At 41.9% G+C, this 72,089-nt stretch overlaps 1 protein-coding gene across 1 annotated transcript; it reads right to left on the bottom strand.

Annotated features, from left to right (window-relative positions):
• Window positions 1-13,546: 13,546 nt before the first annotated feature.
• HUNK (hormonally up-regulated Neu-associated kinase) lies at window positions 13,547-64,647 on the bottom strand. Its single transcript, XM_044291134.1, has 9 exons — window positions 64,312-64,647; window positions 51,741-52,033; window positions 48,715-48,770; window positions 47,861-47,999; window positions 46,809-46,936; window positions 45,709-45,838; window positions 28,827-29,004; window positions 23,326-23,515; window positions 13,547-14,202 (listed from the first exon to the last, which is right to left on the bottom strand). The coding sequence occupies exons 1-9, from the start codon at window positions 64,546-64,548 to the stop codon at window positions 13,547-13,549; spliced, it is 2,007 nt and encodes a 668-aa protein (XP_044147069.1). The 5' UTR covers window positions 64,549-64,647.
• Between the last annotated feature and the right edge of the window lie 7,442 nt (window positions 64,648-72,089).

The following is a 72,089-nucleotide window of genomic DNA, read 5'->3' as shown; positions in this document are numbered from 1 at the left end:
ACACTTTAAATATAGTTGTCTTTCTTTGTCCAGCCAGATAAATGTACAAACTAATAATATACATTGCTTCTCTGCTTGGAATCTGCCTATGACACATGTCAATGTCATATATTCGCGAATTCGTTATCTCCAGTCATTATTTTCTTGATTGCAGAAATCGGCAATTGAAAAATTCACGATAAAAATTTGCATTACGAAAATTCACAATTAACACTACTCCTGAGTCCTAAAGTCAAAGATATTGCAGCCTTCTCATTGGCCCACAAGCTAGAAGCAGGGAGGGATCATGTGTACTGATTAAAAAATATCTTGAATATTCGAAATTACGAATATATATCACTATATTCTAAATATTAGCAAATTCTCGAAGTGCCGATATTCGCAATAAAAATTACCAATTCTAATATTCGTGATCAACACTATACAGGATGTGTGCCGAATGAGCTCCGTGAGACTTCAGGGCCAGGCGTGAGTATGTCTTCAATGCCTGTCGATGTCAGTCAGTGGTAGGGGTACGGCATTAAGGGCAGTGAGCGGAGCCTCTGGGAGCAACAAGGTGCAATGGCACTGCCCTAATTTCTCTGAGTGGCTCATTTGCATATTATAAAACACCAATTTTCTTAAGAATGAAGGCACCGAGGAAGATGGGACCAAGACCATGATGTTCAGCTGTCAATTGCCCATGTCTCAGGTGACACAGTTTTATTGAGACGTATCTAATGAGAGAACCCCTTTAATTAACTGTTTTTATGACATTCCTGGCTGAAGGTACACACTCATAGAACCAACAAGCAAACGTAGTACAAAAAAGTGCAGTATGTTATGGTAGATGTATTATAAAAATGGGAACAGTGGGTATTTCCATTCAAGTTTCTTATTGAACTTTAAAGGGGTTATCCTATGATCGATATCAAAAATACAAATGAGATATCATATAGTACATGACACACTCTTGGAACCAGCCCTGTACCTCATGTGGATCCAGACACCCTCCCCCCATTCATCTCTCCAATTGCTCTTCTAGATTTATTTCAAGCTGGCAGCTCAGTGGACGTGTCATTTCTGTTGCCGCTCTTTACCTATCACAGCTCAGGTGGCGTGTCTGTTCTGCTGCGGATCTTGCCCTATCATAGCTCTGGCTGGATGCAGTGCTATTGCTGTGCTATGCAGTTCACTTCTATGTGAGTTACAGAAAAAGTATAGCACAGCCTGTTCAGCTGTTTCCATAATTCTAACCACCTCTGGCTGCCGCATCCTGGTGGGACCCTGGTCCAGAGATAGGTGTCACCTTCATCAAGCTAACCTTACATTTATGGCATATACACTGGACATTTTTGTTTAAAACTAGTCATCTTATGCCACTCATCTAGGTATATCTTCATGAATCAATAGGAAAAGTATGGGTGAACACATCTGTATAATGTAGCAGTGTATTGCGGGCATTGAACAGTAGTATTATTAGCGCTATACAGAATGATTATTTGGCATGGTATGGCAATGCTTAGATATGTAAATATTCTGGTGACAAATGCATATTTATTGTGCAGCTAGTTAAAATATACAATCTTTTTCAATCATTTTCTCTAAAACCATCGCTTTTTAGTAGTTTTTATTTCAAACTAACCATTACCTGTTTCCCTGTTTATAAAATGTAGCCAATCATTATTACAAATGAGAAATAATAATTATTGCTGCTTAACACTAGGGGGCACTGTTGTGACATCAAAACTCTGTAATTGTCAGTGTTTCTTGTATATATTTATATTGTTCATGTAGAAAGAAAACCGCTGGAAAGTTCAACTGTTGTAGCTCAATTATTTTTTTTGTTTAAATTAGAAAACAGAAATGTTCTTATGAGTATTACTTCCAATTTAAGTTTTAAAAATAAATACCGTAGTTAGAATTTACAGCTGCAAAATAAAATAATGTGCAAAAAAAGATAAGGTCTTTGTTTTTGGTAGACTGAATTTTAATTTTGAAAATGGATTGCACTTCTGAACAGGTATACAACTATCTATAGCTTATGTTTGCAAGAACATCTGACTTTACATATATATGTGTCCACTAGTGTTGAGTGAAGTGAAGCATTCGAAGCAGAATTCGGTCTGAGGTTTAGGAAAACAATTTCTAAATTAATCTCCTTGCTCTTCGTGGTAAGTAGTTTAACTAAAATGGTGTCTGCACATCTTAGAAAGTGAAAGTAAGTGTAGAGGAGATAAGCCTGGGAACGCGACATCACCCATAATGCTGTGTAGCCAGACAATCCCCAGGTAGCCAACCCCTGTGTTGTCACAGCCCTAAAAAACCTTATCCTGCACGGTCTCCACCATTGTCCTATGAGCTGAGCATAGGGAAAGACGTGGCAAGCGCTAATGAACTAAGGACAGAAAACACTTTTAAAGAACAATATTTGAGAAGGAGAGTGCAGGGAGACTACAGGGAGAATGCATCACCGTGTGCAATTCCGTGCAGTGCACCGTCGTTCTGTTCGGGATACAGTTACTGTGCCTCAGTATTAAAGGCAGGTGTGATACATATCGACGTGTGCATCACTTTCAAGTGCACCGACATTCATAGTTAATCCGTTCTGTTTGTGATACAGTTGTTATACACTATGGCCAACAGACAGTTGCCTGGGCCCCCCAATGGATGGGGAGGGGGAAAATGATGCTGTAGCCGGCACAAATAGCAGCAGAAGAAGGGGATGGTAGCAGCTGCAGCAACAGGCCAGAGCTGCCACTGTCATCCAGATGTGTTTTGATCAATAATCCTCCTGTACTGGAATGGTTGACTCTTTTTTCAACATCATCTCAAGTGACAACAGATACACACAACCAGGAATCGGTGGGTTCCTCTGACACCATGCTTGTTTGGCATGGCCCAGGAACTGCCTCTGTGCCTTCACTTGTCCTGAACCAACCTCTTGCTGTTGTTGCTCCTTCTACTAGCCAAGTAATGATAGCTGCTGGCTTTGCTCCGCTTTTCGGTGACAATGAGATTTGTGAGGACAGTTAGCAGTTACATGCCAGCCCAGATTTGGAGGAAAGGTCTGTTGCAGACTCGTGCAACTACTAATGATGACAATCGGCTGGGAGCACATGTTGCAAGGTTAGGGACATGTGCAAGAGACAGGTGAGTGTGATACAAGTGCCGACAAAAATTTATAGATGATGATGTAACCGATCACACTGGGAGCCCGGTCAAGAGGGGGCATCTTCATCATCAGGGGTGAAGGTGGCAGCACGTCCATGAGACAGCAGGGTGGAAGCGTGCCTGTGAGACAGCAGGGTGGAAGCAGTGGGAGATCTGGATCCAAATGCAGAAGGGGCACACCGTCTGCTACTCAGGAGACTACCTGTGAGGTAAAAGCAGCAGCAGGCAAACATCACTCAGTGGTAGAGGGAAAATGCCGTACTCGGAAGTGTGGGAATTTTTCACAAAGTTACTAGGGGACATTAATGTGGTGGCATGCAGGATGTGTGGGCAGAAGGTGAGGCGCGGCCAGGGTGCACTAATTGAGGCGATTGCAAATAGACAACAATATGCCTGCACTCATCCAGTGGCACAGAAGCTGAACATGCACCTGGCCAAGTTTCTGGTGCTACTGTCCTTCCCTTTCCATGTAGTTTTCATGCAGTTCTGCAGCTGGTCAGGAGCCACACTGGGGAGGAACTGCTCTGCATCATCAGTTAAAAAAATCTAATACTGCCTACTGGAGATAGGAACCATGGTTGCTGATAATGGGAAGAACATTTTGTCTGCACTGCATCAGAGAGGTCTGACCCATGTGCCCTGCATAGTGCATGTCTTCTATCTCATTGTCGCCCGGTTGCTCAAGTAGTCCACTGAACTGCAAGAGTTGTTCAAATGTTGAGGAAACTGTGCATGCACTTCAGCTACCTCCTTGAGCTACAAAGGCAAAATGCTCTTCCCCAACATCGCCTGATATGTGACGTTTCCACCTGTTGGAACTCCACGCTCTATATGTTAGACCACCTGTATGAGCGGTCACTTTATTTGTCAGTCGGCAGAACTACGGGATGAATGATGTCATTACACTCCTTCACATCCTGGAGGATATGCTGAGAAATATGATTGATGAGTGGACAGAAGACGTATCTCCTAAATTTCAGTCACCTGAGCCCTGAGGAAAAGTGTTGGTCGAGCACCAAGGTGCTCAGGTGCTCGAGTAGTACACCTCGGAAAGCTCAGGTGCTCTACCAAGCACCCGAGCACAATGGAAGTCAATGGGAAAACCCGAGCATTAAACCAGACACCCCCTGCTCTGAAGAGGGGAGAGTGTCTGGTTCACAGGAAAAGGTCAGAAATTGATGGAAACACCACTGAAATGGTTCTGGAATAGCATGGGGAGAATGTCTGAATGCATGTTGCACTCCCAGGTTGCTGCTGGGAACGATGTTGTCCGAGTAGTACTTTTACAGACTCACAATAATACGCACAAAACCGAAGATAAAATTGATTTTAGAGGAAAAATTGTGAGGAAACATTCTTTCCTGTATATTTACTTTGTATATAAAGTGCAAGTGCTGCCAAAAATTACAAGAAAGAGGCACTTCGATACAACCTGTATATCACATAAAGTAGGGCCTCATTCTCATTGTGGTACAATTGTTCAGGTAGTGGGACTCCTACACTCATAAAGCCTATGCACTAAGTGAAAGGGCTGCCAAAAATTACAAGGAACCGGCACTACAATACACCCTTTATTACACATAAAGGAGTGCATCATACACACCCTTGAAAAATTATGATTGATGGCCTGCTGGTGACCCTCAAAAACTATTGGAGCAAGGACTTGTTGATCTGACCATCTAAAACATTAGGGGCAAAGGCCTGCTGCTGATCTGACCATCTAAACCATTAGGGGTAAGGGTCTGCTGCTGAGCTGACCATCTAAAACATTAGGGGTGAGGGTCTGCTTCTGATTTGACCATCTAAAACATTAGAAGGAAAAGAGGAGTGTAGCAGCTCTCACCTGCCCTTCCTTTGATTGTAAGCACGGACAGCCCGTGTCAGGTGCGGGCGGCAATAGAAAAAAGAAGTTGAGAAAATCCAGCTCCACTTGGATAAAGGAATATGCGTTTATTCAGCTTGCGGTTAAAAACTCATCCAAGGATTACAAAATTAGCAGTCTTGTCTACGCGTTTCGGGCTACCAGAGACATTTCCAACCCTTCTTCATGACACCGATGTCATGAAGAAGGGCTGGAATTGTCTCTGGCAGCCCGAAAAACGTAGATAAGACTGCTAATTTTGTAATCCTTGGATGAGTTTTTAACCGCAAGCTGAATAAACGCATATTCCTTTATCCAAGTGGAGCTGGATTTTCTCAACTTCTTTTTTCTATCTAAAACATTAGGGGTAAGGGTCTGCTGCTGAGCTGACCATCTAAAACATTAGGGGTGAGGGTCTGCTTCTGATTTGACCATCTAAAACAGTAGGGGCGAGGGCCTGCTGCTGAGCTGACCATCTAAACATTAGGGGTGAGGGTCTGCTGCTGAGCTGGCCCTCTAAAACATTAGGGGTGAGTGCCTGCTGTTGATCTGACCATATAAAACATTAGGCTCTCAAAAACATTATGAACAAGGGCCTGCTGGTGACCCTTTAAAACATTATGGGCGAGGGCCTGCTGGTGACCCTCCAAAACATTATGGGCGAGGGCCTACTGGTGACCCTCAAAAACATTATGGGCAAGGGCCTGCTGGTGACCCTCTAAAACATTAAGAACAAGGGCCTGCTGGTGACCCTCTAAAACATTATAGGCGAGGGCCTGCTGGTGACCCTCAAAAACATTATGGGTGAGGGCCTACTGCTGAGCTGACCCTGTAAAACATTAGGAGCGAGGGCAGCCTAATAGGCATGTTGATATGATGGATGAGGAAGAGGAGGACGAGAAAAGGGAGATTAAACAATATACCCTTTTTAGTGGTGGAAGGAGTGCATGGGAATACAGTGTATTCTATACACCATAAAAGCCACATTTAGAGTGCCTTTATGTTCAGCCACTTTCTTCTGATGGAGTAGAGTAGTCAGGGGCAATCCAGGCCTTGTTTATTTTTATAACAGTCAACCGGGTAGCATTTTCAGTTGACAGGCGGATGCGCTTATCAGTTATTATGCTCTGACAAAACGCTGGCGGCGGGGAAGGCCAGCGTCTCCAAGGTGTAGAGCGCCAGTTCGTGCCACTTGTCCAGCTTGGACACCCAATAGCTGTAAGGCACAGAGGGATCACTGAGGACACTAACACGATCTCCTACGTACTCCTTTACCATCTTCCAAAAATGTTCCCTTCTTGTAACCCTAGGCAGCGCATCAGGTTGAAGGTGCTGGCGGGGTGTCATAAAGCAATCCCAGGCTTTGGAAAGTGTTACCCTGCCTCTGTTGGACCTGCTGTGTGTTCCCCTCGTCTCCCCTCCTCAGTTGGCCAAGGAACTATGTACTCTGCAGCCAGCATTGTCAGCTGGAAATTTTTGGAGCAATTTTTCCACAAGGACCTTCTGGTATTTCACCATTTTGCTTGTCCTCTCCTCCACAGGAATGAGAGATAAGAAGTTCTCTTTGTAGCAGGGGTCGAGCAGGGTGAACAACCAGTAATTGGTGTTGGCCAAAATGTGTACAACGCGAGAGTCACGGGAAAGGCAGCCTAACATAAAGTCAGCCATGTGTGAGTCCCAACAGACAAGACTCTGCTGTCCTCATCAGGAGGATGACTCTCAAACTCCTCATCCTCTTCCTCCTCTTCTACCCATCCATGCTGAACATATGGAATAAAACTTCCATGGGTACTACCCTCTGTAGCGCAGGCAACAGTCTCCTGCTCCTCCTCCTCCTCCTCATCATCTAATTTGCGCTGAGAAGATGAACTGAGGGTGGTCTGGCTATCACCCTGTGTACTGTCTTCCTTCATTTCCACCTCTTCCACACATAAAGCGTCCTCCTTAATTGTGAGCAGCGAGCGTTTGAGTATACACAGAAGTGGGATGGTTACGCTGATAATAGCGTTATCGCCGCTCACCATCTGTGTTGATTCCTCAAAGTTGTGTAAAACCTCACAGAGGTCAGACATCAATGCCCACTCGACGCTTGTGAAGAGCGGAAGCTGACTGGAAAGGCGACAACCATGTTGCAGCTGGTATTCCACTACTGCCCTCTGCTGCTCACAAAGCCTGGCCAACATGTGGAACGTGGAATTGCAAGCTCTGCTGCAGCGTTGCCAGACCGGCGGAAGCTGTCGATGACTTGTGGAAATGGTCACACACGCGGCGCACCTTCACCAGTAGCTCAGGCAAATTGGAGTAGGTTTTGAGAAACCGATGAACCACTAGGTTGAACACGTGCGCTAGGCATGGTATGTGTGTGAGCTTGCCGAGCTCCAAAGCCACTACCAAATTACGGCCATTATCAGACACAATCATTCTTGTTTATAGGTTGAGTGGCGAGAGCCACAGCTCAGTCTGGTTCCTTATCCCCTGCCACAGCTCTGCTGCGGTGTGCTGTTTGTCACCTAAGCAGATCAGTTTAAGCACAGCCTGTTGTCGCTTCCCCACTACAGTGGTACACTGCTTCCAGCTACTGACTGATGTCTGACTGGTGCTGCAAGATGATAATTCAGAGGTGGAAGTGAAGGAGGAGGCGGAGGAGGAGAAGGGGGGTTGTAGCCACTAACGTAGGTGGTGGCGGAAACCCTGATGGAAGTAGGGCCCACAACCCTTGACGTCGGTAGCACCTGTGCCATCCCACGGACTTGCTCCCGGCCTCCACAACGTTTACCCAGTGTGCCGTCAGGTATATGCAGCGTCCCTGGCCAAAAGCACTTGTCCATGTGTCAGTCGTTAAGTAGACCTTCCCAATAACTGCGCTGGTCAGGGCATGGGTGATGTTACGGGACACATGCTGGTGTAAGGCTGGGACTGCACACCAAGAAAAATATTGTCAGCTGGGGACAGAGTAACGCGGGACAGCCACCGTCATCAGGCTGCGGAAAGCCTCAGTGTCCACAAGCCTAAATGGCAACATTTCCATGGCCAGCAATTTGTAAAGGTGCGCATTTAGTGCTATGGCCTGTGGGTGGGTGCTGTCCTTGCCCGGCTTGCCACCTTCCCAGGTTGGGTCAGTGACTTCATCGTCCACCACCACCTCCTCTTCCATTTCCTCACTTTGGTTATCCTGCAGACTTGTTGACCTAACAACAACCTCAGTTATTGACAACTGTGTCTCATCCTCATCACCAACCTCTTGAGACACTAATTGCGGTAGACTTATTGGCAACTGTGTCTCATCATCATCATCCACCTCGTGAAACACTAATTGCCATTCCCCACCGTCCTCTTCTTGTGACTGTTGATGCTCAAGAGTTTGGGAATCCGGGCACAATATCTCCTCATGTCCCTCTTCAAGCGGGCTTCTTGAGAGGCACAAATCAAGGAATGGCGATGAAAAGAGATCCTCGGAATATCCGAGTGTGGGATCACTTGTTTTCCAAGACTCTTCAAAGTGGGAGGAAGGAGTATCAGGATGAGGATTCTGTTGACCAGACTCTTGGCTACTAAAACTGGACTTTGTGGAAGACAGGGTGGTGCTTAACCGACTGGAAGCATTATCTGCTGCAATCCAACCGACCAACTGGTTCGCACTGGTCTGACTTTGAGAGTGGTGTCCTGCGCCGCCCTGCAAACTGGGACATGAAGCTAGGTATCGTGGATGAGTGTGTTTCTTGTGCTCTGGTAACAGGCACAGTTTCACCGTGCCCAGGGCCACGGCCTCTGCTGTGCACCATCAGCAGCACGGCCACTTCCCTGTCCCTTTCTGCTCGCCTTGCGCATATTAAATAGTATAAATGCTTGCAGGTATGTCACACGTATAGTAGCGCAGGTTTTGTAAGTGTATGCGCAAATAAAGTACACAGAATGTCACAGATAGTTTTAGGATGCGCACACGTTAAACAGGAGATGTAGCACAGATAAAGTCGCTAACCGCATCCAAAAATTATAAGCCGCATGGGCATTAGTTGACAATACGGAAAACGAATCTTTTATTACCCATACCATACCATTTTCACAACCATAATCACTCCATATCACAGTTAAAATACCAGGTCATAGAAAAGGTACATCAACCGAGAAGGGGAGGTGATATAAAAAATGCGTTATTAAGGAGGGAGGCCTTCTGGATACATACATTAGACACCTTACAACCCAGAGGTCTCAATAGGGATTATGAAATTATGTGTTTTTAACCATATGATATTTTTTCCTTTCAGATAGCCACATCATACTGATCAACATTATCAAGGATGAAAAACCTCAGAGATGTGGTAGAATTAATTTATTTCCTTTTGCATGATGTCAGTTCCTGTTCATTTGACTGATCGATGATGTCACTGTCAGGTGTTATGTTTAGTACCTACATATGTTGTCCTTGGTCATTTTGACATTAAGCGGTTGAAAAAGGCTGAACGGGCCGAAACGCGTCCTGCAATCTTATAATTTTTGGATAAAATAAAAGCATCCTCTTTGTCGCTGTCACCAGCGGCTAATAAAAAATTACACTAAATAATGTCACTGATATTTAGGATGAGCAAATGTTATACAAGAGATGTAGCGCAGGTAATGTCGCTGTCACCAGCGGCGAAAAAATTACGCTGAATGTCACTGATATTTCGGATACAAAAACGTTATACAGGAGATGTAGTGCAGGTAATGTAACTGTCCGCAGCGGACACCGTCTACGGAAAAAGTACACTGGATGTCACAGATATTTTTAGGCTGCGCTTATGTTACACAGGAGATGTAGCGCAGATAATGTCGCTGTCATCAGCGGCGAAAAAAATTGCACTGAATGTCACTGATATTTTGGAAGCGCTAACGTTATACTGGAGATGTAACGCAGGTAATGTTGTTGCCACCAGCAGCAAAATAAATTGACTGAATGTTACTGATATTTCAGATACGCAAACGTTTTACAGGAGATGTAGTGCAGGTAATGTAACTGTCCACAGCGGACGCCGTCTACGGAAAAAGTGCACTGGATGTCACAGATATTTTTAGGCTGCGCACATGTTACACAGGAGATGTAGCGCAGATAATGTTGCTGTCTGCAGCTGCCAAACAATTGCAAGCTATTTAGTGCAGGTTGCGCTAAAAATATATATTGCTGCCAGATACAACAATAGTCATTAAAAGGACTTTTGGGTCTCTAACAAGTTTTTCAATAAAATATTACTATTTCACTCGATACACTATCTGTCCCTTCTTCAGCACAGCTCTCCGTGACTAAGACTGAGCCGAACACATGCGTTCCGGCCAGCCAATCACTGCAATGCCAGTAGCCAACATGGCTACTGCATTACAGTGAATGGCAGTACTTACCTGCATGTTTATTGGCTGCATAGCCGCCAATAAACGTACGGGGAGGAGCAGGGCCGTGTTTAACGCGGGGCAAAAGAGGCAGCTGCCCCTGGCCCAGTTGCTCCTGGGGGGGGGCCAAAGGCAGCTGCCTCTTGAGCCCCACTGGCCACTGCCCACAATGACATAGTAAAATATCTGGTGGCTCTGAAGGCTCAGTGTCCCGAAAACTACCGTAGCAGGCAGGCCGGTCGGCCGCGTAATGTCACTCACACCGCCATGCGCCTGCTCCGCCTGCTTCATTAATAAAGTGGGAGGAGCAGGCGCGTGATGGAGTGAGGCCTGCCTGCTATGGACCGTAGTTTTATAGTGAGTACTACAGAGGATTGCGCTACTGCAGAGTATTGAGATACTTTAAGTTAAAGTATCGCAATCCTCTGCAATAGCACAATCCTCTGTAGGATAATTCAGCTTGCCCCCGCTCCATCTAATAGGTGGAGAGGTTGGGTATAGTCCAAGACACAGGCAAGATGGGCCAAATCACATTGCTTTCTATCTGATGTGGCAGGCACCCTCTTGGGTATGGGCAGATGCTGGTATGGTGGGCCTGCGTCACTTACTATGATGCGGCGCACATTAGTTGCCAGACACAGGTTACCAGAGGATCCTCCCGACCTATCTGGTCTCAGGGAGGGCTTTTTAAAGTACCAAACTCTGACGTTCCAGCCAGACATCAGGAGGATACCAAAGTGCTCCCTGTGTGGTTGAGCCCTGGCCCGGCCGCCCATCAACAGAAACCTGACACATCTGAAGGGATAAGTAGTTGTGTACATTATATCAAGAATGCAGGAAGGTATTCTTTGGATCCCTTATGCCTTGTTGTGTTAGGGATAGTTAATTAACCCTATATGTTATTCCTGTCCCTATATTGCAAGAAGAAGTCAATGCAACACCTGTGCTGAAAATATTGGAGGGCACAGGTGGGAGGAATGTATCCTCCTATGCAGTGGATGTCTGGATCAGTTGGGTGGCTAACACTAGTGTGTTGTGGTTATGCATTTTATTGCTGAGAATGATCTGTGATGTACTTACACATCGCACATTACTGTGAGTTGTATGTGGATTTTTTTTGTGTGTGTGTGAGCTGTAGTGGAGGGTGTGATTGCATGCTAGGGTGTGGAAAAGCGGGATCCAGGGGGCCCAAGTAAAGTCTTGCCCAGGGTCCAATCAATATTAAAGACGGTTGGGGAGGAGACTTGAGCATCGCTCTCGAGCCCACACAGTATTCGGCCGAATACAGCGATGTGCCGATCATAACGATGCTCAAACCGAACTGGTGTTCGGCCAAGCATGCTCGCCCAACACTACTGAGGAGGATATACTGGCAGAGGAGGAGGCTGAGGATGAGGGAGGACATAAACACCCAGGAATTCTATACACAACTAGGTGGTTTATCTGCCCAAGCGACAGGAGAGGAGCTGGAGAGAAATGGCAAAGACAACGCAGATAACCCTGACTGACCGTGGCAGTATGCAGTGGAGATGGAGGCAGGGAGGTCCTCCGAGTCCCTTGCGCTAATGGCCAGATGCATGCTTTCTTATTTCCATAGTAACAGCCGCATTGTCAGGATTTGGCATATGGATGACTTCTGACTATTCACAATGTTAGACCCTCGCTACCATTCAAAGATTTTTAGATCTTCTGAGAGGGATGCAAAAATTAACTACTATAGAGACATTCTGTTTAGTTGGTTTGTCGCTACCTACAAGCGCTATCTACATACCTCAGCAAAGTCTGCCTGGAGGGACCCTCTGCACTCATGCTCCACTGCCATGTCTGGTGGGGGTGGGGGACAGGAGCAGCACCAGCTCCATAAGCAGCAACTTAAGTCTGGAGTCTCTGATGAGCAGTTTTCTTCAGTTGTCTTCTGGTGGTAGCATACTTGGACTGCACCCTGTTACCACTATACAATATCATCTGGACTACTGGGGCATGTAAACTGGAAGTGTTTGCCATGGGTATGCTTTCCTGCCTGGCCAGTAGTGTGGAATTAGAGCAGGTGTTCAGTGTGGTGTGGGGCATATTTACCCTTAAGAAAACTTGCCTTTCCTCCCCAAATGTTCAGACTAAACCTTTTTAATGATGAATCAGGTGAGGATCAACCAGGATTTCCAGACACTGGTTCCGGATGCAGCAGAATAGATAATTCTGCCACTAATGACCATACTGTAGTGTGCTGGCACACTGGAATATTGTGCGAAATGGGCTGTTACTTCTGGCCATATGCTGTTCCCAACATTCCAATGCTACCCGCCTGCTGCCTCTACTGCCATTCCTACAAAGGGGCTTCTTGGCCTACTGATATGTATATTTTACATTTTTACAAGGATATGCATACCACCGGCTCTTCCCATCACACTGCTGTTGTTGGGTTCTCCTACTACTGCGATCTGCCACCATCTTGTGCTTTATGCCACTGCTGATGCCCCCCCTCGCCACTCTCTCATGGGGCCACTATTGTCACTGTCTGGCCGTGTTCACACTAAGGTTCTTTTTTTTTTTCTTCTGACTCGTCAAATTATTATAACTATCACTTTTTTTAGAGTGTTATTTTGTTGGATAACTGTCCCTCAAATAAATGCAGTTAAAAGTCTAACATTAATTGGTTCCACAATTTAGTAAGATAAGTATTCCATAACTGTAAAGGCAAGCCATCTTGTTAGCCTACATTTCATCCACTCAGTAAATTACACTGGATTATTATTCAAATCTTAAACAAAACAATTACGGGTCTAAATACCATCCTTTTTCATTATATGTACTACCTGAGGACACTTGCATGGAATCAGATAATACTCAAAGCCATAGAGCTGTGATGGCTAACCTCCGAGACTCCAGCTGTGGTAAAACTAAAACTCCTAAGATGCCTCCTTGCTTGGCTGTTCTCAGAACTCCATAGAAATGACTGGAGCATACTGGGAGATGTAGGTTTACCACAGCTGAAGCGACTTTTTTTTGGGACAGGCAGTGTATATCCATTTAATCAACTGTCTACATTGAGACATAAAGATTCCACCAACAATCTGAAATAACATTTAGTCGGAAAATACCTATAATGATTTTATTTCAAATATTTGGTATGTTTTACTTATATCAGCACAACTATATAGGTTTTTTATTGTCCTACTTTTTGGCTGACCTTTTTTGACATGACAATAACAAAGGGAGGTTCTGTTTTGTAGTTTTCTGAGCTGGAACCAATTGAACCATGATCCTTTTAGTCTTGGTTGAATCCAACATTGGAAAAACTGGTGGTCTCATGGAATTCATGCCACTTACCATAGGACCTGTTTTTGTATTTTGTGAAGATGTAACCCAGGCAACTTTTTTTGTAAATGTGTCTCTTAGTCCAGGTTGCCTGAGCTGAGGTAGAGTGGACTGATGTGGTGTTTCAGGTACTATTTCTCTGTCATGATGTTGATGGCAAATAAATGGATCATTAACAACAGATGATTTTAGGTCTTTGAGTCTAAATTCTTTCTTTTGGGAAGGAAGAGGATCATTAACATGTCTGCTTAGAGGCATAGACTTTGCCTTCACGATATAAGAAGTAGAGGGATCATGCACCTGGTGATTTTGGACTTTGGCAGGCTGATCTGTTCTACTTAGTTCAGAATTCTGGCTTTCAGCCAATTGTGCAATATCTTCTTGATGGACCTCTTGCTGATTCAAATCTTTATTGCTTAAGGGAGTTAATCTTGTGCTTGTATCCATTTTCTGCTGCTTTGAGTAATCCGGGGGCTCCAAATAAACCATCTCTCTATCAGCAAAATTAGAAGCTAAAATTGGAATAAAAATTAAAACATTTTCTTTGAGTCAAAATGGTTTTCAGGTTTTGAGTCAGATGGCTTTCTATGGGACTGCTGGAGATAACCAAGTGCTACACTCAACTTCTCTTTGGCAGTCCCACAGAGTTCAATAGTACAATGTTCATTTTAGGACATGGTCAGATATCATAGTCAAGTATCAAAATAATGCCAATGTAACCCCTGACACCTGACCCTGACACCTGACACCTGACCTTGACACCTGACCTTGACACCTGACTCTGACACCTGACCCTCACACCTGACTCTGACATCTGAGTTTGACTTATGCTCTTCATAGGTCAGAGTCAAAGTTAGAATGAGTTATAGATATACTATGTATTTGTATGCTAAATCACACAACCAAAGTACGTCTATCGCTCAGCTTAAAGCTCCGTGCCTGCAATGCTGTAAGCTAACACATTACAGTGTTATACGAGTGCATATCTGATAGTTCAGTGGTAAAGCAATTGCCTCATACCCAGTGTTTCTGTGTTCAAAACCTCTTTAATCCACTAAAAAATTAAAAAATTTTTAAGCCCTAGATAAGAGGCAAATTTAAATGATGTGTGACGCTGATATCTGACTTCCTTCATTTGTCCGTGTCACAAACGATTTTAGGTTTACTGTGGTTTTGTATGCTACATCACATAGATGATCAAAAATCCTAAACTCATACAAGGCAAGCTGGTAGCTCAGGGGTAATGCTGTTGCCCCATGTCCAGGCTTTTTCAGTTCTAAATCCCTTTCAGCCTCTAAAAAAATGTTTACATTTTATTATGCCCTAGATAAGAGGCAAATTTAAATGATGTGTGACGCTGATATCTGACTTCCTTCACTTGTCAGTGTCGCAAACGATTTTAGGTTTACTGTGGTTTTGTATGCTACATCACATAGATGAACAAAAATCCTAAGCTCATACAAGGCAAGCCGGTAGCTCAGTGGTAATGATGTTGTCCCATGTCCAGGCTTTTGGTGTACAAAACCCCTTTCAGCCTCTAAAATTTTTTAACATTTTACTAAGCCCTAGATAAGAGTCAAATTTAAATGATGTGTGATGCTTATGTGTGACGCTGATATCTGACTTCCTTCACTTGTCAGTGTCACAAACGAAAGTGTTTATGGTTTCAAAACCCATTTCATGTTTTTAATAAAATTAATGTTTTATATTTTATAGAGCTCTATATCACAGACAAATTCAAGTGGTGTGTGATGTAAGTATTCCTTTTTTTATTTTTTTAAGAGTACATGGGTAGCACTATAGTAAATGGGGCACTAATTTACTGTATCTTCATCTATTTCCAGGTGACTGAGTTTTTTGTTTTGTTGTTGTTGTCTTGAAACAGTCACTGTACAATATACTAATGCATTGTTATTTCTTAGGAAGGAGTCTAATTATCAGATCTATAAATCACTTGATTGAAATTATTTGTCGGCATCCACACAAACATAAGCTGCAAAGATATGACCACTAGGGGTCTCACTAGTCCACTGTGGTTAGGCATGTTCCAGCTCTCCCAGCAAATACAAGCAGGAGGAAGTATGGGTGTGTTCTGGAGTAGCTGATGAGGAGACTTGCCAGATTCACTGCCTCTTGACAGATCTGCAAACCAAATTATCTTACTGTAAGTCTGCTCTCCCTCCGCTATCTTACATGGTTTATACATTGATTCACCTCGCTCAAGTGTGTATGCAGTTCCATATTAGCTAGAATCACTGTATTTTTGGGACCCCTGAAAAAGTTAATTAGTCACTGTATACAGAGCTGTGTCCTGGATTATACATATCTACTGTATATATGTGTATTATACATACTGTGTGCTATAGCTTTACCACACTGAGTTCTGCTCAGAAAGCTGATATACATATCACTGCTTTATCCACAGACACAATATATGATCATACAGATAGCAGTACTATGTGATAGCTTCTAAGTATGGAAAAAACGTGTTAATGTTATAGCTTGGAGGTTACATTAATGGCTTTGCATGTAGATATCCCAGGTTGAAGTCCCCAGAAATATATATATATTTTTTTAAACAATGATGCCGGCTCATTAACCCTTGCACTGCCGCGGTCAGCGCTGACTGCTGCACGTGCGGTATCCTGCCGGGTGCAGGGTGTCCATCAGGTCCCCGTAGTGCTGTCACTTCAGCCTGCTGTCTAGCCCTGTCAGTCAATGGGGAGGGGGGTGCAGAGCACAGGGGGTGTTACAGAGCATTGCTCAGAATATTCAGCCCCACCTCTGAGTGCTCGAATTGTTTATTTGCATATGAATAAAAACACAGATATCTCAGCATAATGAGCCCTACCAGGCAGTACGTATGGTCTAATAGGGTTGATTATGGTGACAGAGCCTCTTTAACCTCTTAAGGACACAGGGCGTACCTATACGCCCTGATGTCCGAGTCCTTAAGGACACAGGGCGAACAGGTACGCCCTATGTATTTCTGATCACCACTGCGCAGCGGGCGGTGATCGGAACGGTGTGCCTGCTGAAATCATTCAGAAGGCACCCTGTGACAATGCCGAGGGAGGTCCTGTGACCCCCCGTATTGGCAATCGCTGATAACCGCAGGTCAATTCAGACCTGCGGTTTGCAGCATTTCCGGGTTATTCGGGTCTCTAGTGACCTGATGACCCAGAATAGGAGGGTGATTGGTGGTGTAATATACACCACCAATCACCCTCCATAGATCCTGTGAGGTGGCGGTGACAGAGGGTCAGGATGAGGATCACCTGTGATTGGCTGGAGGGACAGACCTGGAGAAAAAGTCCTGGAGCTCCGCTCTACCCACCTACAGACTTCTGTGTAGGCAAGGAGAGGGGAGTCCTGTGTCGATCCCTCTGCATCCCACACAATCCGCCGCCATCCGTGGCCCCTTAGACCCCATAAAATGCTATCTGGCATATAAACATTTAGGGAGAGCTTTAGGTTAGGCAGGGATAGTGAAAAAAAAAAAGTTTTTTTGTGTGTGCAAAACACCCGGATATGAGGGTGTCTGGGGTCCACAGCACCCTGTGCAACACCCGTCCCCTCAGGGGTGCTGCAGCTGGTCCCCCCCCCCCCCGCATATTTTGGGGCGCAAGTAAATTTTTTTTATTTTTGTTGGTGCGCTGACTGTGGCCGGCACTCTTAGCCGTGAAAGAGCGTCCGGCCACTGTTAGCGCATCGTCCACTGCTTGGTACCGCTGATTAGCAAATTTTTTGGGTGTGAGCAAGGCATACGCCCAGCTGCTCTCCGACTCCGAGAGCCCCAGTGAGGATGAAGAGGGTCCCACTTTCCTGTTGTCATCCTCGTTCTCCTCATCATCTAGTGATGATGATGAGCCCCCAAGGCGGCAGAGGCGCCGCTAGGCGGAGCCAGGAGCCCCCCATACCAGGGACCCTGTGACCCACACTAGTATGAGCAGCCCTGGGGCTCGTACTAGTTTTCCGGCCCACCAGGCAAGTTCACCTGAGCCCCATACCTGTGAACTTGGCTGGAGTACCCCAGAATATTTTGAGCCCTTAATTCCAGACTTTGTTGGCCAACCAGGAATCCAGATTCGCATAGTGAGCTTCATTGAATATGACTTTATTTTTTTTTTTTTCATATTACACCACCGAGTACCCTCCAATTCTGGGTCATCGGGTCACCAGAGACCCGAATAACCGAGAAATGCTGCAAACCGCAGGTCTGAATTGACCTGTGGTTAGCAGCGATTGCCGATACGGGGGGTCACAGGACACTCCTCAGCATTGACACAGGGTGCCTTCTGAATGATTTCAGCAGGCACACTGTTCCGATCACCGCCCGCTGCGCAGTGGTGATCAGAAATACATAGGGCGTACCTGTTCGCCCTGTGTCCTTAAGGACTCGGACATCACATGTACAGGTACCCTCTGTGTCCTTAAGAGGTTAAAGAGGCTCTGTCACCAGAATAAACTCTATTAGACCATACGTACTGCCTGGAAGGGCTCATTATACTAATTATGTATGATAAATAGCTGCAGAGATATCTGTGTTTTTATTCATATGCAAATAAACAATTCGAGCACTCAGCGGCGGGGCTTAATATTCTGAGCAATGCTCTGTAACACCCCCTGTGCTCTGCAAACACCCCCCTCCCCCCATTGACTGACAGGGCTAGACAACAGTCTGACATGACAGCACCACGGGGACCCGATGGACACCCTGCACCTGGCAGGATACCGCACGTGCAGCGGTCAGCGCTGACCGTGGCAATACAAGGGTTAATGAGCGGGTATCATTGTTTTCACCAATGCCGGTGCATACAGCAGGGGTCCAATTATCAGTGACTGCCGGACCCCTGCAGCTGATCGGGAGGGAGTAGCTCCTGTGAAAAGCAGTAATCAAAGCAAAAGGTGGCTACTTTGAAGAACCTAGAATATGACATATTTTCAGTTGTTTTATTCTTTTTTGATAAGTATATAATTCCACATGTGTTAATTCATAGTTTTGATGCCTTCAGTGTGAATCTACAATTTTCATAGTCATGAAAATAAAGAAAACTCTTTGAATGACAAGGTGTGTCCAAACTTTTGGTCTGTACTGTACATGTACAGTGCTGGTATCCTACGGGTTAATGAGATATTATTTATTATAGTATATGCTATTAAAGAAAAAAAAAAAAAAGTCTTTCTGGGGACTTCAACCTGGGATATCTACATGCAAAGCCATTAATGTAACCTCCAAGCTATAACATTACCACATGGTTTTTCTATACTTAGAAGCTATCACATAGTACTGTGATCTGTATGATCATATATTGTGTCCGTGGATAAACCAGTAATATGTATATCAGCTTTCTGAGCAGATCTCAGTGTGGTGAAGCTATAGCACACAGTATGTATAATACACATATATACAGTAGATATGTATAATCCAGGACACAGCTTTGTATACAGTGACTAATTAACTTTTTCAGGGGTCCCAGAAATACAGTGATTCTAGCTAATATGGAACTGCATACACACTTGAGAGAGGTGAATCAATGTATAAGCCATGTAAGATAGCGGAGGGAGAGCAGACTTAAAGTAAAATAATTTGGTTTCCAGATCTGTGAAGAGGCAAGTCTCCCCATCAGCTACTCCAGAACATGCCCACACTTCCTCCTGCTTGTATTTGCTGGAAGAGCTGGAACATGCCTAACCACAGTGGACTAATGAGACCCCTAGTGGTCATATCTTTGCAGCTTATGTTTGGGTGGATGCCGACAAATAATTGCAATTAATTGATTTACAGATCTGATAATTAGACTCCTTCCTAAGAAATAAGATTGTACAGTGACTGTTTCAAGACAACAAAAAACAAATAAAACCTCAGTCACCTGGAAATAGATGAAGATACAGTAAATTAGTGCCCCCCTTTACTATAGTGCTGCAAATGTACTCTTAATAAAATAAAAAAGGACTACTTACATCACACAGCACTTGAATTTGTCTCTGATATAGAGCTCTATAAAATATAAGTTTTATTAGAAGCCTTAAAGGGGTTTTGAACCCATGAACACTACATGCAAAGCAAGTGTCTTACCACTGAGCTATAGATTTAGACACCAAACATGGTGATTTTTTTGATCTATGAGATGTAGTATAGCAAAAAACAGTAAACCTAAAATCGTTTGTGACACTGACAAGTGAAGGAAGTCAGATATCAGCGTCACACATCATTTAAATTTGCCTCTTATCTAGGACTTAATAAAATGTAAAAAATATTTAGAGGCTGAAAGGGGTTTTGAACTCAGAAAGCCTGGACATGGGGCAACTGCATTACCACTGAGCAACCAGCTTGCCTTGTATGAGCTTGTGATTTTTGTTTATCTATGTGATGTAACATAAAAAACCACAGTAAACCTAAAATCGTTTGTGACACTGACAAGTGAAGGAAGTCACACATCATTTAAATTTGCCTCTTATTTAGAGCTTAATAAAAATGTAAACATTTTTTAGCGGCTTAAAAGGGTTTTGAACACAGAAACACTGGGTATGAGGCAATTGCTTTACCACTGAGCTATCAGCTATGCGCTCATATACCACTGTAATGTGTTAGCTTACAGCATTTTAGGCTGAACAATAGACGTACTTTGGTTGTGTGATTTAGCATGCAAATACAAAGTATATCTATAACTCATTCTAACTTTGACCCTGACCTATGAAGAGCATAAGTCAAACTCAGATGTCAGAGTCAGGTGTGAGAGTCAGCGTCCGGTGTCAGAGTCAGCTATCAGGGTCAGGTGTCAGGGTCAGGTGTCAGGGTCAGGTGTCAGAGTCAGGTGTAAGAGTCAGGTGTCAGGGTCAGGTGTCAGAGTCAGCTATCAGGGTCAGATGTCACATTGGCATTATTTTGATACTTGACTATGATATCTGACCATGTCCTAAAATGAACACTGTACAATAGAGCTGCAGTGTGCATTCATTGATATTGCGCCATTCACTGGGGGGGACTTAGGGACTCTTATTCCCCTGAAGATGGGGGTTCCAACTCTCAGACCCAAACCAATGAGATACATCTCACCTATGCTGTGGATTGGTAATAAGTTATGTTGGTTTAACCCCTTTAAAGCTAACAAGCAAAAAGAAAGAGTAGGAACTAATGTAATATCTTTTTATTATATATGTATTAATAAAAAGAAGAATTCTCCCATACAAATCCAGGAAGTGAAGGAATCCTGCTAGCATGAGACACTCAATTCGACAATATTATATATACTACACATGAGTGTCCTCTACCTCATTGTACCAACAGTGTTTGATCCTATGCTATATAGCTGTATACCCACTATCTGGTGCACCTACTACATCTTTTAATGGAGTGTTCTGGGCTCCAGACATTGATGACCTATCAATATCAGATCGATTAGGGTCAGAAACTCAGCACAAATTATTTAAAAATTTAATTTGTCTGCTTCGACAAATTTTACCGAAAAATTTGCTTTGTGACAAATTACTTTGTCACAAAGCACATTACTTTGTAAGTAGTGGGTACAATGACAGGGAGTGGCGATTGCACCAGTCCTCGTCATTGTACCCCTCAGATGCTGCGTTCAAAGCTGATAGCGGCATCTGACAGTAATAACACAGTGTGTAATTAAATAAATAAATTCAAATCATACTTACCTTATCCATTTCCTTGCAAAGAGCCAGAGGCCAACATCTTGATTGAAGTTTTAGCATAAAATCTCGCATTGCTCGTGATGACATCATCACGTCGGCTGGCATGGTGACATGATACATCCATCGCGCACGGGATTTCATGTGAGATCTTCAAGCACGATGGCGCGGCTGGCCCGTCGTAAGCAAATTAATCAGTTAAGTATGATTTATTTTTTTACACTATTTCAGGTTAAATCAATTTGCTACCACGAAGCACAAAGAAATTCTGCTTTGCGGTGAATCAGGTTTATCTTGAAATTCGTAGCAAAGTCCACTTTGTGGACTTCAATTTGCTCAACACTACTCAGCACCTCCACCAATCAGCTGTTCATTGCAGAAACGGGTTCCTAAACTACCACTTTGAATGGAACAGGAGGCACAGCTTCATTCAAAATGTTCTGGTCGTGCTGGGTTACTGCAACTCAGCTTCCATTTCCTGTGCTTCTGAACAAATGATTGTGTGGGTTGTTTTTGGGGATTCACCAACTAAATAATGATAACCTATCCTGAGGGTAGTAGTAAAAATGAATATATAGAGCAGCACTTCCATACTTTCTTGACTCAATTCAGATTACTTCTCCGCTACACAGGCTAGTGTAGATAGTGGATAGTGGAGGATCCGATCATGTGACTGTGGTGGAGTCATGTGACCAAGTGGAGGAGCAGGGAGCGATGCGCTCTGAACAATGCATGAAGGCTTGGTAGAGCGGCCGGTCGGACCTCAATGAAAACTGGTAAGAAAGCTAGACGCGCTCTTACTGAGACATGTGCAGTCAAGGATTGGAGACGCCAAGCAGTGTGTGCACGTGGGAGATGCTCATTGGTGGAATAGGTTCCTTGTTAATTGGATATAGGTGCACAAGTTTGTTGATTACCCGCGGATATGATCCCATTGGTAGTTTTTCAAGTGGGGGTGGAGGTTTAACAGATACCCATTGTGATTGGTGATGTGTGAACCAGAGGGGGTGACATGTATGGTATAAATGTTTGTAGTAAGCACTGTGTACTGAGCTTGACAAAGACTACATCGTAGTCGTAACGTTGCTGGTTTTATGAGTCATTTTTGTACTTATATCATGGATTAACAACAAATAAAGAAGTAATAGAGAATAATGCTGCTGTCATCTATTAATTCAACGTTCATCCTGAGGATAGGTCATCAATATCTGGAGCATGGAAACCTTTTAAACTTTTGACTAGAAAGGTAAGATAAAAAAAAGTATTGGTGCATTTTAGTTTTGGCTTGCACAAAGAATGTTGGCTAATCTTAGGGTACTTTCACAATAGTGTTTTTTGAATCCGGCAAGCCGTGAACAAACAGAAAGCCTTTTTTACTGGATCCGCCTCATCCGGTATAATCCAGAATACTGGATCCGGTATTTAAAGATCAAAAGAAAAAACAGCACCTCCTATGTCCCGATGCATGCGCAGACCGGAAAACCGGATCCGGCATTTTCTGGAACACTTGGTACATCTCTATAGTGTGGTATTGTTTCGGGATTTTGGCCAGAAAAAATACCGCAGCATGTTGCGGTATTTTGGCCGGTCAAATACCGTACAAGAGACAGAATGGAAGACATCCTGATGCATACTGAACGGATTGCTTTCCATTCAGAATGCATTAGGATAAAAAGGATGCGTTTTTTTTTCCGGTATTGAGACCCTTTACTGGATTTCAATACCGGAAAAGAATAACGCTAATGTGAAAGTATCCTTAGCTGTGTTCTGCTGTCTCACTGTTTGGTAAAGTCAGGCATGTATCAAGCAAAGGTTTTGTTTCCCTCACATGTGGTTCTTCATGTGTTTCACCAGGTAACATGTGAAATGTACCTAGCAGGTAACCAGGCAGCAGGGTCTGATGCTAAACTTGCTTGATAGACCTCCAACCCTTTTGATAAAATTACAGACACTGTGAATTACATTGTTATAGAATATACCTTTTTGAAGATTTTCTTGATTGTCTAAAGTTATTGCAATTTCATCTTCCTGAATTGCTTCACAGAAAGCTGGACTTTTCTTGAATGTTTTGCTTGTTTTTTCCAAAATGTTTTCATCAAGGTTTATACTGTCTTGCTCTTCAGTAAAATTGCAATGTTCTCTCTTATATTTTTCATCTGGTATGTCATTCTGTGAATGCAGAAACAAAATATTTGGTATTTCAGCTTAAAGCTATCTAAGGGGCTGTTCACGTCACACTTTTGCCCAACGTTTAACATGTACATTGGAAAACCTCATGACAATCATGTTAAACTTGTCTATAGGTCTCCATTTGTTAGATGGAGGTAAAAAGAGTATCCTTTTGCCCTCTGTCTCTCTGCTGTCAGTATAATGCAAAAAACATAACATGGAATAGCGCAGTACACAGAACTATTTCATCCTGTAGTGTCTTTTAAAAGAACATATCCATTTATTGGCGACCATAATAGCCTATTGGTGATGAATGCCACTGTGTGCCATCCTTCACTAGCCTTTGCTAAACGGATGGCTCAGAGAGCTCCTATGATGTCACTGCTCATATATGGACAATTATAAAAGAAACTCCCTGAGGCAGACAGCAAAGGGTTAATTGTAAGTACTTCAAGGGTTTGTCCGGGTTCAGAGCTGAACCTGGATATATCCTCTTCTTCACCCAGTCAGCCCCTCTGCCATGAATTGGGCAGGGCAAGGGCTTTTTCGGCAGATCCTGTGATGTACCGGGCTATGCTAGGCGGAGGATTTAGCACTGGGCGTGCTTTAGCACTTTCCTAACTTGTAAAATTGCTAGGCCAGCACTAAAGCATGCTCATTAGTGCTGATGATGTCACCAGAAACACTTCTAGGTGGAAGCCTCCACCTAGCAGTGTAAAAATGTAAACAAAAAAGCCCTTGCCCTACGCAATAAAGCGCAGGGCAAGGGAGAGCATTGGAGCATAAAATGGTGGGGGATAAAGGAGATATGTCCGGGCCCGGATAACCATTTTAACTGTTCCGCCTGGGCTGATTTAACTGAATGTTAGCAGCTAGAAGCATACAACTAGACTGACAGCTGGCCTTCCATTCTGTGACTTTCATAGAAAAAGAAAATGACAGCATTAGCCCAAGATAAGCGGAGATATCACTGTTAGAAATCAAGTCGGGAAAAATTGTTTGAATGCCAGCTTTCAAATAATACAAAGCCCATTTCTCAAGCTGCTACCAAACCAGAGATATGAGAAGTTAAAGCAGTGTACTGACCCACATAATAAAATGATGTTGTTTTTGCTACACAATGAATGCCGTAAATAAATTCTACAAAATAATTTAATAATAATAATGCTGTTTTTCATCTTTCTCCCTAAAAATTTAATATTAACTACACCATATATGCCCCATAAATAGTTCCTAAAAAACCTATATAACTAATCCTGCAAAATAAAATAAAAATTTAGAAGAAAAAATTAAAACGGGGGAAAATAATATCAGTCCTTAAGGCTAAAATTAATTATCTCACTTAGGGGTTAAAAATGCTATTTTGTCCCCTGAGGTGTGTCCCAACATACTGCAGGCACACATTAAAAATCTACAATGAAAAAGTTACATTTTTGGGAGGGTTTTTTCAATTTTAATGTGACTGTTAGGAGGTTAAAATGGCAACCCTGCTGACAAGGAGAGTTGCAATCTACTGTTCTCCTACTGGCTGGGCTATGTAGGATTCCAATGAGGATTTGTATCTTCTCTGTCCTTCTGTGTACCTGAGTGTCCTTTACAATATATCAATATATGGACAGATGCTTAGATGGCAGCAACCAGAGGACGGAGGAGATATAAATCCTCATGTCCCTATAGACTATGTTTGCAAGTGGGGTGGCTTGCTAGCTGAGACGAGTGAGCAGTTAGAGCCTAAAAGGCAGTTCAGCAGCTCATGAGAGCTGCCTGAGGAAAGGGTTAACTGAGGAAAGCATCTGCACACAGTGCACTTGGGAGGAGGGAACATATGAGGTAGCTCAATATAAATTTTATATTGAATAAACTACAACTGAACCTAATCAAGTGTAAGTCTTATTGAAGATTACATCAGAGATTTCAAACAAAGGTTATGCTTTATACTGTATAAAAGCCTCTGTCAGCATGATCAACCCTATTTAACTAGGGTAAGGCTGATCATGCTGAATAAAATGATACCTTTTTTTTTCTATGTGATAAACATCTTTAGAGATAGCTACGTTTTTATTCATATGCAAATGTGCATGTGGGAGCACCAGTGGGTGGGGCTTAATCCTTGGAGCACTGACTTTGTAATACCGCCTGTGTTCTGGACACTCCCTCTCCATTGATTGACAGGTCTAGAAATCAGCATGCTGAGGGCAAAGCTGTGCCTAGAGTTGTGTCCTACCATATACATATCATATACAGTGCTTACTGTAGCCTTACCACTTTGATATATGCTTAGAAAGCTAATATACATATTACTGCTTTATTCACAGGCACACTATATAATTATAAAGAAACCAGACAAAAGAAAGGTTTCATTTAATCAGCATGATCAACCTGACCAGGCCACATGCCTGGTTTAATACCGTTGACAGATGCTCAAGCATAACCTTTGTTTGAAATCTCCCTGTAGGACTTACACTTGATTATGTTCAATTTTAGTTTATTCAAAATAAAAGTTACATTGAGCTAGCTAATATTCAACATTAATATACATGTTGAGGGTGTCCACTACATTTAGTACACAAATATTCATTTGTTAAAGGGTTGGGCTAAGTTTTGCAGTTATTCCTTATCCACAGGATAGAAAATAACTAACATCGCTGGGAGTCCGACTGCTGGGACCTCCAATGATCCCGATCCTAAGTCCCAGGTTGGACCCCAAGCAAGCAGTTAGTTATTCCCTATCCTGTATATAGGGGATCATTTTAAGCTTGGCACAACCCCTTTAAGGATTGTTGGATTGTTTTACGCATTTAAGAATATTTTTTATCTTTATTAGTTCTTGAGGGGTGTGCAGTCACCTGTTTATAATTTTATTTGCTTTGCTATTATAACTTTGTTCCTAATAATCAACTGATAACTATTTTATGATGCATTCTATAAATCTTTCTAAAAATCTGTACCAGCAAGCGATGCCTTTGATCAGTCATGTAATTTTGCGTAGAGTCTGAACATGGCACTGTAGAAGGAGATAACCTTTCACTGGGCTGTATTGCTTACCAAAAAAAGCAATTGTTAACACCACTTCAGGGTATGCTATACTATACATATTGGGGGATATTTATCAAACTAGTGTAAAGTAGAACTGGCTTAGTCGCCCATAGCAACCAAGCAGATTCCACCTTTCATTTTTGACAGCTCTTTTGGAAAATTAAAGGTAGAATCTGGTTGGTTGCTATGAGCAACTAAGCCAGTTCTACTTTACACCAGTTTGATAAATCTCCCCCATTGTATGCATTTAACAAATATTAAGAAAACTGGTTTTCAGAGCTGCTATTTCTTATGTCTGTAATTATATTTTTTAGCCACGTGCACTAAGATGCTAAAGCATAGTTTGACATGGTATCACTAACTTTTGCTATAAAATTATCGAATAAGAGTCTGAAGTAGGCTACAAACATATTAGGGAAATAATTATTTGCAAACACAGTAACAATCAACTTTAATGAATGCATTTTAGTCAGAAGGATCCTTGTAAAGTTAGTAATAGAATCAAGTGAATCATTACAAGCACCCATGAAAAGCTATGAGGTTTCAATGTAATACTTGTGAAGGCTAGCAATGATGAGAGAATCGAAGTCCAAGAAGTTCAATCCGAATTTCAGGGAAAACTCAATTCTCTGTGAATTTCTTCGCGCTTCGTGGTAGTGAATCGATGGAGGCCTCTGGCTCTTTGCTAGCAAATGGATGACTTAAAGGGCTTCTGTCAGCCCACTAAACCCTTTTTTTTTTTTCCGTTAATATTAATCCCTACACTGCAAGCTCCCTGTACATATGCTAAATATTAATTTTCGTTCAGTAGATATTGTTAAAAATCAAGTTTTATCATATGTAAATTACCTTGCTACCAGCAAGTAGGGCGGCTACTTGCTGGTAGCAGCCGCATCCTCCTCTCATCATGACGCCCCCTCCGCCGTTTGAGTGACAGGGCCAGGGAACGGGTTCGTTCTCTGCTGGCCCTGTTCGAATTCAAAATATCGCGCCTGCGCCGTACCTTTCTTTAATCGGTGCAGGCGCACTGAGAGGCGGCCTCTCTCCCGGCCGCTCCATCCTCAATGCGCCTGCGCCGGGTGTGGATGTGACGTCATCGGCGCAGGCGCACTGAGAGGCGGCCTCTCTCCCGGCCGCTCCATCCTCAATGCGCCTGCGCCGATGATGTCACATCTACACCTGGCGCAGGCGCATTGAGGATGGAGCGGCCGGGAGAGAGGCCGCCTCTCAGTGCGCCTGCACCGATTAAAGAAAGGTACGGCGCAGGCGCGATATTTTGAATTCGAACAGGGCCAGCAGAGAACGAACCCGTTCCCTGGCCCTGTCAATCAAACGGCGGAGGGGGCGTCATGATGAGAGGAGGATGCGGCTGCTACCAGCAAGTAGCCGCCCTACTTGCTGGTAGCAAGGTAATTTACATATGATAAAACTTGATTTTTAACAATATCTACTGAACGAAAATTAATATTTAGCATATGTACAGGGAGCTTGCAGTGTAGGGATTAATATTAACGGGGGAAAAAAAAAAGGGTTTAGTGGGCTGACAGAAGCCCTTTAAGCATGATTTAATTTTTATTTTATTTATTTTACATTGTGTTATTATTGTCAGATGCCGCGATCAGCTGCTCCTTGTCATTGCACCCACTACTTACAAAGAAATGCGCTTTGTGTCATAAATCAAATGTTTTAGTAAAATTAGGCGAAGCAGGCAAATAGAATTTTTGAATACTTCGCTTATCTCTAGAGACCAGGTATGAGGAAGAGAGGACTAGCTACAAAGAGATGTTCTTTGTACGTGCTTTTTGCTCCAGTGTATTGATGAAGGTCCCAACTATGGGATCCCTTAAAGTGACAATCAAGAACAGTTTTCCTGGGGTAAAAATTATCGCAAGACGTCTTTGCTAAAGTGTAATGTGTAGTAGGATGATTTGCAAACTATAAAAACAAATAAAACTTTTTGCCTGTTGCTGTAACCATCAAGAATAGTGCATCTGCCAAGAGGTGCAAGTACCATGAAGTGTATTGTGCCTTGTAGTGTTGTGTTTTAATCATTGGGCCTGCATTCTCTGTGACAGAGAAACTTTAACCACCATGCTAGCTGCCTGAATCCTGAGTAAATGCCTGCTACTGTTGAAGTTTCTGAGTCTTTGTCTTCATTAAGTCATCCTTGAGTTGGGCTCCAAGATCACAAAGGCCAATACATTTTAAAAACAAAATATTACATGTTTTTCATCAGTTTTAACTTCTTTATTATTTACATATGTAAAAACTTTACCTGTAAGAATTCAAATTCCATTTGGTGCTTGTTGATTTTCTTTAGAAGTAAGCAATAGGATGCCAATATTGGAGATGGCTTGTTATTTACTAGAATATTGGTCATTTCAGAAATTTTGACGTTCATGGTGGTACTCATGTATTTCAAAACAATGGAATTTAATTCATCAGGACGAAGTCTGTGATACACAAACACATAATTAGAGGAATTACACGGTTTGCCAAAAATACAGTCACCCCTGTACTCCATTCTGGTAAAGAGAGTGATGTAAGGAATAAAATTTTATTTGACAAAAGATAAAAAATATGCATTTGATTTTAATTATGTATACACTGTAGGAAGGTACAAGGGGTCATCATTGATGGTAGGTATGTGTCACTGAGGTTCTTGGCCGGTATTTTCATGTGTTAGCGGCAGCTAATGCTGATTGCCACTTTTGCTATTTAGCATGGCTGTAAATAGCTGATTCAGGACGGCTCTTATTGGGAGTAGTCAAAGTGCTGGGTGGGTGACTGCTCCCCACGTTCCAGGCTGGGTTTTGACAGCACCTGGCTATCCTTAAAAAGGCAGCTGGGCTCAGCAGCAGAGAACGCCCTGTGTGTTGTGATCTGAGCCCTGTGCTGGACTGAAAAGCTGAGACCCGTGGTGTTTGGAGAGCATGCCACTTAAGGCCTGCATTTAGACTGCTGGAGGTAGAGCTGCCGACAAGGTGTTGTTTTTTTGCTGTGCATGAACTTTCAGCCTGCTGAGTATACTGGCTGAAAAGTCAGGGTCGTGTGCATCCATGGAGACTTAAGGACTATTCCACCTCCCTGGTGTCTCTGTCCACAGTGGCTGGCAGGCTGGACCCATGAGGTGGCTGTCACCACCAATTCACATTATGAACTTATAATTGGGAGAGACTTCCCGGGTTTCCCGGCACTGTGGCCTGATACGAAGGTTACCGATACCCTTGAGAGTGGCATAACCCCAGTAGAGTGGCCTTACTCAGGGGGGAGGCCAGAACTCTGGGAACTGATGTTTCTTTGTTTTGTGGTTGATCAGCAGATGCTGTATTGGGTAAACCAACTACAGGGTGAGCATGTTGGAGGTGCCCAAGGCGTATTGCAAGCTTGTGTTGGAGCTATCCCACAAACATGTTCTTGGGGGACACCAGGGATGGCAGAAAACGCAGGACCGGATACTGCAGCAGTTTTACTGGCCCGGTGTGTTCAGAGATGTGGAAGAATTCTGTAAGTCTTGCCCAACCTGCTAGATAACTAGCCCCCAGCCACATTTCCGTAGTCCCCTGGTACTTCTCCCGAATATCGAGGTTCCATTCGAGCGACTCCCTATGGATCTCATAGGCCCAGTACTGAAGTCCACTAGAGGGCACCAACACATCTTGGTCGTCCTAGACTATGCCACTTGGTACCCTGAGGCAGTGCCCCTGCGACATACATCGGCCAATCTCATATCTAAGGAGTTAATGGAGATGTTTTCCCGAGTGGGGCTACCTAAAGAGGTTCTGACCAACCAAGGAACCCCTTTTATGTCAAAGGTCATGAGGGAGCTCTGTGAATTACTGCACATAAAACAGCTACGGCCTGGTAGAAAGGTTTAATCAAACATTAAAAAACATGTTAAAAAGAGTGGTGTCTAAGGATGGAAGGGATTGGGACCTTCTTCTGCCCTATCTCATGTTCGCAGTGCGAGAAGTGCCCCAGGCTTCTACTGGGTTCTCGCGGTCTGTTGGACATAGCCAAAGAGGTGTGGGAACAACAACCCACACCATACAAACGTGTAATTGAATATGTCACCCAGATCCAAGGGCGGATAGAGACAGTGTTGCCCCTTGCTAGGGAACATATTGCAGCAGCCCAGTGAGCCCAGAGTAGGGTCTATATTCGGCAGACTCGGGTCCGGATCTTTAACCTGGGAGATTGGGTTTTGGTTCTGGTACCGACGGTCGACAGTAAGTTCCTGGCTAGGTGGCAGAGACCCTATAAAGTACTCCAAAAATTTGGTGAGGTAAACTACAAGGTACACCAGCCAGGGTGGCGAAATCTAGAAAAGGTGTACCATGTGAATTTACTTAAACCTTGGGAAGATAGGGAGACCAGTACAGACGACAGTCCGCGGCTGGGATTTCTAGGGGAAGAGGTTCCAACCCCATGGTCTGATACAATGGAAGCAGTTGCCACAGTGAAGATTGCTGACAGCCTTTACTCTAAACAGACGCAGGAGGCCAGGGAGTTTGTCAGCAGGAACAAAGACGTATTCTCGGACCTCCCTGGACACACTTCTATCATCCAACATAACATTGTCACTGAGCCTCAGGCCAGAGTCTGATTGAAACCATACCGGGTTCCCGAGGCTCGGCGACAAGCCATCTCGGAAGAAGTGCAGCTAATGCTACAACTAGACGTAATTGAGGATTCCAAAAGTAAATAGGCCAGTCCAATAGTCTTGATTCCCAAGCCAGACGGGACGTTATGGTTCTGTAACGATTTCCACAAACTAAATGAGATTTCCATATTTCATGCGTATCCCATGCCTCGGGTGGATGAGCTTATTGAGAGGTTAGGGCAAGCCCGGTATTTTTATGTTTTGGGCCTCACCAAAGGGTACTGGCAGGTACCATTAATGGAGGTTGCCAAAGAGAAAACTGCCTTAATCACACCAGAAGGGCTGTATCAGTATAAGGTGTTACCCTTTGGTCTGCACGTTGCCCCCGCCACCTTTCAACGGCTCATGGACATTGTGCTGCGTCCACACCGTCAGTACGCTTCGGCTTACCTGGATGATATTGTCATCCACAGTACCAACTGGGAAAGTCACCTAACCAAGGTACAAGCTGTAGTTGAGACAAAATACCTGGGGTATGTCATTGGGCATGGAGTCATCAAAACCCAAGAGAACAAAATAAAGGCAATACAGAATTGGCCCCGACCTGTCACTACTAGGCAAGTAAAGTCGTTCCTTTGAATGGTGGGCTATTATATGAGGTTTGTCCCCCAATTTGCCATGGTGGCCTTACCCTTGACATGGCTCTTGAAGGGACGAAAGTTCACTTGGATGATCAGGCGGAAAAGGCTTTCTCCGCTTTGAAGTCAGCCCTGTGTGGGTCCCCGGTTTTGATGACGCCCGACTTCAAAAGGGAGTTTATAGTACAGACTCGGTCTCGGTGGCTGTACTGACTCAGGAAGGGGAGGAGCATCCCATTGTCTTCCTCAGCCATAAGCTTACCCCAGCCCAAACCAGGTGCAGTATAGTGGAGAGAGAATGCCTGGCTATCAAGTGGGCACTAGACTCTCTCCGCTACTATTTGTTGTTGAGAAAGTTCCGCCTGGTGACTGACCACTCCCCTCTCAAATGGATGAGCCCGGCCAAGGATAGAAATGCATGGGTCACCCGGTGGTTTCTCTCTTTACAGAACTTTAAGTTTTTGGTGGAACACAGGGCAGGCCGGTTAAAGGGAAACGCGGATGCCCTGTCCCGGGTATACTGTCTAGTGTGTGTTCACCCCCTCAGGGTTGAACAAAGGGGGGAGGTATGTAGGAAGGTACAATGGGTCATCATTGATGGTAGGTATGTGTCACCGAGGTTCCTTGCCTCGGTGAAGTAAGAGTCGGTATATTCATGTGTCAGCAGCATCTAATGCTTATTGACACTTTTGCTATTTAGTATGGCTGTAAATAGATCCAGGAACGCTCTTATTGGGAGTAGTCAAAGTGCTAGGTGACTACTCCCCACGTTACAGGCCGGGTTTTGAAAGCACCTGACTGTTCTTAAAAAGGCATCTGGGATCAGCAGCAGAGAACGCCCTGTGTGTTGTGATCTTAGCCCTGTGCAGGGCTGAAAATCTGAGACCCAAGTGTTGGGAGAGCAGGCCACCTAAAGCCTGCATTTAGACTGCTGGAGGCAGAACCGCCAACAAGGTGTTGTTTTTTGTTATGCATGAACTTTCTATTCAGTGTGAACAAACACCAACCCTGCAAAGAGTGATTTTTGTTTGACCTTATGTGTGAATAAACACGGACATTTGAATTACGAACTTGTACTGTACTGTCTCTGTACTGCACCCGCTTATCCCAACTACCAGAGAGAATCCCCACAACACCTTTAGATCATTAAGTATAAAATATGTTCAGATGGGCGCATGCGCGAGGCTCGCATGGCGGACGTGTTCCCCTGAGCTCCGCTCCTAGCACTGAACTGTACCCTCATTTAGCGCTGATTCGTCGGCTCCACGGGCTTGACTCTTCATGCAAAGGACCCCTATGATGACCCGCAACAAGGGGAGGACAAAATCGATGGGAACACCCGCGCCTTCTCAGACCTTGCCGGAGCTCTTCAGGAACTTAGGCCGTGGCAATATGGCGGACCCAGCCACAGCACCCAGGAGCCCTGCGTCCTCAGAGGCCAGCATTGCCTCACAGCCCTCGGACATACAGGACCCAGGTCAGGCTGAACTTTATAAGAATATTGCTTCCCTATTCCGCTCAGCACTGTCCCAAGCAGTGGACGAGTTTTCCCGCCGGATTCACAACCTGGGCACCCGGGTCTCTGACTTGGAGACACGCACCGATGATTTATCGGATGCCCTACATGCTGACAAAGCGGATATAATATCTCAAGCTGCCCAGATTGCAGCATTGGAACTCAAATTGGAGGACCTGGAAAATAGAACCAGGAGGGGCAACCTCTGGATCAAGGGCCTGCCTGAAATCTTTACTGACCTCCCGGCCACTTTGTCGGCGCTGTTCCAGGCCCTGCTGCCGCAAACAGAACCAGCGAGACTCCTGATGGATAGGGTTCACAGAGCCCTAGGGAGACCTCGCCCAGATGCCTCACCAAGGGATGTTATCCTAAAATTTCATCATCCAGGTACTCGGGATCTAATTTTGGCGGCTGCCCGCAATCTCACTGAACTTCCCGGTGTACCCTCATCAGTGCATCTGTATGCCGACCTGGCTCCCTCCACTCTCCGCAGACGAAGGGATATGAGACCGGTGACCTCGGCCTTGCAAAACGCCCAGGTGCGGTACAAGTGGGGATTTCCTTTCTCCCTCTCGTTTCGACTGAACTCTCGGGATCATACAATCCACACACCCAAAGAGGGAATCGAGATCCTTCGGAAGGCGGGGATGCCATGCGATCATGATCCAGCTCCAGAAGCCGCCTCAGAACCGCAACTTCCAGCCAGGATCTGGAGGAAGGTGCCCTCATCATCGCGGAAACCGGCTTCTCCGCCACCGGTTTAGGTCTGGGACTTCTGCTCCTGATCATTCTAACTTGCTGTGACGTCCAGACTGTCGTTATTTTCCCAACGAATCCGACCCTTACCCCTTTTCCCGTCCCTAATGTTGTGGGACACTATCCTTCTTTTATAGTCCCTTCATTATTGGCTGATATTTCCCCAAACATTAACATCTAGCAGGGACTCGGCGTGAAGGACTGTCATGTTTGACCCCATGTTTGGGTTCTTTAGGCTGGGTTGGGAGACTCAAGCCTGTTTAGGCTTAATTCCATATTGTTTTGTATGTTTGCAATTTCTTTTAATCTTTTCCTTTTTTTCCTTTTTTTTTTGTTTTTATCACTGTATCAGGGGAGACGATTGTGCTGCTTTGGTGTTCAGGTGGCGGTCAGAGGTGGCACTCCTGTGGCGGATCACTCGGGCTTGCCTTGCCTTCCCTACATCCTCCTTATTATCCTACCATGTGTAAGTTCCTTTGACACAATGTGAGGGGATTTAACTCTCCCAGAAAACGTAAGTCGGCCTTCTCTAATTACATCAAACATGCACCTGATGTGATCTGCCTACAGGAGTCCCACTTCACGCCCACCTCTCATCCTAAATACTTCATCCACACTATTCGCGTTTCTACTCATCTACTTATGTCTCGAAAAGTAGGGGGGCTATTATACTATTGCGTAACTCCTTCCCTTTTACTCTACAGAGTTCTATGGTTGATCCCAATGGAAGATATGTCATTCTCCTAGGCATGTATAGGGAAGAGACCCTGTGTATTGTAAATGTGTATGCACCTACTGAGGACCCTATTCCCTTCTTTGCTTCTATGCACTCCATTATTGCGCCCCTCACGTACCACAAGATACTGTGGTGTGGTGACTTTAATTTTGTGCCCAACCCTGTTCTCGACAGATCCGCCCCCCGGCCCAACCGCGCCCTTTATCCCATAATGTTAAAATTAAACATGTACTGGAATCCCTGTCCTTGGCGGATACCTGGAGGGAGCACAATGGCCCCCAAAGGGGATATACCTACTATTCTCCTTCTCATCAACTTTATACCCGGATTGATTTAATCCTAGCTTCCTCCTCTTGCCTCCCCTCACTAGCTTATTCCAGACATATTGTATCCTCACTGTCGGATCATGACATGGTCATAGCCGATTTCACATTTGCCAATAGCTCTAATACTCCTCTTGCCTGGCGCCTGAATGAGTCATAGCTGACCCATCCGGCTGTGTTTGGTGCGCTATTAGATGAACTTAAACAGTTCTTTATGTTGAATGACACGCCGGTACTGATCCTATGAACCTGTGGTTGACCCACAAGGCCTTCATGCGGGGCAAGCTCATTCAGGTAGCATCAAGACTTAAAAAAGACAGATCTTCAGCTCAAGTCACCCTGGAGTCTAGATTGGCTAAACTAGTGAGGGCTCATCAGCAAACCCCATCCCTTTACCTACTGAAGGAAATAATACCCTACTTTCAAACAATACAGAAAAAGCACTCCGCTGGACTTCCTCCTACTATTACAAATATGCTAACAAACCTGATAAGATGTTGGCTCGCCAACTTAAAGCCACGCAGAGAATAAATCAAGTCTACCAAATCCGTACACGGACTGGTAGAACCACCACTCACCCAGACATCATTTATGACACCTTCCAATCCTTCTATAAGCAACTATACTGCAGAGCACAATGGTGACCCCAGCAACAGGGCGGACGACTTCCTTTCTCCCATTCCCCTTCCTAGGGTCTCTTCTGCTGCATTGGCAGAACTTAATAGCCCCATTACAGCGGAGGAAGTGACCTATTCAATCAAAGCCCTGAAACTGGGAAAAGCCCCAGGCCCAGATGGCTATACAGCACTTTATTTAAAAAAAAATTCAGACCAATTAATCCTTTTCATTACTAAATACTGTAATCATCTGCTACAGGGCTCCACACCCCCAGCCGAGTTCCTAGCGGCCAAAATAACAGTAATTCCCAAACCAAACAAAGATCCTCTTCTCCCTTCCAACTATAGGCCTATCTCACTCTTGAACTTAGATAACAAGTTGTACACTTCCATCCTGGCGCGCAGACTTAACAGACTTCTCCCTGGTCTGATTCACAAGGATCAGGTTGGTTTCATCCCCAGCAGGGAAGCTCCAGATAATATAAGGAAGGTCTTGGGTCTAGTACATGAGGCAAACAGGACTGTGACTCCAGTGGCTTTATTAGCACTGGATATAGAGAAGGCCTTTGATACAGTTTCTTGGACCTATCTCTGGCAAACTCTCTCTCATTTTAACATCAGAGGCCCCTTCCTTTCCGCCATTCAGGCCCTATACTCTTCGCCTCAGGCTAGCCTCAAATTGCCCTCCTCGCGCCCGTCATCCATGCCAATTTTTAGGGGAACACGTCAGGGTTTCCCCCTTTCCCCAGCCCTCTTTGCCTTAGCTATGGAACCATTAGCGATTAAGATTAGATCTCATCCGGACATAAAAGGGATCTTGGTTGGGGGTGTGGAATATAAATTGAGCCTTTTTGCTGATGATCTTTTGTTAACACTCACCAACCCTGTCATCTCATTTCCCTCCCTTTTGTCCGTACTCAAGTCTTTCTCAGCTGCGTCCGGCCTACAAATTAATCCGTCCAAATCGGAACTTCTGTTGAGTAATGTCCCCTCTTGGGATTCCGAGATACTTCAAAGTGGGTTCCCATTTCTACATAATCTACATTTCCTCCCATATATGGGCATATCACTGTCCAAAACGCTTGACACCCTATATAAATACAACTACCTCCCCATGTTTACTCGGATACGGAAGGACCTGCAGTCATGGGAATCCCTTTCAGTGTCCTGGGTGGGCAAGATACATATAGTACGAATGGTAGTCCTCCCCCGGCTTCTATATCTGTTTCGCACCCTCCCTATCCCAGTTCCAGTGTCTGACCTAAGGGCTCTTCAGGCGGACATCCTTAAGTTTATTTGGGCCCATAAACGAGCTCGTATTTCTAAACTGGTCATGTGTCGTCACAAGGCTCATGGTGGCCTTTCAGTACCAGATTTAGCCCAATACTACAAGGCAGCCAGATTAGCGCAACTGTTCCTGACGCACCTTCCTGCACAAGCTCAACCTCTATGGGTTACCCTTGAGCAGTCTCTGTTTGGCCCGTTCTCCTGGAGAGCCCTTATTTGGACCACATCCCCTCTACCCTCTTCCCTCCGCTCCAGATCCCAGCTTTCCTACTATGCCTTGCTCCTGTGGAGATCCATCAGGTTCAAACGCTCTCTCCAATCCAAACCGTCCCCCTTTGAATGTCTTTGGGGCAATCCTGCCTTCCCTCCTGGGCTTCATTCTAGGGCCTTCTCATGGTGGGTTGAAAAAAAATTGTGCTCCCTCCGGGATTTCCTTGTGCAGGGTAAAATACTAACCATGCCAGCCTTTCTTGAGAAATTCACCCCCCCAGCCTGTGAACAATTCAATGTCCGGAGAGTATTCTCCTTCCTCCACTCCCTGAAGAATGGCCCGCACAAAATTGACTATGCCCCTTTTGAAAGACTAATGTCCTTCTCCCTATATAAACAGGGTCTACTGTCCCGGATATATTCTATCCTCACTGCATCCCCAGAGGACACCAAACTCTGCTATATGTTGGAGTGGGAGGCGGATCTGTCGAAAGAATCAAGTGTATCTAGATGGCACCAGCGCTCCCAGACATTGACTAAAGAGTCATGGCAAACTACTCTGGCGGAGACTTCTATTAAAATACTCCACCGGACATACCTAGTGCCGGCCAAATTGCATCACTTCTACCCAGAGGTCCCCTCTGCCTGCTTTCGGGGGTGTGATGAGGAGGGCACGATGCTCCATATCTGGTGGACATGTCCCATAGCTTCCAGGTTGTGGGGTCGCATCTGTGACTTACTATCAGCCTTACTGGGGCGCGCTCTCCTCCCCACACCCTCGGTCTTTTTACTTGGCGACAAACCGTCTAAACTAACAAATGCTAAATTTAAACTGGCCCAGTTTATCCTGCTGGCAGCAAGGATCCACATTGCCTCTCAGTGGCGATCCTTATCATTGAGCTATCAAGCTATGATTGATAGAATCAATAAGATTTGCCAATCTGAAAGGCTGTCGGCTATCCGCTCGGACACATTTGCTTTGTTTGAAGGAGTCTGGGAGCCCTGGGCTTTCTCTCCCCATTCTACTGATCTTTCCCTGTATCATGAACTCTGATAGTGTCGTCCTAGATATGTTGTGCCATGAGAGATGGATGTGAGGTTTAACCCTCAATTTACTGGTCGCCTCCTGTTACCTAACTTATGTCCCCTGAAGCGGTATGTCTATTACCCCTGATTTTCTTTTCTTTTTTTTTTTCATTTTATTATTTAAGCTTAATTTTCTGTATGTCTTTCTGTTCATTATTTTATTTGTTTGGAAGGTCCAACGGATTGGACTCCTTGTCCTTTATTTTACGCACATTGTATTGTGTACCTTATTATTGTGAAAACATAATAAACACCATTGAAACATAAAATATGTTCAGCTATACTTGGTCATATTTACAATATTCCAAGCTGCATCGAGTATAAAGCGTGATATACAGATTAATACCTTGTGTTGCAGAACCTGATGTGATGCCAAAAATAAAATTCAAACCATATCCAGAAGTCAGTATAATTTACAGAGCAAAATTAGGTGTGAAGAATAATATTAAAATCCATGTCTGGTGCCGAGTCTAATGTGCATAGTCAATTATGATGCGAAGTCTAATTAACAGATCTTTACCAGCAGTCAAAGTCTAATTAACTGTATTTTATCAAGTGCAAGTCTAATGCAAACATCAGTACTGTTGTCATTCTTAATATACCTAGCTATATCTGGACATATTCGGTTGTACAAGCTTAAGATTGGGTTTTCAGGTTCAGGTATTCTGATGCAGTTTTTGGAGCCAAAATGAGAAATGGTTTTAATAAAGAGTTCAGCTAATACAGTGTCTGTCCTTAATACTCATTTTAACTTCAAAAACTACATCAGAAAACTGGAATTTGGAAACCAGCCTTATCCAACCATTGGATAACTGTGCAATTTGAATATTTTGCGTATTGTTTTTATAATTAGTATTAATAATATGATATTATATATAGAGATGAGTGAATCAATTCTAAACAAATTGAATTTGTGACATATTTTCCCAAAACTCCAGTTTCCAACAAAAAATATTTTTTTGTATACTTCCCACACGAATGGCAAAAAATTGAGAAGAAATATGCATCTTCCACTTTTAGAACAATTTTTTAATAAAAGAAAATTTGACAGTGCAGCTTTTTTTATAAACAGGGTACCATGCCTTTAGTCATATATGTGACTTTGACATTACTAATGCTGTCTTTGAGTTAAGGAGCTAAGAAAGGATTGATACTAGAGATGGCCTTGCAGTTCGCCTGGTGCTCTTTTCGCGGCGAACTTTGCTTGTTCGCGGTTCGCCCAACATGCAAACGTATGGCGATGTCCGCCGGCGCCATATTCTTTTGCATTATGCCAATTGAGACGTTTCAGCACATAGACACACCCCCTACCCTATAAATAAACCCGATCTGGCAGCCATTTTACATTCTGTTTTTTGACAGTGTAGGGAGAGGTTGCTGCGTGGAGCAGGGACAGACTGTTAGGGACACCAAACGCTAGCTAATAGGGCCACAAAAGTCCTTTTAAGGACTGGTATAGGTGTGCTATTGATAGGTGTGACATACTAAGGGGTGTGATATACTTATAATATATTTTCTTAAATAGAAAGTATATTATAGTGCATTTGTATTGTGCAGCAGTTGTGTGCGGTTCTGCTGTGATACTGCAGCTAGATAGAGGGACAAACTCTATTGGAATAAATAATTGCAACTGGTGTGATATACCTGTTGCCCCCAAAAATAAAACTGATTGAGGGGTGTGATATACCTTTGATATACCTTCCAACATAGAAAGTATATTATAGTGCATTTGTATTGTGCAGCAGTTGTGTGCGGTTCTGCTGTGATACTGCAGCTAGATAGAGGGACAAATGCTATTGGAATAACTAATTGCAACTGATGTGATATACCTGTTGCCCCCCCAAAAAAAACTGATTGAGGGATATGATATACCTATAATATACCTTATAACATAGAAAGTATATTATAGTGCATTTGTATTGTGCAGCAGTTGTGTGCGGTTCTGCTGAGATACCGCAGCTAGATAGAGGGACAAAAGCTATTGGAATAACTAATTGCAACTGGTGTAATATACCTGTTGTCCCCCCCAAAAAAAATGGTTGAGGGGTGTGATATACCTATAATATTCCTTCTAACATAGACAGTATATTATAGTGCATTTGTATTGTGCAGCAGTTGTGTGCAGTTATGCTAAGATACCGCAGCTAGATAGAGGGACAAACGCTATTGGAATAACTAATTGCAACTGGTGTGATATGCCTGTTGCCCCCAAAAAAACTGATTAAGAGGTGCGATATGCCTGCTTCCACAAAATACTGTTTAAGAGGTGCGATATACCTGCTTCCACAAAATACTGATTAAGGGGTTTGATATACCTGCTTCCAAAAAATACTGATTGAGGGGTGTGATACACCGGCTTCCACAAAATATTGATTGAGGGGTGTCATACACCGGCTTCCACAAAATATTGATTGAGTACTGCGATAAACCGGCTTCCACCAAATATTGATTAAGGGGTTTGATATACCAGCTTCCACTAAATATTGATTGAGGCCTGCGATACAACAGCTTCCACCAAATATTGATTAAGGGGTTTGATATACCAGCTTCCAGCATATACTCATTAAGGGGTACTATATACTTGTTTCCACAAAATACTCATAGAGGGGATTGATATATTGGCTTCCACCAAATATTGATTAAGGCCTGCGATACAACAGCCTCCACCAAATATTGATTAAGGGGTTTGATATACCAGCTTCCAGCAAAAACTCATTAAGGGGTTCTATATACCTGTTTCCACAAAATACTGATAGAGGGGATTGATATACTGGTTTTCACAAAATATAGATTGAGGCCTGCGATACACCGTCTTCTACCAAATATTGATTAAGGGGTTTGATATACCAGCTTCGACCAAATACTCATTTAGGGGTTCTCAATACCTGTTTTCACAAAATACTGATAGAGGGGATTGCTATACCGGCTTCCACGAAATATTGATTGAGGCCTGCGATACACCAGCTTCCACCAAATATTGATTAAGGGGTTTGATATACCAGCTTCCAGCAAATACTCACTAAGGGGTTCCATATGCCTGTTTCCACAAAATACTGATAGAGGGGATTGGTATACCGGCTTCCACCAAATAAAGATTGAGGCCACATAATCACTTGTTCTTATCTGTACGGTGAATGCATAATATTTGGGGCCTGTAATCTAACTGGCCAACAGTAAAATTGTTATTCGGTGACCGCCTAATGTACCTCCAGCCACATAATCACTTGTTCTTTTCTGTACGGTGAATGCATAATGTTTGGGGCCTATACTCCAAAGGCCTGCAGTAAAATTGATATCCACTGACCGTCTAATATACCTCCAGCCACACAATCACTTGATGTTTTCTGTATCGTGAATGCATAATTTTGGGGGACTGTACTACAATGGCCTGCAGTAAAATTGTTTATCCAATGAATGTCTAATATACCTCCAGTCACATAATCACTTGATCTTTTCTGTCCGGTGAATGCCTAATGTTTCGGGCCTGAAGTCCACTGGCCTGCAGTAAAATTGTTATCCAATGACCGTCTAATATACCTCCAGCCACATAAACACTTGGATCTTTTCTGTACGGTGAATGCATAATGTTTGGGGCCTATACTCCACTGGCCTGCAGTAAAATTGTTATCCAATGACCGTCTAATATACCTCCAGCCACATAATCACTTGATGTTTTCTGTACTGTGAATGCCAAATTTTTGGGGCCTGTCATCTAACTGGCCAACAGTAAAATTGGTATACGGTGACCGCCTAATGTACCTCCAGCCACCTAATCACTTGTTCTTTTCTGTACGGTGAATGCCTAATGTTTGGGGCCTATACTCCACTGGCCTGCGGTAAAATTGTTATCCAATGACCGCCTAATATACCTCCAGCCATATAATCACTTGATCTTTTTCTGTACGGTAAATGCTTTATGTTTGGGGCCTGTACTCCAGTGGGCTACAGTAAAAATTTTATCCATTGACCGCACAATGCACCTCGAGCCACATAATCACTTGTTCTCTTATGTCAGGTGAATGCCTAATTTTTAGGGCCCGTACCCCCGTGGCCTAAAATAAACATTTCTTGGGCTCCAGCAGGGCACATTTTTTAGAATTTCCCTTTAAGACGCATACAAATCGCCCCTGATTAAAATACATATTTTTTGTGGGAATTTTTAACATTTATCCCCCTCTAGTATGTCATTGTCCATGTTGTGGGACTATTTGTGCACTTCTAGTAAGTATTTGGGCCTGCCATTAAAGTGAATGGGGTCCACCGCAAACTTGCGGTTCGCAAACATTTGATCGCGTTCACGTTCACGAACCGTCCCGGCCGATGTTCGTCCATCACTATTTGATACAGCCCGAGGAGACCCCAGAGTGTCATGCACAACTTTTCAGGGCAATTTGGGTCAAATCTATTTGGACTGAATCAAATGTGACAGCTGATTAGACCGAATCAGTCCCAAAACAAAGTTTGGGAAATTCTCTCACCTCTAATTATAAATTCATTTTAATGTTCTTTATACTATATAAAAGTAATGGAAAGTATTTAAATTAAAAAAATATGGCTATATTCATTAGAGTCAGTTCAGAATTTTTGTGTGTGTTTTTTTAATGCATTTTTCTTAACTAATAGGTGTTTACTTCAGTACAAAGCTGCAGTTTCAGCTTGAGGTTTTTTATGCGGATATTCACTAAAAAACACTTGAAAAACGCACAAAAAAACTGCATGGATGTACATAGAGCTGTTTTTTATGGTTTTATTCATTTCAATAGGAGATTCAGCACTGATTCTGCCCCAAGATAGGGCATGATGCTTCTTTTTTCCACATAGAAAAAAAAGCAAGTGTTGCTTCTTATTGAAATGAATAGGAGGCTGTTTTGTGGCATTTTTGGAGCTGATTGAGGCAGAAATGATCCAAAATTATTACCAAAAATTCTGTGTGAACTGACCCTAAGAATAAGAAGGATGGAATGATGAATTCAGCTGTTCATAAATCTTTCTTCTTAATCCGATTGAAAGAAATGAATGGCTACAATGGGTAACACAAGGTTTAGTTAGGGGTAATTAAATTATATTTATTTCTGCTAAATATAATTCCCCATTTTACCTTTTTTTTTTTGCAAAGGTTAGAAAATAATTGGGATTGCTAGGTGGTAATGATAACAATCAAGTTATTATTGTTCCCCATGCTTTCTCCTTATTCCTGGAGTTGTTTTATTTTCTTTCTTTTCGACTAATGTTGCCCTTGCCACCTCAAGCAATCCTCTAAAGCACGACCATTCAGTTTTACTTTGTGTCTTTTATTATATCACGCTTTGCGAGTAACAAGGTGTTATGAAAACAACATGGTTTTTACGATTTCCTGCATTTAAATCCAAACATTTAAGCAACATGACTCTTTTCTATGGTTATTATCATCTCATAACACCTGCTGTTGAACTCATGACTTCCAAAGTGTAAATGTGCAAATACAAGAAATAGTGCCGTGCTCACAAAATAATACTTTCCAAAGGCCTAAGAAAGCTGGTAAGGAATCTGTTCTCCATCATTTAGCACTGTACATGATGATAAACAGCAGCAGACCACAATCAGGTTGCTAACATTTCCTGTGCCCACATTTACAACTCTCAAATACAGGATAAAAACACTCACCTGGGCATGTTTTATTATTCCATATAAATTATGTGGAGGAAAATGTCACATTAAAATGCAGTGGAGATATTTTTTATCTGCTTAAGTTTCCAGATAATGAGTTATTCAGTGAATGAAGGACATATAATTTAGCTGAGTCTCTAACAACCTGTAAATGTTTTGATGGCTCTAGGCTAGTTTCTTGAGGTTCTCCAAGGCCACTAAAAGTGGGAATTTATTGGTAGCCCATGCAGAGCATTGTAAATAAATAAAAGTGACTGAACCTGTAATTTACTGCTTCACTGTTTTGTTGCATATAGACAGCTTAACTTGACCCATTTCTTTAGGGACACATTTGTCTAGTCCCGTTTTCCTACTTATTTTTCGACTGAAGTAACCTAGCCACATTAACAGGCTTACGTTACAGGAATAAAATAAATGTGCATAAAGCAAAGCAGCTGAGGCTCCTTTCACATGAAGATGGTTTTTGGTCTGTTGTTCCTATACATAGAAAAAATATAGTTAAACAAATGGGTTCAAAAGTAGAAAATTTTTTACAAAAAGGTGGTAAAAAAATGAAAACAAAGATTTTTTTTCACCACTGCTCATTAAAAACTGAAAAATTAAACATTGATCATCATTGAAATAACCAGAAATACTATATGTGCAAAATAATATTCAAATGTCTCAGTGTCTCAATGGTCTAGTGCAGTGGTGGCGAACCTATGGCACGGGTGCCAGAGGCGGCACTCAGAGACCTATCTGTGGGCACTTGCACCCTGGAAAAAGTCTACGGTGTACCAATATGCCTTAGACTTTTCCCTGCCATTCATCACCGCAGGGTGCTCTATGAACAGCACGGGCAGGACACTGAATGTAGGCAGGCTATTATAGCTAAATGATAAAGTACATGGAAGATATACTATATTGGACTGTAGTATTTAGGTTAAATTGCTGTGTTGGCACTTTAATATGAGTAACTTACCCAAAATAAATGTACTCAACTCAGAATTAAGCCTGACAGGTGGGCTGTTCTACTGATTACTTTTTGGCCCTTCAGAGCCTTAGCTTTATTTTCCTCAGTGGTAATAATAGACACCTTACCATGAACATGACTAAATGATAAATAGTCTCTAAGATGTGGACTGTCATTGTAACCTACTGCCTATCTGCCACCAATGTATCCTTGAACTGTACATAGACTTTGTCCTTTACTGTGCCATCCTTTTGTGGCATCCTGAGGTCACAACAGCTATTACAACCAAATTATGTATGCTTATAGAAAATCAGAGTGTTTGCAAAAATGCACAGTGTATAGTTCATGGAATTTATATATATCATCTACCACTGAACAAAACTGTAGCAAAAATACAAGCAACAAATCAGTAGGCTAATTTTCCTATCTGATCAACAGATTTTTGGTGGTGACAATGCTGCCAAGAATATGGACAAAACACTAGCAACTTTAGCCCTTCCCCATTGACTTCAATGGGGAATGCAGCTAAAATCCACTTCAAAGAAGCGACGTGCAATTTTTGGAGCTGATTACAAATCAGCAGCAAAAAAAAAGCCACCATGGAATTTCACCCTCTGAAGTCAATTTGAAGCTGTTGACATTTTGATATTGTATTCTGTGTTGGAAAGACAGACTCCATGGCAGATTTTAAACATCTAAACACAGCCTGAGAGACAGAGAGAGAGAGAGAGAGAGATTGAGAGAGAGCGAGAGACAGACAAGAAAATACATCCAAGCAAATTATTACCTGTTTTTATATGAAATCGAACTCAGTGGTTTCCATGCATCATTAAGCCATCTATCTGTCATGGCTTCCTTAATAGTAGGACGTTTTGGGGGATCTGGTTGAAGGAGAGTCTGTATTAAATAAACAGCACCTAGGCAGAATGATAAAAAACACACTACTCACTTATGAAAACTGGTACCGCCAAACATACAAAATAGTATACCAAAGAATAAACCCTCTGCATTAAAATTATTATCCCATGAATCTTTCTTATACTGAAAAGTCTTAATATTTGTTTGAAGTAATTTGCAGTGTTTGTTCCATTTGTTCACTTTGGTACTTCTTACCACTGCTGCTAATCTATGCTGCTGGGGGCATGCTCTGGAGAGAATCAGTCTCCTTCTCCCTCTAGAAGTTGACAATATAATCCCTTATCTGTAGAAGGTCAGAGGAACACTATGTAAAGAACTGGCCATGGAGAAGGTGACTGAGCGTTGCCCACCAATACTAAGCTCATTAGGTGCACAAGCACTATGCTATACAGATTGAACACCAGGTGGCACCATACTATGTAAGTAAACTCACATGGATAGCAAATTCACTGGATAGCATTCATATTTTTGTATGCTTTATCCAATGAGTATGATGTTTAATAGTGGTTAATTAAAACATTTTATACTACATTTAACCTTTGCCAAAAGATGTTTAACATTTCTATGGATTGCCGGCTGTGTGTTTTCTTCCCCCAACTGACCAAAAAGTTCATAAAGCTTGCAGCAGCCATCATTTTTTCATTTTTGTCAGTTTTGAATCTAAGACTTTTGCATTCTGATGAATAGGTGTGAAAAAACAGACATACACAAATTTCATATGAACATCAAGAAATGTCCATGTATTGCAGATGAAAATCTAAATGCTATCTGAATCTGGCCTTACAATTAAACCACATAACAGGCAATCATTCCAAATTAAATTAATTTAATATTTACTAATCAAAAGTGAATAAACAAAAAAAAAAAAAAAGACAAATAAACCAAAAGGAAAATTCTGTGAGCTAAAAATAAATCTAAGATAGTACAAGGAATAACTTTTTCCTATACTAGTATACAATGTTACAATACCTTTTGAAATGTCAGGTGGAATTGGGGTAATGTCTCCATTTTTCATTTTTTGAAGAAGTTGTTTAATATTAAATGGTTCGACAGCAAAAGGAAGGGTCCCAGTTAACATTGCAAACACACAGACTCCTCTGGAACAGAGCGAACAAAACAGGAATATAGCCATGATACAAATGGCATTTATGCAAGTCATCTTATTTGTAATTGTCAGAGACTGAGTAATGAAGTGAACTTTCATCAAAAGTCAGTCCTGATATGCTAAGAAGAGAATCTATAAATTAAATTAATTCCAAAGAAATAATATTTTATTAAATCATTGTTTAAAATATTATGTCAATGGTGGAGTGAGGTAAAAGGTTGGTAGTTTTATAAATCCCTGTAAGTCTAGTGTCATTGCTCTGATAAATACTTACAGTAAATGAATGTCCTGAAAAGGACAATCTTCTTCAATAAACCGATGTTTAGTTTATTTGAATGAAATCTTGGGTCAAACATGCTATGCTTCATTTCATAGTTGTAGAAACATCTGCTATTTGTACCAGCAAAGGTCTTAAAGGCTTAAAATGTACGGATACTCTTAACTAGTGTTTTGTTTCTTCAATATACTAATTGATTACATGTTTCTGTTGTGATTTTAATTTCTTAACAAGTGTATCTGTTTAAACTCTGCTTTTGAGAATTATAGAATTTAGATTGTTTTCAGCAACCACTAGGGGGCACTCCAGAGTTTACTGCATGCTGTGCATACATTACATGTAATAATAGAACATTATGCAGGAATTTCCTGAAAACAGAGAGAATTCTCTTTAACCCATATGCTGGGGATTTGAAGCTCTGTATCACAAAAACAGAGCTTCAAGCACTATAAAAATATATGAAAAATTAGCACAGAATTTTGGACTTACAAGCAGCATGGTGTGAAAAGGGAGACTTTAGTTGTAATATCATACATATCATTAACAATCTTTACTTCCTTGTAATGTGTCATTGACAAATCTATATGGTTTCTATAGATCCATGATGGCTGCAGTATATGATTATTTATATCTACTCACATTGACCAGACATCAATTTTTGGACCATACTTTTTATTGGATAATAGTTCTGGGGCAGCATACGCAGGACTTCCACATTGTGTATTAAGTAGCTCCAGAGAAAGGCCATTATACTGGATCGTGTTGCTTAACCCAAAATCTGCATTAACAAATCAAATTAAGAATAAGGATCATTGTATTTAACATACTGAACATACTCTGATCAGCCATAAAATTAAGCTATTTCATTAATATTGTGCCCCCTCATGCCCGGACCCATTGAGACAGAGAATCCACAAGACTTCTCAAAGGTGATTTGTGGTATCTGCCACCAAGATGGTAGTAGTAGAGCCTGTCAGTCCTATGTGGTGAGATGGACTCTTCACAGATTGGACTTGTTTCCCATCATATCTCACAGATGCTTGATCAGATTGAAATCTGGGAAATTTGGAGGCCAAGACATCTTGAACTCACCTTGCACATGGACCCAGTCATTCGTATGATTTAAAGGAAAATGTGAATCATCAGCTCAGGTAACCATCTTACATTACTCCTTGTTCAAGCTCTGACGCTCATTCTATGTCACTCACTTTACCTGGCAGTGGTTTTAATGCTAGAACTAATTGGTGTATGTAGTAATAAAGAAAAGGCAGACATATGACCAGTTTAGTTGTGATGGGCAGCACCTGCTTTTTAATTTTACACTATTTATAAGAAATAAAAACTTTGTATGAGGCTGATATAGTTCAATAATGTAGTTCAATATTGTAAACACAGAGTTATCATTTACAGGAAGAGGCTAAGTAATCATGAATGTAAGTTATCCAGTACATTTCTTACATCAAGAACAATAACTCAATGATAATTTTACCTACCTACAATTTTAATGTTGCCATTTTCATCCAGTAAGAAATTTTCAATTTTCAGATCCCTATGTATGACAAAGGAAATTATTAATACATGGAACATATTGAATGCTAGAATAAGGATCTGTTGTGTAATACAACAGCCATAATATCAGCTAATCTTATTATAAAATCCAGTGATTAGTATTACTCAGCAGATTTTGACTTTAGTAATTAGGTATTGATAAGAATGGATTCACACAACACACACAGATTTTTTACCATTCTGACCAACCTAAATATATAGTCAAAGGTGACACATACAGCCTACCTGTTATTTAGCTATCCCAGCCCCTGATTTCCTATATGTGCCCTCTCTGCCTGTGTCCCCGCCTATGTGACTTTCTGCCAGTGCTGCCAGCTCCGTACATTTCCCCCTTCCAATCCTCTTCTCTGTTACTAAGTAAGGCCAGGGAAGAGAGGGCAGATTTGAACTTTCAGTGATTAGCACTGACAGTAAGTGCACTAAATCCATGTAAACCTAATTTCATCTCTAAACGCTAGATGTCCTGTTCTCCTCTGTCCTCCACATATTTAGCCTACTTTCACATCTGCAGTTTCCTTTCCGGTGTTGAGATCCATCACAGGTTCTCAAAACTGGCGGAAAATGCTCCCATTTTGTCCCCATCCATTGTCAGTGGGGACAAAACTGGACTGAACATAGTGCACCATAATGCATTCCATTCCGTTTCATTGTGTTCCCATGCCGCGCACAAAAGCACTCCAAGCAGCGCTTATACACTACGTGCAGAATTATTAGGCAAATGAGTATTTTGACCACATCATCCTCTTTATGCATGTTGTCTTACTCCAAGCTGTATAGGCTCGAAAGCCTACTACCAATTAAGCATATTAGGTGATGTGCATCTCTGTAATGAGAAGGGGTGTGGTCTAATGACATCAACACCCTATATCAGGTGTGCATAATTATTAGGCAACTTCCTTTCCTTTGGCAAAATGGGTCAAAAGAAGGACTTGACAGGCTCAGAAAAGTCAAAAATAGTGAGATATCTTGCAGAGGGATGCAGCACTCTTAAAATTGCAAAGCTTCTGAAGCGTGATCATCAAACAATCAAGCGTTTCATTCAAAATAGTCAACAGGGTCGCAAGAAGCGTGTGGAAAAACCAAGGCGCAAAATAACTGCCCATGAACTGAGAAAAGTCAAGCGTGCAGCTGCCAAGATGCCACTTGCTACCAGTTTGGCCATATTTCAGAGCTGCAACATCACTGGAGTGCCCAAAAGCACAAGGTGTGCAATACTCAGAGACATGGCCAAGGTAAGAAAGGCTGAAAGACGACCACCACTGAACAAGACACACAGCTGAAACGTCAAGACTGGGCCAAGAAATATCTCAAGACTGATTTTTCTAAGGTTTTATGGACTGATGAAATGAGAGTGAGTCTTGATGGGCCAGATGGCTGGATTGGTAAAGGGCAGAGAGCTCCAGTCCGACTCAGACGCCAGCAAGGTGGAGGTGGAGTACTGGTTTGGGCTGGTATCATCAAAGATGAGCTTGTGGGGCCTTTTTGGGTTGAGGATGGAGTCAAGCTCAACTCCCAGTCCTACTGCCAGTTTCTGGAAGACACCTTCTTCAAGCAGTGGTACAGGAAGAAGTCTGCAAGGTAAGAAAAACATGATTTTCATGCAGGACAATGCTCCATCACACGCGTCCAAGTACTCCACAACGTGGCTGGCAAGAAAGGGTATAAAAGAAGAAAATCTAATGACATGGCCTCCTTGTTCACCTGATCTGAACCCCATTGAGAACCTGTGGTCCATCATCAAATGTGAGATTTACAAGGAGGGAAAACAGTACACCTCTCTGAACAGTGTCTGGGAGGCTGTGGTTGCTGCTGCACGCAATGTTGATGGTGAACAGATCAAAACACTGACAGAATCCATGGATGGCAGGCTTTTGAGTGTCCTTGCAAAGAAAGGTGGCTATATTGGTCACTGATTTGTTTTTGTTTTGTTTTTGAATGTCAGAAATGTATATTTGTGAATGTTGAGATGTTATATTGGTTTCACTGGTAAAAATAAATAATTGAAATGGGTATATATTTGTTTTTTGTTAAGTTGCCTAATAATTATGTACAGTAATAGTCACCTGCACACACAGATATCCCCCTAAAATAGCTAAAACTAAAAACAAACTAAAAACTACTTCCAAAAATATTCAGCTTTGATATTAATGAGTTTTTTGGGTTCATTGAGAACATGGTTGTTGTTCAATAATAAAATGAATCCTCAAAAATACAACTTGCCTAATAATTCTGCACTCCCTGTAAATGCGTCATGGGATACTGAACATGATGGATCCGGCATGAAACACAATGTAAGTCAATGGTTCCGGATCCGTTTTCTCGGTCACAAAAGAAAATGGATCGAGCACCCATTGACAATGGTTTTAGTGCCAGATCCGTCTTGGTCATTTTTAGAGCTAATACAACCGGATCTGTTCATAACGGATGCAGCTGGTTGTATTATCCTAATGGAAGCGTTTTTGCTGATCCATGATGGATCCAACAAAAATGCAGATGTGAAAGTAGCTTTAGTAACTAACGGGGAAGGGAGAGGAGTATGAGGATTCTAGAATTTAGCCCTGACAGTAGTTATACAGTGATTGAGAAGCCTGCCTCTATATGTTCTACATAGTAATCGCCAACGTTTAGTAGACTACGAAGACGGACTCTTCTTAGTAATGCTCAGTTAGAATGTTACTAAGGAGACTCATTACACCCTGTTTTCTAGTACAAAGAAACACCTTTCCCTTATAAAGTATATTACAAAAATGTTTAACATCGCTGTCCTTGCAAAATACTAAAAATAAACTGAAATGGCAGTTATACTTTAATGTTAACTATCTATACATGTACAAAATCACACATTTTATATAGTGACATTAGATTACTCATTATATAACTACTGGAATTCATGTTTTTCGCATTTGAAACACAGTTAATGAAACACAGTAAGTATTAAAAATTATTATACCTATGAACTATTCCATGTTGGTGTAGGTGTTCCACAGCTGACATGATCTGTCTTGTATATTTCCTTACATCATTTTCTTCCAGTTTCTTTCTTTCACAAATTTTGTCCATAAGATCTCCACCAGGACACAGTTCCATGACCATATAGTATGAGTTCTCTGTCTCTAGAGTTTCATAAAGTTGCACAATGTTTGGATGTTTTATCATTTGATGAATGTGTGGTTCTCTCTTCATGTTCTTTAAAACATATGAATCTTGCTTGGCTTTCTTTTTGTCAATGACTTTCATGGCAACCTGTAGTGCACATGTCATACAAAATAGGTAACAATTAGTCATTGCATATTCTAGCTAGTCTGGAAATGCAGTAATGATCTGAAACTTTTATGGAGCTCATAAAGATTTTTTAGGCTTCAAAATTGTCGAAAAAAATATGATTTTTTTTATTATTTTCATTTCCCCTGTTTCTATAAATTGTTCATGTGAAAATTAGATCTATGTATGCTGATATACACCTTTGGGGCCAATTTGAAAACAGATTCATTTAATGGAAATCGAACCTTTGAGGCAAATTTGAAAACATTCAAAGTATTAAGTTACAACAGAAAATTTAGTTTTTGCTAAATAGAAAAAAATGGAATATAAAAATTGCAGAAGATAAGTGGGTATGTGGTTTTGCTGTAAAATCATTTAAAATATTTTTCAATTTAACTTCTGGCTTTCTGCTGTACGATGACAGCATTACAAGCATTGCAATCTTTAAACTGGACAAACCTAGAAGAATAAGTATTCAAAGCATTTATTGTTCTTGTATGCATCTCTATCCAACACTATAGCATTTTAATAGCACAACATTACTTTAGTCCAGGGTAACACATATGGGGTAATTTATCAAACTGGTGTAAAGTAAAACTGTCTTAGTTGCTCATAGCAACCAATCAGATTCTACTTTTCATTTTTAACAGCTCCTTTGGAAAATGAAAGTTGGAATCTGATTGGTTGCTATGGGCAACTAAGCCAGTTCTACTTTACACCAGTTTTAGAAATGACCCCAATAGTTCATATTAGAGATGAGAAAACTTCTTGAAATTTGCTTTGTATCCAATTCAGCAAATTTGATTCAATTCGTGCCTAAATCAATTTGTTAAGAACTAAAGTTGCTCCAATTTCCCTGAAAATTGGTACATAACACCCTATATTCTCCTAGGGTGTTAATTTCTTACGAATTTGTGGTCCCCCCCCCCCCCCATTTTAAGGTCTTTGATGCAATGACAGTAATAGCAAATAGTTATGGGTTAACGCATGGTTGACGGTGCACCATTGCATGTTTCATGCCTATTCATATTAGAAAGCTTACAAAAATGTTCTCTTAATAGGAACAGTTGATGTTTAAACACACAGTGAAAAATCTGTGGCTTGTTGGGACTGAGCGACCAAATATGATGCCTCAAGAGGGCAAATCCCTGCCTCTGTTTATAGACATACACATGTTAATCTCAGAAGAAAGAGTGATTTGTTCTGCACAAGCATCCAAACATTATTTGTTAACATGAACAGAATGCCTACCCAGATTTATACACAACATTGCGAATTGTCCGAAGAAAGAGAAACTTAATCTGCACAAATGTCCAAAAATTCTGTGTTAACAGGGGCAGAATGCCTGCCCATATTTATAAATGCACAAAACTGTCAAAAGAAAGAGTGGCTTGTTCTGAACGAGCCTAGAAAAAAAATTTTTTAATTAGGATCAACAGCAGTAGTACAGTGTGAATGTGGAAAGGGTAAGGTAATAATGGCATGTGGCTGCAATAGTGGTGGCAGTAGTAGCAGCACAGCATGGAACAGACAAGTCAGTAAATATGCATGTAGCTTTTTAGAGGTAGTAGTAGTAGAATTGGCCGCTGTGTAGCGGGAATGGTAGTAGCAGTAGGGGTATTAGTAGCAAACTGTGGGAGGACAAGGCATGGGTCTTTGTTTTGGAGTCTCCTTTTTTCCAAACTTTTTATTATGAGGCTTGGAAATGAAAAGTCACATGTTTGGTACTCAAAAGGGTAATAGCTAAATTGTAAGTGTTTTTTCTGTAATATAAAGACAGGCTCAATTAAATGTCCCTCCCCTTGTGCAAACAAACTGCACACTGGTATTAACAATTTATTTTGGGAATAATGAAGTGTTGTAGCGATGAAATGTCTTTGAACTATGCGTTTAATATCATACTGGTTCAAAACGCAATCTGATTTCTGATACATCAGCTAACAGATAGAGAAATGCAGTGTTTGCAGCAAATTGTCTTTCAACTAATCATGTAATATGACTTGTTCAGCAATTCATTATTGTACTAAAATGTCTATGAAAAACACAGTCAGATTTCTGATGTGTCCGCTTAGGCTTGATTCACATATATGAGTTGCGCCTGGCCAGTTGTTTTATGCTGGAGCTGGACACAATTGATAGATGTGTACAGATCTGGTGTCTGTACACTGATAGCGCTGGACAGAAAAACCAAGCATGCATTTAACAGTAGTGTTTATAGTTTTATGGTTCAGATATTTAGCATCCGGCATCATAGCTCTGGATGTACAGTATGTGCATGATCCCTTAGAAAACTATTGCATCAATTCTGTCTCAGTTCAGTCTTCTGCGCCACATCAGAGGGGAACTGAGTCGGATAGCTGGACATATGTGTAGGGGGGCTATCATTGATAGAACAATGCAACAAATTGTCTTTCAACTAGGCATATAATTTTATTTGTTCAACAATTACATTTTTTAACTAAAATGTCTATGAAAAACACAGACTGATCTCTGATACATCCACTAACATGAATATAATAATCTATTTGCAGAGAATTGTCTTTCAACTAGGCATGTAATATCACTTGTTAAAAAATGTAATTATTGTACTAAAATGTCTATGAAAACACGATCTGATCTCTGATGCATCTGCTAGCAGTAATAAAACAATGCAGTATTGTCTTTCAACTAGACGTGTAATATGATATGTTCAAAAATTCAATTATTGTACTAAAATGTCTATGAAAAACATGGTCTGATCTCTGATGCATCCGCTAACATGGATATAACAATGCAGTGTTTGCAGTGAATTGTCTTTCAACTAGACGTGTAATATCACATGTTCAAAAATTCTATTATTGTACTAAAATGTCTATGAAAACACGATCTGTTCTCTGATGCATCTGCTAGCAGGAATAGAACAATGCAGTATTGTCTTTCAACTAGACGTGTAATATCACATGTTCAAAAATTCAATTATTGTACTAAAATGTCTATGAAAAACATGGTCTGATCTCTGATGCATCCGCTAACATGGATATAACAATGCAGTGTTTGCAGTGAATTGACTTTCAACTAGGCATATAGTGGGTCATTTATTAAGGGGGTTTTCCAGCCTCTTCTTTAAATTTGGGGAACTTTAATTACCTGTGGAGGGAAGTATATTACAGGTATACTTACCCTCCGCAGATCAGCCCTTCATAGGATCCTCTTCGCGGTCACATGACCGCTCCAAACGCAGTTTCCAGGCTTCCGGTCCAACGCTGTCTTCTTTTTCTGCCTGAGGCAGGAGACAGAACGTCATCGCTGAAGTCACTGCCTCCTGCCGGCCTTCTCAGGTCCTGAATCATGTACACTACTGCGCATGCGTCGGGACCAGCCGTCTTTTTAGTGTACAGGGTTCTATGAGAAGCCTGTACTGACTGATACACAGCACAATGTAAGCACTGTGTATGAGTCTCAGCATAGCGATCAGCCACAGAGGCTGATCGCTATGCTTTACAGGTCATTAGGGCACTGTGGATGGCAAAGGGGGCACATGAGGGGCACTGTGGATGGCAAAGGGGGCACACGAGGTGCACTGTGGATGGCAAATGGGGCACATGAGGGGCACTGTGAATGACAATGGGGGCACATGAGGGGCACTGTGGATGGCAAAGGGGGACTGGAAGGCATATGAGGGGCACTGGATAGCAAAGGAGGCACTGGATGGCACACAAGAGGCACCATGGATGGCAGTGGGGGCATTGAATGGCACGCAAGTGGCACTGTGGATGGCAAAGAGGGCACTGAATGGCACACGAAGGGCACTCTGGATGGCAAAGGAGGCACTGGATGACATACAAGGGGCACCATGGATGGCAATGGGGGCACTGGATGGCACACCAGGGGCAATGGGATGGCAAAAGGGGCACTAGATGGCACATAAGGGGCATAGTGGATGGCAAAGGGGGCACTGGATGGCACATGAGGGGCACTGTGTATGGCAATAGGGGCTCTGGATGGCACACAAGTGGTACTGTGGATGGCAAGGGGGGTACTGGATGGCACACAAAGGGCACTTGATGGCACATGAGGCGCACTGTGGATGGCAATGGGGACAATGGATGGCACACAAGGGGCACTGTGGATGGCAAAGGGGCACATGAGGGGCACTGTGAATTGCAATGGGGTACTGGCTGGTACACAAAGGGCACAGGATGGCACATGAGGATGGCAATGGAAGCACTGGATGGCACAATGGGGGCATGGCATGGCAAATAAGGAGCATTGTGGATGTCACTGTCATTGGGGCACTGTTGATGTCACTGTTATTGGGGCGCTGTGGATGTCACTGCCATTGGGGTGTTATGGAGGTCAATGTCATTTGGGAGCTGTGGAGGTCACTGTCATGGGGACGCTGTGGAGGTCACTGTCAAGGAGGCACTGTGGAGGTCACTGTCATGGGGGCTGTGGAGGTCACTGTCATGGGGGCGTTGTGGAGGTCACTGTCATGGGGGCGTTGTGGAGGTTACTGTCATGGGGCGCTGTGGAGGTTACTTTCAAGGGGGCGCTGTGGAGGTTACTGTCATGGGTGCGCTGTGGAGGTCACTAGCATGGGGGGCTGTGGAGGTCACTGTCATAGGGGCTGTGGAGGTCACTGTCATGGGGGCGCAGTGGAGGTCACTGTCATGGGGCGCTGTGGAGGTCACTGTCAAGGGGGCGCTGTGGAGGTCACTGTCACGGGGGCGCTGTGGAGGTCACTGTCACGGGGGCACTGTGGAGGTCACTGTCACAGGGCTGCTGTGGAGGTCACTGTCACAGGGGCGCTGTGGAGGTCACTGTTATGGGCGCTCAGTATAAGTGATAGGGCTCATGCACAGAACCATACCTGTTTTGCGGTCTGCAAGTTGCAGATCCACTAAATAAGGTTACTGTCCATGTGCGATTCAAATTTTTTTGCATTGAGTTCTATGGGTTTTAGATCTGCACTATGAGGACCAGAAAAGGGCATGTTCTATATTTTGCAGAACTGACATACGGATGTGGAAAGCACAGGGACTTCATCTGTGTGTTTTCTACATCTGTATGTCAGTTCCAGTAAAGATAGAACATGTCCTAAATCTGGTCCTCAAAATGAGGTCCTTAAATTCATAGACCTCAATGGGACTGCAAAAAATGTGCATCGCAAAATGGATATGATCGTGTGCATAAGGGTTTAGATACACACTTTAGCAGGCAGGAATCATACAAGAAAGGATTAGATACATAGATCAGTAGTGTTGAGCTCGAATATTCGAATTGCAAATTTTTTTCTCAAATATCGTAACTTCGAGATTTCGCAAATATTTAAAATATAGTTCTATATATTCGCGAAATCGAATATTAGTTTTTTTTTTATCATCTGAAAATATGATTTCTCCCTGCTTCTTGTTTGTGGGTCAATAAGCCATTGACCCACAAGCAACTTAAGCAGGGGGGAATCATGTTTTCATATGGAAAATAAAATGACCAATATTCAAAAAAACGAATACATAGCAATATAGTGAATATATTCGTTATTTAGAATTTTGGCATTATTTTTTTCCTATCTGTACAGTTGTTCGCATACTCCTCCCCGACAAGCGTCCCCGTCACCATGGCGTTCCCATGGTTACGGGGAAGCTTGTCGGGGAGCAGTATGCCAAAGTGGAATAACAGTACACATAAATTACAGTCTATATGTGTATTTTACGAATATTTGTAATATTGCTCTAACTTTGTCTTTTAGAATATTCGTAATATTCTAAAAGACGAAGTTAGAGCAATATTATGAAAATTCGTAAAATACACATATAGATTGCAATTTAGCTAATATAGTGCTATAGTAATTTTTTTAATAGTGTATATATTTTCCAAAACTGAAGTTCAGAAGAGGCAAAAAAAAATAGACCCCAAAAATTTTTTTACCACTATATTAGCTAAATTACAGTCTATATGTGTATTTTACGAATATTCGTAATATTGCTCTAACTTCGTCTTTTAGAATATTACGAATATTCTAAAAGAAGAAGTTAGAGCAATATTAAGAATATTTGTAAAATACACATATTAGCCTAGGCATAGTCATAGGAACGTTGCCTTATACAGAAAAAAGAAAATCGCACGATTAATTTAATCGCATATTATTCGCGATAAATGAAATAATTACGAATATTCGATTTTGACTAATATAATACGAATATTCAATCGAATGTTCGCGAAAGATCGAAAACCCATGTTTAACTTATTTAGGACCAATCATTGACATTTGGACAGTTGACACTTAACTTTCCAAGGACATCTCTGTAAAATTTGGAGATGCAGAGTAATCATGTAGCTGCAATAGTTGTTAGCCCACTATCACTGACAGCATGGCTCCCTATAGAGTAGGTAGGGATGTTTTTTTATGATCCTTGCCTTCTCTATCGCTGTATACACAATTCTCAATGAGACCTGTGTATGGAGATCATAAAGTGGAGGTGCCCCTTCCTGCTCAGGTCCTAGCAGTCATATGATGGCTTGGGGCCTATTGGGTCTTAGCACACCCACATCACCTCTGCAGTGAGGCTAAACAGCTTTGTACAACATCTCTGGGGTCTGCAATCTCCCTGTAACTGGGGCTAATATGTCAGCCAGACAGAAGGAATCAGTGATAGAAAAAATGGAATGTGTAACCCCTTCCCGCAAAATTACATACATGTATGTGGGGGAATGTGGTGCCTTACCGATCCAAAGCATGGGTCCCACTGTTACTGATAGCTGGGCCCTTCTGCATCTGTTGGCTTCACTATATGCGGTGATGTCGGCGGATTAACCCTTTCACATGCCGCGGTCAGCTCTGACTGCGGCACGTGTGGGTTTGCAGAGGGAGGGGGCTCCCTGTGACTCTATCCATCCTTACACAGGCACCGGTGCCTGCCAGCTACGAAGGCCCAGCCTGAAGGGCTGTGTCTCCTAGGCAACTGTCAGCGACTTACTGTGTAAACCGCTGACAGTTCAATTGAGTACAATACATAATGTATTGTACTGAATTGAAAAAGGGATCAAACCCTGAAAAGTTGAAGTCCCACAGTGTTACAAATATAAAAGTAAAAAAAAAATAAAGTATAAAGTAAAAAAAGTGTTCTTTTCCCAAAATAAAGTAAAACAAAATTGTAAAAAATAGGGAAAAATAAGAAAAGTAGACATATTAGGTATTGCCGCATCCGTATCGACCTAATCTATAAAAATATCACATGACCTAACTCCTCAGATGAACACCATCAAAAAAATAAAATAAAAACTTTGCTAAAAAAACATTTTTTGCCACCTTACATCACTAAAAGTGCAATACCAAGCGATCAAAAAGGCGTATGCCCTCCAGAATAGTACCAATCTAACCATCAACTCATCCCACAAAAAATGAGCCCCTATCTAGGACAGTTGCCCAAAAAATAAAAAAACTATGGCTCTCAGACTATGGAGACACTAAAACATGATTTTTTTGTTTTAAAAATGCTTTTAATGTGTTAAATGTAAAGAAAATTTTTAAAAAGTTTACATATTAGGTATCGTCGCATCCATAACAACCTGCTGTATAAAAATATCACATGAACAAACCCCTCAGGTGAACACCATAAGAAAGATATAACTATCGCTCTCAGACTATGGAGACACTAAAATATAATTTTTTTTGTTTCAAAAATTATATTATTGTGTAAACTTAAATAAATAAATAAAAGTATGCATATTAGGTATTTCTAAGTCTCTAACGACCTACTCTATAAAAATGTCACATGACCTAAACCCTCAGGTAAACACCATAAAAATAAAAAAATAAAAATGTTGGTCACCTTACATCACATAAAGTGTAATAGCAAGCGATCAAAAAGTCATATGCACCCCAAAATAGTGCCAATCAAACCATCATCTCATCCCGCTAAAATGATACCCTACCTAAGGCAATCGCCCAAAAAATAAAAAAAATAAGTCTCTCAGACTATGGAGACACTAAAACATGATTTTTTTTGTTTAAAATATTATATTAATATGTAAAACTTAAATAAATAAAAAAGTATACATATTATGTATTGCCACAGTCCGTAACGACCTATTCTATAAAAATATCATATGACATAACCCCTAAGGTGAACACCATAAAAAATAAAAACTGTGTCAAAAATGCAATTTTTTGTCATCTTACATCAGAAAAAGTGTAATACCAAGCGATCAAAAAGTCATATGCACCCTAAAATAGTACCAATCAAACCGTCATCTTATACCGAAAAAAATGAGCCCCTACATATATCAGTCGCCCCCCCAAAAATACAAAACTATGGCTCTCAGAATATGGAGACACTAAAAAATCATTAGTCATATTTGATATTGTCGCGTCTGTAAAAATCTGCTCTATAAAAATAGCACATAATCTAACCTGTCAGATGAACATTGTAAATAACAAAAAATAAAAATGGTGGCAAAACAGCTATTTTTTGTTACCTTACCTCGCAAAAAGTGTAATATAAAGCAACAAAAAATCATATGTACCCTAAAATAGTACCAACAAAACTGCCACCTTATCCCATAGTCTCTAAAATGGGGTCTTTTTGGGGATTTTGTACTCTAGGGGGTCTTCAAATGTGACATGGCAGCTTAAAATTATCCCAGTGAAATCTGCCCTTTAAAAACCACATGGCGTTTTTTGCTTCTGTGCCCTGCCATGTGCCCGTATAGCAGTTTAAGATCACAAATGGGGTATTTCTGTAAACTAGAGAATCAGGGTAATAAATATTGAGTTATGTTTGGTTGTTAACCCTTGCTTTGTTAGTGGGAAAAAAAATGGATTAAAGGGCTTCTGTCACCCCACTAAAGTGATATATTTTTTTTGGGCTAGTGAAATTAGTTATATTGCGATATATGACAATATAATTGTGTTACTTACTTTGATCCAGCAGTTTCTGCAAAAAACGAAGTTTTAATATATGTAAATTCGGTCTCTACCAGCAAGTAGGGCGGCTACTTGCTGGTAGCTGCTGCAGAAATCTGCCCCCTCGTCGTGTTGATTGACAGGGCCAGCCGGGATCTCCTCCTTCGGCCAGCCCTGTCGGCATTTCAAAAATCGCGTGCCTGTGTTGATTCGGCGCAGGCGCTCTGAGATGAGGAGGCTCGTCTCCTCAGAACTCCCTCAGTGCGCCTGCGCCGATGACATCACCGAAATAGAAGACGTCATCGGCGCAGGCGCACTGAGGGAGTGCTGAGGAGACGAGCCTCCTCATCTCAGAGCGCCTGCGCCGAATCAACACAGGCGCGCGATTTTTGAAATGCCGACAGGGCTGGCCGGAGGAGGAGATCCCGGCTGGCCCTGTCAATCAACACGACGAGGGGGCGGATTTCTGCAGCAGCTACCAGCAAGTAGACGCCCTACTTGCTGGTAGAGACCGAATTTACATATTATAAAACTTAGTTTTTTGCAGAAACTGCTGGATCAAAGTAAGTAACACAATTATATTGTCATATATCGCAATATAACTAATTTCACTAGCCCAAAAAAAAAAAATCACTTTAGTGGGGTGACAGAAGCCCTTTAAAATGGAAAATCTGCCAAAAAGGTGAAATTCTGAAATTTCATCTACATTTTCCTTTAATTCTTGTGAAAAACCTAATGGGTTAACAAGGTTTTTAAAATTAGTTTTGAATACCTTGAGGGTGTAGTTTCCAAAATGGGGTAACTTTTTTGGAGTTTCTACTCTAGGGATGCATCAGGAGGTCTTCAAATGTGACATGGCAACTTAATATTATCCCAGTAAAATCTGCCTTCCAAAAACCATATGGCGTTCCTTTCCTTCTGCGCCCTGTTGTGTGCCCGTACAGCAGTTTAAAGCCACATATGGGGTGTTTATGTAAACTACAGAATCAGGGCAATAAATATTAAGTTTTGTTTGGCTATTAACCCTTGCTTTTTTACTGGAAAAAATGGATTAAAATGGAAAATCTACTAAAAAAGTGAAATTCTGAAATTTCATTTACATTTTCCTTTAATTCTTGTGGAACACCTAAAGGGTTAAGAATTATGGGTGGTTTCTAATATGTAAGCCCCAGAAAGTGACTTCATATCTGAACTTAAAAAATTGGGTTTTGGAAATTTTCTTAAAAATTTACATTTTTGCTTCTAAACCTTCTAACCTTCTTCTAAGCCTTCTAACGTCCCCCAAAAAATGTCATTTTCAAAATGATCCAAACATGAAGTAGACATATGGGGAATCTAAAGTAATAACTATTTTTAGAGGTATTACTATCTATTATAAAAGTAGAGAAATATAAATTTGTAAATTTGCAAATTTTTTATTTTTTGGTAAATTTGGTATTTTTTTATAAATTAAAATGAAATATTTTGACTCAGTTTTGCCACTGTCATGAAGTACAATATATGATGAGAAAACAATCTCAGAATGGCCTGGATAAGTAAAAGGCCCTATGCAGACGAGCGTTCCTCCCGCAGCAAGTCCGCATCGCAGCTCCCGACCTGACCTCCAAGCACTGACGGGATTCACATAGCATTATATTGATTTATAATGCTATGTAACCCTTACAGTTCTGGAATGTATTGGATAACACTGGCAGCATTGATTAAAGTGAATTACATTATCTTGTTACAATGGCACCTGCCAGATACCAGAGAAGTCCATGACTTTCTGGGTCATTGCTACTTTTGTGGCATCAGAGGGGCATACATGATATTAGGCAGGTAGTTTTAATGTTATGACTGATTGGTGTATACCTAACAGGATAGGTGTACTAGAAGAAGAATGCTTTTCCTAGATGCCTCATGTGTCCTTGCATGTATTACTTACTTCACAGTGCATAGCAAGAAGAAATTCTTTGACATGCAAGACTGATCCTTTATTTCAGTATTAAAAATCATTGACCCAGATTGATTACTTACTATGCAGTTAACCACTCTGACAGACCTGTGATCACAGATGCAAAACATTTCAACACAAAGTAAGTTGCCAGGAGATGCAAACTGCAGAATTTTTTTGTCCACAGGAAATACTGTCTTGATTTGATGACTATTTTAAGTAGATTTTTGTGTAGATGTGTGAGTAAGGGATGGAAGAGACTTTATAGACTATATAATCATTTTATTCACAGTAGTGTAATAAATAATCCAAAATAATAGATGATTGTAATAATTATATAAAGGAAAAATGTATTTATAGAAATATCAAAAGCAGTATTTAGTATTTGGTTTAACCTCTTCACAACCCCTAATGTAACTGTACATCATGAACGAGAGATGTACGAGGCGAAATCACGAGGTGATCCTGCTCCATTCATGGTAGTGTAGAGGCTGTGTAATATGGTTGCAAGTGGCTTCAATGACCAGGATCAGAGATAACTCTGATCCTAGTCATTTTTTCATTCATTTGAAGGGATACCAGAATTTAGCTCCATTCATTGATTATGCATCATCACAAATAAATAAATAAACAAATAAAAGGTTAATATAGATGGGCAAGAATTAAGAAATGTAAGTATCTAATATCTATCTATCTATCTATCTATCTATCTATCTATCTATCTATCTATCTATCTTTCTCCTTTGACTCACAGGTAATAGTATACTAGATACTAGGTCTACCTGCATGAACCAATGCAGCACAACTACCCATTTGACCATTCTTAAATATTGATGCCCTGGTTACATGAGCCAGTGACCCTTCCAGTAGTGCACCTTCACACCTCTCTGAGTCTTCCATCTTCAGTCTTAAGGGCATGACCTACCTCCGTAGTACTGTTAGCATATTTTCTCGACATCATTTTCTGTACTACAAGTTTTATCAAGGTAAAACACATAATACTATGTAGAACAGAATAGATATATAAAAAGCCTGGATTTGCAGTTTTGTCATCATTTTCAAGTGATGGCAATGAGCTGTATGCACACTTATGAACCCCATTCATGGTGATATTATGTTGTATGTAATCTATAATATCATAAATTATTACTGTTACTATCTAACTGGAAAAAGTCAGATAATTCAAATAAAAAAAATAAAACAAGAACAATGTTCTGCATATTACAAATAAAAGAATAAATATCCCTTCACAACATAAACCTAATTATATCTATTACATCCCATTACTGTCATGTCACACTTGTTAAGAAGTGACTACATTTTGCTGGCAAACATCCAGGCAGGACACCTGAGCAGTGTACCTGATCATATGCTTGATCCCAGGACACAATACTGAAAATAATTCCGGCATGAATTACTAATATACATGTAGACATACTGTACCTTTTGCCCTGTTGGAATGTGTAAGCCCTCCATCACTTTTGCAAATGAACCTTTATTGATCATTCTTCCAACCAAGTAATTTCCCACTCGTTTAGTGTGAGGAAAGTTCTTCACAGGCTCTTGAGGCATCTGGGAAAGACAAGACACTAGCTGCATTTCTTTGCTGCATCTCCCACATTCAGTCAAGATTGTACCAAAAGTGGTTCCATCAAAAACAGCATTTCCAGCGGCCGGCATCTTTGACCTCAAATTAAGAACTATTTCATTTGACACAGTGTAGCTGTAAAAGAAGAAGACATTTCTATTTGCAGTAATTCCATAAATGCATATCAGTCCTTTAACAAGTAACAGAGACATCTCCGCGATAGTCCCTGCACACAGTCATGAAGATCTGCTCAAGCACATCCAAGCTGTAGATTATTAGACAAACCTGATACACACTGTCAGTCAGTGCCATGAGGCTACATGTTACAGTGACACCTAATACCAGCACGAACATGAATGGACTGAGCATTTAGGGAACCAAATATGAAGTGAATTGGCAGCTAATGCTCTTTAATCGTTCTGCTCAATTGTATCTAGAAAGACAAAAAAACACAACACATACATACATTGAACTTACAAATTAGAGAATTTACCCCCATCCCTGTCTCCAAATAAAATGTGAACAGACTAAGGTACTGTACAGTATTAGAAAGGTCATTATAATTCTGCATTAAGGTAGGTGCTGAACAAAAACAGACACTAATAGAAGAGGCATTCAGATATGTTACATTACTTGTCAGCAATCTTATCATAATAAAGGGGTTACCCTACTCCTATAATAACCCCCAATGCCCGGGCACCTCATATACAGTCATGTGAAAAAATTAGGACACCCTTTGAAAGCATGTGGTTTTTTGTAACATTTTTAATAAAAGGTTATTTCATCTCCGTTTCAACAATACAGAGAGATTAAAGTAATCCAACTAAACAAAGAAAACTGAAGAAAAGTCTTTTCAAGATCTTCTGTAAATGTCATTCTACAAAAATGCCTATTCTAACTGAGGAAAAAGATAGGACACCCTTGCCCCTAATAGCGAGTGTTACCTCCTTTGGCTGAAATAACTGCAGTGAGACGGTTCTTGTAGCCATCTACCAGTCTTCGACATCGGTCTGAGGAAATTTTACCCCACTCCTCAATGCAGAACTTTTTCAGCTGTGAGATGTTTGAGGGGTTTCTTGCACGTACAGCCCTTTTCAAGTCACCCCACAGCATCTCAATGGGATTCAAATCTGGACTTTGACTTGGCCATTCCAGGACTCTCCATTTCTTCTTTTTCAGCCAATCTTTGGTTGATTTACTAGTATGTTTTGGGTCATTGTCATGTTGCATGGTCCAGTTCCGCTTCAGCTTTAATTTTCTAACTGATGGTCTCACATGTTCTTCAAGCACCTTCTGATACACAGTAGAATTCATCGTGGATTCTATGATGGTGAGCTGACCAGGTCCTGCTGCAGCAAAGCAGCCCCAAACCATGACACTTCCACCTCCATGCTTCACAGTTGGTATGAGGTTCTTTTCTTGGAATGCTGTGTTTGGTTTACGCCAAACATGTCCTCTGCTGTTGTGTCCAAATAATTCAATTTTGGACTCATCTGTCCAAAGAACATTATTCCAGAAGTCCTGGTCTTTGTCAACTTTATCTCTGGCAAATGTCAGTCTGGCCTCGATGTTTCTCTTGGAAAGCAAAGGTTTCCTCCTTGCACACCTCCCATGCAAGTTAAACTTGTACAGTCTCTTTCTGATTGTAGAGGCATGTACTTCTACATCAACAGTAGCCAGAGCCTGCTGTAGTTCTCGAGATGACACTTTAGGGTTTTTGGAGACCTCTTTTAGCATCTTGCGGTCTGCTCTTGGGGTGAACTTGCTGGGGCGACCAGTCCTGGGCATGTTGGCAGTTGTTTTGAAAGCCCTCCACTTGTAGACTATCTTCCGGACAGTGGAATGGCTGATTTCAAAATCTTTTGAGATCTTTTTAAATCCCTTCCCAGACTCATAGGCTGCTACAATCTTTTTTCTGAAGTCCTCTGACAGCTCTTTTGCTCTCACCATGGTGCTCACTCTCACTTCAACAGTCAGGAGCACACCAAACTAAATGTCTGAGGTTTAAATAGGGCAAGCCTCATTCAACATGCAGAGTAACGATCTACTAATTATGTGCACCTGGTGTGATATACCTGTGTGAGATCTGAGCCAATTTAAGAGGGAATACATGTGAGGGTGTCCTATCTTTTTCCTCAGTTAGAATAGGCATTTTTGTAAAATGACATTTACAGAAGATCTGGAAAAGACTTTTCTTCAGTTTTCTTTGTTTAGTTGGATTACTTTAATCTCTCTGTATTGTTGAAACGGAGATGAAATAACCTTTTATTAAAAATGTTACAAAAAACCACATGCTTTCAAAGGGTGTCCTAATTTTTTCACATGACTGTATGTTATACTTACCCCGCTTCCTGGCACCAGCGTCGCTCCTGATCCCTGCCCTCCCACCCCCTTAGCGTCACCCGCGATGCTAGGGAGGCTCTTCCCTGTCTCAGTGTCTCAGCCTGCTATTGGCTGCCTTCCCCCTGTTGCCAGATGTTTTGATCCACATGAGGGGAAGATGCAGCGGCGGTCATGCAGGGATCAGGAGTGAGGCGGGTGCCGGGGAGCGGGGTAATTATAACCTGTATGAGGTGCCTGGGCATTGGGGGGTCATTATAGAGTTGGATAACCCCTTTAAGACCATGTTTCCATTTTTGGGTTTTCTGAAGTCAAAACCAGGAACGGATCATAAAGGGGGAGTAAGTATTAAGGACAGATACTACTTTACCTGTTTTTTTGCATCCACTTAGAAATCTGAGTGTCAATTCCTTCTGTGATTCGCATCCCCACCTATCCCTTGGTTGAACTTGATGGACTTATGTCTTTTTTCAACCGTATTAACTATGTAACTATGTAACTTCTGGTTTGGCTCTAAAAACCTGAATGTGGAAACAGAAACTGAAGGGGTTGTTCAGCATATACTGTACATGTTTTATTTTTATTTTTTTTAAGAATCAAAAAGTCACACTCACCTCCCCGATCCCCTGCTTCTCCCATTCCTGGTCTCCTTTTTGTCTATACTTTCTGAACCTTCTTGACACAGGAAATGGAATCGCTCAGCCCGTCACTGTCTGCAATGGTGACTGGCCTCAGTCAATGATTGACTAAGCAGTCACATTTCTGTAATGAGAGGGAACTAAGACTGGAAGAGGACCTCGGAAGCACTGGAACAGGAGTGACAGGTGATCAGTGAGGTGAGTATTGTGAGGTGTGGGAGATGGCATCCAACTTTTTTGAGACTTTATTATATTGCTTAACACTGTGAGTCATGTATTTAAGTACTATATAGTAGGGGATGATATTTAATTAGATGTTTCTTTAAAGGGGTTATCCTATGAATAATGTAAGAAACAAAATGAAAATCTGAATCATATGGTACATAGCAATCTTTTTCTAACAAAGCTGGAACCAGCCCTGTACCTCACATGGATCCAGAGATCTCCCCATTCATTGCTCCAGTTGCTCTGCTAGATTTATTTCAAGCTGACATCTTAGGGGGTATGCACTTTTTCAGGGGCATCCCCTTTCTACTGCAGCTAGCAGCAGTTGAAGGAGGGAACTGAGCATGTGCTGCCATCTCAGTGAGCAGGACAGAGACATTACTAAAAGTGCAAACAGCAGGTAGCGCTATACAGTTGGATTTCAGTAAATAACTCAGTGGCTATACAAAATTTTAATTACATGCAATTACAAAAGTATTCAGATCCAGGTGCTGGTTTGAAAAATGCAGAATATTTTTCATGGGACAACTCCTTAAAGAGAAGGTGTTGTTGCTGCATGTCACACCTGTGTTTTCCTTTCCAGGGAAATAAGAAAGAGTTAAAGAAGGAACAATGGACATCACTGACCATCTTTCTTGCAGGTATGGTGGTTGAGGGTTGATGATCTTTGTGTTTAGTTGTGACATGCAGTGGAGGAATAACTGCCCTGGTACCATTACTCTAAATTCTGTGATGGTGTTCAGACGGGGAGCTAAAGGAAGCCCCATGATGATGCCAGCACCCTTTAGCACTTTATTTATGTTGTTGTGCTGTAGGAGTGAAGGATCTGTGGTTACCATAGGCGTGCGCACGGGGTGTGCCGGGTGTGCCTGGGCACACCCTAATCAAGCCGACTTGAGGTTTACAATGTGCGCTGAGCCGCCGATTTCACTGTTCATTAGCGCACTGAGCGCTGTGAACGGCACTGCAGGCAGCAGAGCAATACAGCTGATGCCTGAAATCTCCAATAATAGAGCTCTGTACATTACAGAACTTTGTTATTAGGGAGGAGGCTGCTGATTGGCCAGTATCAGCTGGCTGCCGTGCTATTGGCTGATCCTCTCACACCCTCTTCACTCGGGAGCTGAACACAGCAGCAGTAGCTTCCTTTTCAGTTATTATGATAACAGGAAGCGCGCCACCCCTGCTGATGAAGTGCCAGGGACAGCATAGGAATGGAGCCATCACCATGTGCCCAGGTGATGTGACAAGGTGAAGTGTCCTGCAGGCTTCCATCTACTGCTGGGTGGGAGCTCAATGTGGAGCTTTATGAATGGAAAAACTAATAGCCAAGACAGAGGCTAAAAACCCCCTTATGTTAAAACATAGCTTTCATTGCTTTAACACCTAAAGGAAAAAAATAATTTTAAAAACCTGCTGTTTCTCTAGATGACCTTATAGTAGTGGTAATAGAGTCTCAAGGGTCTATAAAAGCAGCTACACTATGTTTACAGACCTTTGAGACTCTATTAACACTACTATTAACATAAGGTCATCTAGAGAAAAAGCAGGTTTTTAAAATTCTTTTTTTTCTTCCTTTATGTGTTTAGGTGTTAGAGCAATCAAATGAAAGTTATGTTTTAACATAAGGGTCAGAAACAGGGTTTTTGTTTAGCCTCTTGGTTATTACCGTAGTTTTTCTATGTAAGTTCTCTGGATCAATGAGATTTTTTTCCCCCATATTTTTTATATATGGAGAGCAATGTCCAGTGCTAACAGAGAGGACTATACTGTATATTGTACGGGATGGTGCAGGGGTTATACAGTATTATATGGGATGGCGCAGTGGTTTGTATGCTCTTTGATGTGACAATTATCTTAGGTTTTCCTATCGCCCACCTTTGATGGCGCTGTGCCCAGCTCCGAGCCGATCCCACTCAGCAGCTGCCAAGGCTTAGAGGGAACACTGGTTCTGTCAACCCCATGCTGCACTTTTTCACCCCATAAGATGCATTTGCCCCTGCGTCTTATGGGGTGAATACTAATCAAGCGCTTCCATTATGGAAGCGCTGATTAGTACCAGAGGGCCAGGAAGCGCTGAAACCGCTATACTTACCTCTTCCTGGTCCTCATGCGCTCCACTCTGAAGGCTGCGCACAATGTGAGGCCGTGCTGTGACCTCACCCTGTGCGCGCCCACACAGCAGACTGAACAAGAGGATTACCGAGCGCGGGCGGTAAGGAGCGGCAGCGTCCAGAGCAGGAAAGGTAAGTGTTTTTTTCATTTTATATGGGGGCACGGAGGGTTGATATGAGGCACTGGGGGCTGATATGAGGCACAGGGGCTCTTATCTGAGGTCTGATTGGGGTTCATTCACATTGGGGTCTGATCTGAGGTCTTATTGGGGTCTTATTGACATTGGGGGTCTGATTGGTGGTCTGACCTGAGGTGTAATGATTTTTTTTTTATTATTGTCCCTCTCTAAAACCTAGGTGAGTCTTATGGGCCGGAGGAGAAAAATACAGTAAGTTTAAAAATGATTTCTTCTACCTTCATTATATTGATAGTTCAGGTCTGTATGTATGTACGCAGAATGTATTTGTGTATATATATATATATATATATATATGTATGTGTGTGTGTATGTGTATATAATATAGATATAGATATATGTATATATATATATATATATATATATATATACACACGTGCGCGCGCTGCGTCTGTGTTTGTGCTTTAGGGTGCACACCCTAATGCAATAGGCTGCGCACGCCTATGGTGGTCACATTACTAGGCTGCAGGTCCTCAGGTCAAAGTGAGAGTGTGCTGCATAGCTCCTGATCTAATTGAGAGAAACTATAGAATAAATAATGTAGGGCTTTCCTGCCAGTCAGTCAAGTGGCTTTAAGCGACTGTACAGTGTAATGAAAGTGGGTCTCTGCTAATGGTAAGTGCTGCAAAGGTTAGCTGATATCAGTCCATTTGTGTACACTGCTTTGGTCTGTGTATCATAGCCTGTGTCCTAAGAAGCTGTGTGTCCAGTCCAGTAAAACCGTTAGAGGTACGATGGAGAAAGAGTTTTCGAGCAGCAGCTGTGGACTGAAGTGGAGCTGAGGAAGTGTAACTAAGGCCCGGTCTGTGTGATCAAATCAGAGCCAGTACTTGAGGCCACTGACTTCTACCAGTCACCATCAAAGAAAGAAAAGTTCAGTGGTTTGCTCTACATGCAACTCTGCATCCGTTTGTTATTGCACCATCAGTCATGATGACCTTGCTACTTGGCCACATTACAGTGTGACTTTGATAAAGGGGTTTTCTGGGGCTTCAGTATTCATGGCCTGTCCCTACAATAGGTCATCATCCATATCCGATTGTGGAGGTCCAACTCCAGGCACCTCCACAAATCAGTTGTTTAAAAAGGCTGTGTCCTCCTCACAGAGCCATACAATGTATAGCTGTACCAAGCACAGTGCCTTACAATGTATAGCTTTTGTACTTGGTATTCCAGACCAGGCCCATTTATTTGGAGTGCTGCAGCCTCTTCAGACAGCTGATAAGAACGGGTGCCAGGAGCTGGATCCCCACCGATCAGATATTGATGACCTATCCCGAGGATAGGTCATCAATATTGAACTGCCAAAAAACTAGTTTTTTAAGCCATTCTGACATACTGTATTTAAAAAAAAATACTATCTGGACAACCCTTTTAAACATTTAATAAATCTACATGTTAAAGATGTTGGATTCTAGTAAAATATATTGCTAATAATTTTGCCACTATATTTATTGTCACACTAAGGTTATTCTGTCACACCATGAAAAATGCAATCATACAATTTTATTATTATGCTGCAGCTGCAAAAATGTACAGTACATAAAACACATAAAACACCTTATTCTTAACTTGATATATATTGGAAAGAAAGCAGGGATGTAACTATAAGGGTCCATTCACACGTCCATTGTTTCTTTCCTGATCTGTTCCGTTTTTTGCGGAACAGATCTGGACCAGATCTGGACCCATTCATTTTCAATGGGTCCTGAAAAAAATCGGACATTGTGCTGTCCGATTTTTTTCAGGACCCATTGAAGATGAATGGGTCCAGATCTGGTCCAGATCTCTTCCGCAAAAAACGGAACAGATCAGGAAAGAAACAACGTACATGTGAATGGACCCTTAGTAGTACAAAATTTGTATTCACACTTGGCCTCTAGAGCCTGAGACCGCCAAACTGCCACAGGAGAAAACACTGATGTTATCTGTCCAGTGGCATCACGGTGAGCACCTTCTTTGTATTACAATGCTGTGTGCAGTATCTGAGCCCTGATATCTTTTTCGTCCTTCGCAATTATATCACTAATTTAATACTTTCTTTCTTTACATTTTTCCTCTTGTATGACATAGTATTGGAATAATCACAATCACAATGATGACATCATTGCATAAAATC

This window comes from Bufo gargarizans, chromosome 4 (genome assembly GCF_014858855.1).
Source record: "Bufo gargarizans isolate SCDJY-AF-19 chromosome 4, ASM1485885v1, whole genome shotgun sequence".
In the NCBI taxonomy this organism is placed as follows: Eukaryota; Metazoa; Chordata; class Amphibia; order Anura; family Bufonidae; genus Bufo; species Bufo gargarizans.
The sequence above is the reverse complement of the archived record's forward strand: the minus strand, read 5'-3'. Positions and strand labels throughout refer to the sequence as shown.

Bases quoted from the DNA above. Each gene is read 5' to 3' on its own strand.
- HUNK (XM_044291134.1), bottom strand. From the start codon at position 64,548: ATGCCGGCCGCTGGAAATGCTGTTTTTGATGGAACCACTTTTGGTACA. The intron at 45,839-46,808 runs GTATTGTAACAT...CATTCTGCCTAG, and splicing joins TCCACCTGACATTTCAAAAG to GTGCTGTTTATTTAATACAG. The intron at 29,005-45,708 runs GTAATAATTTGC...TGTGTATCACAG, and splicing joins TCGATTTCATATAAAAACAG to ACTTCGTCCTGATGAATTAA.